Source organism: Folsomia candida, unplaced genomic scaffold (assembly GCF_002217175.1).
Source record: "Folsomia candida strain VU population unplaced genomic scaffold, ASM221717v1 Fcan01_Sc038, whole genome shotgun sequence".
NCBI classification, from domain to species: Eukaryota; Metazoa; Arthropoda; class Collembola; order Entomobryomorpha; family Isotomidae; genus Folsomia; species Folsomia candida.
Window position 1 is genome coordinate 946,893 of NW_019091230.1, and position 71,183 is coordinate 1,018,075.

Consider the following 71,183-nt stretch of genomic DNA (forward strand, 5'->3'; position numbering starts at 1 on the left):
TCAATCGATTACAATTTTTATTAGTATGAAATTTGCAAATGACTCTGACTCGCATACATATCTGCTGAGAGACGAATATGTAAACCAAGTAGATATTTGGCAGACATAGCGTGGGCTGTGAAGTATATTATCAATGCCTGGTAATATTTAAACCGGTGATTTTCAGCAGATAATGAGAATCGTTCTAGTAAAAGGAGCTTCTATGTATGCAAAACCTGATGATTTTCGTGTGTATAATTTATTTCGTGACGATAATCTATTATTGAGAAGTGTTTGCATTCATAATAATTATTCAACCTAACATGACGTGTTGGTGGCAAATATTGTATAAATATTTCCGCGTACGTTTTTGTGAATATTTGTTAAATATCTCAGGCGACAACTTTCGGGGAAAATAATGCCAAACTGCTAGGCTTATGTGTGTACATATGAATGTTCCCATAATTATATTCCGCGACCACGCCGCATGTATGCCATGTTAGTAATTATTGTACTAACAATTGTAAATAAATAATTGTAAATATGGCTTGAAATAAGTAAAATTTATTCCATATCTTTAAATCTTTAAGTCGAAATTCTCTACTTCCTGGCAACCAGCTCCCCCCTTTTCTCATGCAATTTGCAATGCACCCTGTACGCGTGTCGCACCTTAAACTCCTTTCCACACGTGTCACACGTATGCACCTTATCCCCATGCGTCTCCAAATGCCTCCGGTACGTCGGCTGGTCCGAATATGCTTTTCCACACGTCCCACAAACGTACGGCTTCTCTCCCGTATGAATCCTCATATGGACCATTAAATTGTACTTGAGTCCAAACGCTTTGGGACACTGGTCACACTGGAAAGGTTTCTCCTTGAGGTGTACAATCTTGACATGCGTTTTTAGTTGGGTCTCGTCCTCGAACCCGATCCCGCATCCGTCCTGAGGACACGGAAACGTATACTGTTTCGTGTGCTTGACGACAATATGACTTTTCAACTTGGTCAGAGTGGTCAACGTCCTTCCGCAGGTGTCACATTTGAAAGGGTTCAGTCCAAGGACTTCGTAATGCACGCGGACCCGGTGGTCTTCGAGGTATCGGAGGCTGGTGAAAGTTAGGGGACATAGTTCGCAGAGATGGGTTTCCTTCGGGGGTGGGGGGTGAATCTGACTTTGATTTGATTTTGAATGGAAGGCGGTATGGTTGTTGAAGGCAATAAGGGACGCGCACTTTTTGTCGCAGGTCGCGCAATGTAGGGGGTTTTCGCGTGAGGAGATTTTCTTAACGTGAAAGTGATCCGTGTGGATGGCGCGGCCACGATCGGTGAGGAAGACGAGGTCGCATTGCGTGCAGGGGAATTTGCTGGAGGGGTTGGCATGACAACGGGCGAGGTGGATGTGGCACGCGATTCGGGAGGAGAGACGGGGGCAAGGGGGAGAGGGGCATTTTGTGCAGGTGAAGATGAGAGGCGTTGGTAGGCGGGTGGGGGGAAGTTGCTTCTTCTTTTTGGGGGGCTTTTTTAGTAATTGGGCAATTCTGGAGGAGAGGGATTGTTTCGAGCCGGTGTATGGGGTTTGGATGGAAGGATGGGTAAGACTTCGATGAGAGAGGATCAGGGACTTGGCGTGAAATCGGGCAGGGCAGTGGTCGCATTTGAAGGGGGATTTGTCACCTGTGGGGAGAAGGAATTATGAATATTTTGTCAGGTTTTGAGTAGCTGAATAATTCGGAGTTACCATGATGAAAACGAAGAATGTGCCCATTCAAGATCCATTCCTCCGCGAATCGACGAGGACACTGGTCACATTCGAAAGGTCTAGATGGATTTGGCACGCGTGGGTAGATTCTTTTGGGACGTGGTGGTGTGGGATTGGAGTCATCGGTTTCATCCGGAAGTGGTAATTCAGGTGCAAGGTCGGATTTGAAAATTGTGTCGAATAAGGCTTGGCTTGTTCCAGTTTTACCCTGTATTGAATCGTCCTCGTGACCTGGATTTTCCTTTAAAGGTGGGGAAAGGGTGGTTTCAAGAGAGGAAGAAACGTTGGGTTGATGGTACACGTCGATATGCAACAAGGCGGCACTCCACCCCTTAAACGATCTTGGACACAGGTCACACTGAAAAGGGTTGTCCTTTCCTGTACAAAAAGTTTAATTATTCATAGTGGAAAGTAAAAGTAAAATTTTTCATTTCATAAAATATGTAATATTAATGCAGAGAAAAAACGTGTAGTAAATCATGAAAAAAATTGATGAGTAAATTTCTCCACCGCATAAAATTATATATCTATTTTCGCACCTTCATGAACTCTCGCGATATGAGTTTCCCTGCGAAAGTTGGTTTTAAATTTTGCAGGACAATGTTCACAACGGACCCAGGCGATAGCTGGAGGGCCATCATTGTCCGCCGGGGTATCAGATCGCTTCCGTTTTTTCGGATGGATTCCAACCTCCTCAAAAAATTCGTCATTATCATCATCTTCGTTGGAGGAGGGTGATTCATTTCCGACGCAAAATTCCTCGGTATCAGATACGTTTGGTGAAGAATTGTATTTTCTAATGTTTCTAGCTTTTCTCTGTATGGGTAAAATTTTGTGAAGACCTGGCCAGGAAATTGAATTAACTTCGTCTGCATCAATATCGTTTACTTCCGGTTCTTCTTGTTTAATTGGGACGAAATTTATATCATTCTCATCAAATTCTTGACAGGATGGGGGAATAGTTTGGACTTCTCCACCCTGAGATTAAATTAAAATTAAATAATGAGGCAATTCACGCAGTCATTGGTAACTTTGTAAAATCCGTAAACTTTTTAAAATAATTTTATAAGCTTTTACAAACTAAAAAGGCACCCTTGACCTGAGCAAGTTTACAAAAATCTAATTTTCGTTGGAAATATCTGTAAACATTTGTATAAGTTTACAGACTGTAAACTTATACAAATGTTTACATTAACTTTGTAAAATCATCTGTAAATTACAGATGATTTTACAAAGTTACCAAGGACTGCGTGAACTGCCTCAATATTTACAATGATCAATTGAGTCTTAAATGGCATTAAACGACAATTAATTAATACCGCATTTATTACTGTTGTCCTGTCCAAACAAATTGTCGCAGAGGGAAGGACGACCTCTTCAAATGAGTCCCAGCCGGTGGCATGCTTATCGAAAAAATGGGCGACTATTTTGCCCTCACTTAAGTAAAATGTGGAGCAAATTTTGCACCGATAAAACGCACATTGTGATTTAATTGATAGTTTTCTTCGACATGTCAAGTTTCCATTTGTCAACATTGTGTTTGATTCTATTATAGAATTTCTATAACTTTGACGAATTTATAAGACTAAAATGTTGCAGGAAATGGAAATGGCTAAGGGCTTACATGTACGATAATGTGCATTTTTTTACAGATAGCAAATTATATTTAGTTAATCGTTTAACAGTATCAAATACGAAAATAAATATTTAAATCTTGTTTTGTTTCTTTTTTTGTTTTGCTGAATTGAGTATTTGATTTGGTTGCCGCTTCTGTCACAGCTGGGACATTTTTTCCTTTGTTGGAAAATCCATGAAAATTTCATAAATGTTTATGTAAATATGTAAATTAATCATTGGCATATTCCATGTCTTTTATTTTTTAATTAATTATGCAATTAATTATTGATGCATATATTTGAATTTTGCCTGCTGAATGTACTGCAAAAATGATGAATTTAACTTCTGCATGAAAATGAGAGTAAAAACGCAAGTTTTGTTGTGCTTAATTTTTTTCATGGAAAATAGGGTGAAATTGTAATCGATGGATGTATTGTTTTACTCAAAATATACTAGACTAAAAGGATTTCCATGGACTGGTTCGTGACTGTAAACTTGACATTATTTTTTTCGCATTATTATAATTTTTTCATTAAGTATATATAATTTTAGTATTCTTAGGATTGGGGTTCTTGCCAAATTATATGCATTAATAATACATATATATGTACATGATTACATATTGGAATAGTAGTTTATTACTAATGTAATATGTGTTTCCAGTAAAATAGATTTTAATCGCGATTATGAAGCTCCTTACATGCAACCAAACTTTATGGTCTAGCACATATTTATGTATTTACATGTTTATGATTTGTACTAATAGTAAGTGTAACAGATTTTAACAAATTGTGGTTTTTATATTTTTACAGTTAATTTTTATTTGACATACTTCTGAGCATTCTAATCGAACATTCTAAATTTAATTAAAGGTATTTATGTTGGTCATTATTAAATACATCACACTTACGCTATTGTTTCTCAAACCATCTAGACCAAACAATTTCTAACATAAGCCTCACCCCACAGCAGCAAGTAACCCACCATAAACAAAAAATAGTGAGACGAGATTCCAAAATGAAATAAACTCTTCTTTCCCTTTCACCCTAATATTTCCCCTTTCCAATGCTTTCTCTTTAAATCGGAAATACGAGTGTTCCCAAATTCTCCACAATTTTTGGAACCCATTTTCCTCAAAAATATTTGTAACTCTTTTAACCTCATTCACCCTCGTGGACACGACCATATCGTGATACATCCTAAATATTGCGACGTCTTCAAAATAATAACGAGGCATACTTTCCCTTTTGGACGTTGTACCTTAATGAAGCTAAATCATACCAGGGACAAGCCAAATCGTGCAAAAGCGCCATTTTCGAATTATCCTTGGAAAAATACTTTAATCTTTCGTCAAACGTTTCTTTGTGCAAATGGAAGGACGTGTTTGCATCGAAGGGTATCTTTCAAGGGTAAATTCTTCCTTAAGTGGATCCAGAAATGCAGCATCTGACAGCCATACCTGTTCAGAAAATATATTTTCGTTCAAAATCCAATTAATTTAAGAATTAAAAAAATATTCATTCATTATTCATTTATTCAAAATTTGGAAATAAGTAATTTTTTATTTTGAATTCATTTTATCACGAAATTCTCCTATTGGATGAATTTATCAATATACCCCATGTCATCAGCAAACCGTGAAAAATTAGTATAGTGAATGCAATAATTCTTTTACTCTTCATGAGTGTAAAATGAACAAACATTTATTCAAGTTTCATTCATTCAACAGTTTTGGAAAAATATTCACCCATATTTCATGAATTTATTGCAATAAATTCATGAATAATGACTGAAACATTTATTCATTCTGTGTTGAATAAATGAATATGAACAAGTATGCACCCACGCAACCATACATACCTGGTATTTTGCAGCCATAAGATCTTTCAGTGAAGAATAAGCATTCGAGGGTGGTGGGGTGATTAGGTGTGGAATCAGGTAGAACTCATAACTCCACGTGATAACAATTGAAGCCAGTAGAAACGCTGTTATAATTAGTTTTGACATTTTTGCAATACTCTTGTTAGTTAGAGCTTGATGAAATAGAAGGCCAGAAAAATTGAGCAATATTCCTAAAAGTCCGAACGGATCAGATTGAATTCCTGACTTGCATTTCAGCTAGAACAATCAATTCGATACATAATTAACAAAATTAATTGATTATTTCAATAATCACTTTTTGGAAGAACATGGTGTTAGAAACGTAGTACATAGAGTCACGTAGCTATTGATTTCTTTGTACTAAAGTTGGTAGTAAAATTGTACCGGTCGGTAAAAATTTGCTATCGAATTGGTAACGTTTAATTTGGAGGTATTACTTACAGACCAAACCATTTTGGTTGAGTCATGACTACCGCTTGGTATTATTTTAATACAGGATTTCTATGAGTGCACTAATGTACGATGCATTACATATATTAAGTTACCTGAACCAGTGTGACAACCCCTAAAAGGAGCAATAATGCGAGCAACGTAATCCAAGCGGTTGCCTTGAATGGGACCAGCCACGCCATAAATGACACACTTTCAACACGTTTAGAATCATAAATACAATGCAAAAGTTCTAATCCGTCGAAATAATAGTTATAGATTTTTCCAATGTCCCCATAATCGTAGCTAAATTTCGTTGTTGACGGACTTATGGCACTTTCGTCTATCGTTGAATTAAGAGCCTTTACTAACACGCACGTCATATTTAATTGTCGACACAGATTTGCCATAACCCTTTCTCTTAAATAGCACAGAATATTTTTTGTATAAATATATTCCGCGCAATGGTCTAATTTTGGTTCTACATCGTATCCAAAATATAGCGAAACCTTATCATTTTTTATGGAAACCATGTCATTATTTCGGTGTAACAAATCCATCGGGCCTCTTATTTCGATAAGTTCATTGTTCTCTGTACAAACCCGAAATAAAGTTGAGGAGTCAAACAGTTCATCTTTCTTGACTATCATGTAAAATATTTTAATATTTTTTGTCCGAATTTCAGAATTAATTATTCGCGAAAAAAATTTCCTCTCGGAAATAACAAGTATCCAATAAATGCCGTTATAGCTTCGCCACGTGTCTCGATCTGAATTGAGACAGGTGAAAAATTTATTGGATGGAAGATCCATCGTGGTGGAAAATCCCTTTATAAAATAATTTACCACACAAAAATCACTTCGTAGTTGTGGATCTTGTATTTTAGTGAATGAATTATCTGTAATTTTGGTATGATTTATAGATTGTGCGAAAACAAAGAAACTTGCAGCTTTAAAGAATGCTAAGTTATTGTTTTGAACTATGTTAAGAATGTCAAAGTTAACGTTTTTCCAATTATTGGATGGTTGGTATATTTTAAATGTGCATTTTGTAACGGGATTAAAATTTTTGGGGGAGGCTGTAATAGAAAAAGTAATTGAAAGGTTGTATATTAGTAGAAAATAGAACACAATTGTAAGCGGAGGATGTAGCATCTTGTGCAAAATATGTAAATACAAGCCTACTACGAAGTAGAAAAGTGGAGTGGAAGGATTCCCTTGAATTTTAATGGGTCGTGACTATAAATTGGATCTTATTAAGTATTTCTATGTTAAATATATGTACATATTTAATTTTAGTTTCCTTAGAATTGGGCTTTCTCGAAGGCTATCGTAATAAATACATGATTACATATTTACATATTTGCATACGCATAATCAATATAGTATAACCACCCTTAGAAATTTGGAATAGTCATGCAAATACTGATTTCTCTGTGTTAAATGTGCAACCACTTGGTGCTAAAATTATTCCGGTCGTAAAACTTTGCTAGTGAAGTGGTAAAATTTTAATGCCGTGCTACTACTACGCGGTGTATCAATACCACATTGTTGAGTCATATTTATACCACCTGGAATTTTTTAATCTTGGATTTCTAAGAGTGGAGTTCACTAATAACATGCATAATACGTATTTGAAGTAAAATAGGTTTTCATGGCAACTATGGTCTTGTATTTACATATGTATACATAAATATGTAATTATTTAATACACAGGGATAAAAGTAGTTGATTATTAACTATGGAAGCACATTATTATAGAGCATACCTGTGTTGCTTGTTTATAAATGTATGTATGTATTTATGCTCAGTTTGCGTAACGACGAATTTTGTTTGCCATTAATCAGATCGAACTTCTCGAAACAATAGAGATAAGCAGTTAAGTCTTTATATGGGTTGATTATTGACTAATTATGTAAATCATACTGCAGATATTTAAAACAATAAACAATTCATTTTTGAATTTAGATATGAGTCGGGTCGGCCTATATAAAAATCTGAAAAATGGAAATTACTATAACTTACAACTTAAAATGTTCTGAATTGATTCTTTAACGTATTGAAAGTACGAAGAAAGTTTAGGTTCATTTCACTCAACACCGATCCACATTTCTGCAGTCGTTGCATCACTGATTTTGGGTGGTATAAATCCTTAATAAGTAAGTAGAAGCCGCATATAAGCTTTAGGTGCTACTGTTTTCCAGTTTTGTTTGCACTTTCTTACTAAATATGCAACGCAACACAACATGACACAATTCAACGACTTGGTATACCTACTTGCAGCAAATGCAAGATTAATACCCATAAAATACGCAAATTTGGGTCATGTCCATACGAAATATTGCTTAACATCAGGCCCGTCGCAATAGCGAATCCCAAGCGAGGTACATATGTACATATGTACATTGTCCTTACGGGGATTTGAATGATAACCTGCCTTATTTGCAGGTTACCTGGGTACTTTTTACAATTTTTTTGCTTGAAAATTAAGCCGTTAACGAAATGTATTTAGTTTTGTCAAAATAATCGATACTAAAATTCATACCTGTATGTACTAGGGTTGCCGCGGGTAACGGGTCGGGTACCCGTTACCCGCATACCCGCACGATTCTTGCGGGTACCCGTTATCTGCGGGTAGCGAGAACTACCCGCACGGGTAACGGGTAGTTCAGTTTTTATTTAATTTTGGCATAAATTGGCTCACAAACGAAGTTTGGACATCATCAGGCCCTACATTTACAGAAGTATGATTTTGTCCTTTCTCCACTTCAAAATTTGCTATTTGCCACAGAAACCTCGGTAGTCTCAAATATGTATGTTAAAAGCTGTATGTATGAATTTTGTGTGAAATAGTTAAGGAGACAAAGTGTCTCAAATTCCCAGATTTGAAAGGAGCGATGTGATTGTATTGGAGGTTATTCTTTATTCTTTTTAGTGTGTTAAGTATATGGAGAGCACGCCGTTCGTTTTTACTTACCAACCAGACACGTAGTAGTGAAGGTGTGGAATTAAGTCAGAGAAAGTATTTAATTTTTGGGTTGACAATTAGCCATTAAAATTGTTTAATAAAGTAGTAGTTTGTTTGTCATTTAACAATACGACCTCTGAAAGTGTATTATTTCCATCAACGAATAATAATACGTTATATTTCACATTAGAAAGGGCTCTTATTAACTTCAACCGAGACACATTAAGTAGAAGCGTTTTCTCGGGTAGAGATTAGTCGGGCGTTCTACAATGTACCTTTCACTTCCAGAAAATACAGAAATGGGGAAATTATTTTTTTTCAAGCATAATTGGCCTGCTCTAAAATATCAGAAATAATTTAACTTGTGTCTGCGTGTATTTAGGTATGTAGGACTTATGCAATATTTAAATTTGTGCAGAGAGAGCGAAAACCCTCAATCAGATTGAAGCCAAGAATTTAATATGTAGACGAATTTTTTAATGAAAACTTCATGTAAATCTAAATTTCAAAAAATCAAACTAACAATGTAACTTTTTTAAAGTACACCACGATTGTCCATCGAGTTTAGAGTTACATCAAAACGTCCATTAGGAATAACGTGACACTCTTTCCGTTAAATGGTCACTAAGTGACCATCACTTTGAAAAAAATATTTGAGGCAAAGTTCAATTTTTAAGCAAATGTTCTACATCATTTTCCTCCATTGGATGAAAACCATTGTGGACTTTGAACTCTGCCTCACCGCTAGTTTTCTTCAAAGTGATCATTCAGGGGAAAAATAACTGTCACGTAATTCCTAATTTTTGGCTTGATGTTTTGATATCACGCGCTAGGAAATCCCCGTGTAGCTTGAAAAAGGTTTCGTTGTAAGCCTAAAAGTTTGGTTTCAGAAACAACTAATGACATCTAGCAAAGTATGGCATGAGATACTTGCATAGCATTATCTCAAACTCCTTATTAACAAAAATGAGCAAATAATTGATTCAATCAAATTTGTTCTGAAGATCGGTTAGTTTTTAACTTAATTCTCATAACGGGTAGCGGGTAACGGGTACCCGCACGGGTACCCGTGCGGGTACGGGTAGTTGGGCTGCGGGTAGCGGGTCGGGTAACGGGTAGCATTTTCGCTACCCGCGGCAACCCTAGTATGTACTATTCGAAAATTTGAAGCAGGGTTGCAGAAATCTCACCTACACCTCCACAAATCTCATCTCACTGAGATATAATGAGAAATAATGAGACATGAGAAATATGAGAAATAGTGAGATTTATGAGCCATGCACTAGCGCCACCTAGCGGACGGGGTCATGAACTACAAGTTTATCTCATTATTTCTTATATTTCTCACTCAGCCCCAAGTGAGATGATTGATATATATCATTAAATCTCACTAAATCTCACTCAGTGATATATATCACTTGTAACCCTGATTTGAATCCCATCAAAGCCTACCTATGGCACACATGGCGTGCACAATTACCTATGCATCTTTGATAATTAATGGAACACGTTGATATCTACCCTTTCATCGGATTCATTTCAAATTGACATCAACACGACAATCTTGATCGAATCCTACACTTTAAATAATGTATTAATAAACATTACCGAAAAGCACAAGTATATTACTCTACTAAAGTGTAATGATCATACCCCGGACAAATATTTTTTTATCCTACCCTACTCGTGTTGAGCTCAACATGAGTAGGGTAGGATAAAAAAATATTTTTCCGGGGTATGGTAATGATAAGTTGCACCGTGTGGTAATGGCTTGGTAATAAAGTTTTACCATCATGGTAACGAATTTTTACTACCTGGTAAAATATAATTACCAAATTTATCACCGAGAAATCATTACCTGGGTGACTTTACCGGATTATTAAGAGTGTATTTTTTAATTGCTTTATTATGTGGCTGCCTGGAAATTTGACCTTTTATACCGAATCAAAATTCGTCTTTCACTAAAATTTTGATTCGATGACATGAACACGGAGTCTGGATAAATTTAGCTATTCCGAATTTTGGTCATGTATGTACTTGTGAACTCGAACTTTATGTGAGGTCGCCAATACATAAGCAATTAAAAATACTAGTCGTGGCGTTTTTAATTGCATGCGCAATCGTTATAATTGACCATTATTGACACTCTGGGTTTGAACTACGTCAATAAATGACCAGTGTGACTATGTCGTCTCGCCGATGCAGTTTGTGTTGTTGTATAAATAAACCGTCGCAAATGCGCATACGGAAGTAGCTTCAGACGTACTTCACCCCAAACGGTCCCACCACAACTCGGGAACACTTAATTTCACTCTATTTCACCTATAGATTAATTTTTTGTAAAAATCTCATTTTGCCCCGACCACACCCCCTGGCGACGAGGGGGTGTGGAACAACTCGGGAACACTTAATTTCACTCTATTTCATCTATAGATTAATTTTTTATAAAAATCTCATTTTGCCCCAACCACACCCCTGGCGCCTAGGGGGTGTGGCACAACTCCGGAACACATAATTTTACTCTATTTCACCTATAGATTAAATTGCACTAAATATCTCATTTTGCCCCAACCACACCCGCTGGCGCCGAAGGGTGTGGCACAACTCCGGAACACATAATTTTACTCTATTTCACCTATAGATTAAATTGCACTAAATATCTCATTTTGCCCCAACCACACCCGCTGGCGCCGAAGGGGTTCGGCAAAATCGGGGAAACACTCAATTTCACTTAATTTCACTTAATTTCATTTAATTTCACTCAATTTCACTTAATTTTACCCATAGAATAAATTGCACTAAAAATCTCATTTTGACCCAACCACACCCCCTGGGGCCGAGGGGGTGTGGCACAATCGGGGAAGCACTTAATTTCACTTAATTTCACTTAATTTCATTTAATTTCACTCAATTTCACCTAATTTTACCCATAGATTAAATTGCACTAAAAATCTCATTTTGCCCCAACCACACCCCCTGGCGCCGAGGGGGTGTGGCACAACTCCGGAACACATAATTTTACTCTATTTCACCTATAGATTAAATTGCACTAAAAATCTCATTTTGCCCCGACCACACCCCCTGTCGCCAAAGGGGGTGTGGTCCGGTTGCCCCCAAAAGTTGATAGGATCCTCCCCCTGGGGTCCTATGTATGATGGCGAAAACCGATTTCGATTATCTCGATCCGTTCTCCTGATATCCTGCTGACAGACAGACGGACAGACAGACAGACAGACAGACAGACAGACAGACAGACAGTCTTCACATAAAGTAGCTGAAGCTACTTAATAATTGTTTTAGGGTTCCCAACAGTTATGTTAGCTGTTAGTTTCTATAATCTGGTAATTTTTAAAAACTTTTTTCTCGAAGATATTACATTTTAGGAAGAAATTTTTTCAGGCAAAGCTTTTAAAAATGGGATAGCTAAGTAACTTTACATATATTTTTGTATGTAAAAATTGTATACACAAATTTTAAAGTGGTTCAGAAACTAATTAAAATACGGTGGGAATATTCATTATTTCTCCGTATCCTAAGTATCGTGAAATACTTTACGAAGAAAAAACAATAGGTCAAGCTTCGTAAAAATCGTATGCTATGTATCGTGTGATTTTTGCTGCCAAAATCTTACTCCGCATAGCAAATCTCGTAACAGTCGTAACATACATACATATTTTGCGATACGAAAAATGCAATCGATACGAAGAATACCCTCAATACATCAGTAACCCTGTTCGGAATTCCCTTACATTCTTCCAATTTTCTATGTATAATTAGTTAATTAAGGCTATATTCGGGTCAGAATATTCATCTAAATTATTCATTCTCGTTGTGAAAGAGGCCGTGACAACCCAGCAAACCGAATACTCATAATCTATACATACATACATACGTAGGGTCAGGCGTCATTTAAACTGACAATTTTTATAACTTTTTTGCGCATAAACAGTCCACACGAAACTAGAGCTAACAGACACCTTCGTAGATACGTTTCAATTCACCTAAATACCTATATCACTGGCAAAAATTTCATAGACTTTGATCATTCTATATGTATTTCTGTTCGAGTAGAAAATGTTTTCATGAAAATTATTGAGGAGTTTCACACCTCCGTCGTAACAGTTGAAGCTTAAATATCATAAACTTACGAAATTTACAAAAACATATCGCTAACGAAGGTTAGTAAATACACGCAAGGTCGATACGTCCCATTCTCTTTCGTACATAAATAATATATTTCGTAGGGATTGAAAGTCTGGATATTTCGTGCACGATAAGTATTCACCGATACTTCTGGATCAAGACAATTGGATACCCTTTAAAAACAACTTTAGCTGTGAAACTACGAAGTGTTACATCTGGTATTTACGAAAGTCTTTCACGTTAACCGTTTGTAAATTGACAAATAGTTTTTTCGTGTTGCCTAAATTTGAGTGCTTGCTCAGCCCACATTATAATTACTCTCTCAACTAGCTTTGCAAATCAAAATACTTTCAATTAGCTTACGTCCTGTTGCTCGGTGGTTAAACGAAATAATGGTAACGCATTTAACCAACGTCTTTCCACTTTGTCGGACATATATTTTAAACTTCTTCCTATCTGCCTAGAAATCAAGATATCTTGGATTTCTTTAAAGCCATGATTCACCACAACTCTCATGTGTTGTTATTCCAATCCTTCTGCATAGGCTGCGCAGTTTCCCGTACTATTTTCTAGAATTAAGCAGATTTAGATATTTCAAATTTTCAAAGGTTTGTATGATAGAAACCGATTTTTCAGCGTTCCAAGAGTCTTAATTGCCTCGAATCTGTTTTGGTCAATTTTAAAATTAATTCAACCAATCTTTTCCTACAATGTCTACTTTTCGTTGAACATTTCAAGCGCACATCATGTGTTCAAGATGAACCTAGGACACCTGTTTAATCACAAGTCCTAACGAGGTTAGTAGATCAGAGTTTGGTCAGATGATCTCTCGAATTTTTTAATATTTTTTTTTAAATTGTATGTATTTTGTTTTTGTGGAAGTAATATCTGAGTATCTTAATGAAAACTAAATTATTTTGTACTAGAATTTATAAAATTTTAAGCGAGCTTAAATTATAATAAATCAAGAGTACGTTTTAATAATCAAAAGAATTTATCAGCATAAAGAGTAAACTTTACGCAACCAAAGAGTAAATTTTAGTCATTCATTGATCAATTTTTAGTTTCAAGTTGAGTAAAAATTCCACCCCTTGTTGAGTAAATTCCACCTCGAAATTGTGGAAAACGATTACTCAACAATGTTGAGTAAAATTTGTCCCACGGTTATGTCATCCTCTTTTTTACCCAACCTTGGACAAAATTTTGCACAACCTTGTGGAAATTTTCTACAACTTTCTTTAGAGTATCTCAATAAAAATTATTATCATTTGCAACGAGAATACGACAAAGTTGACCCGTCAAAGTGTTGGAGAAATACATTTCTTCACTCATGTAACCCAGTGAGGGTCGACTATCAACGGAAGCTGTTCATGAAAACTAAACTCCCTGTAAAACTACTAGTTAGTCATGCTACGGTTAACATTGGGAAAGGCGTCCTTAAAACAGTAAACCTTCCAAATATCCCTATTTGCGAGAAATGGATAAGACTTCAGCCTTGTGCCAAAGAAACATTCGCTCGACAGCGAAACACCTGGAAAAATTCGAACGTTAATTGCGAAAAATCAGCGAGAACATTTGGCAGGCAGGTGAAAAATCGCAAAGCGGATGGTTTTTGCTAAAAGTTGGATTGATGGTGAACAATGGAGAAAGATTAATCCTCCGTAGCAAAAACTGGTTGGTATGATTTCCACCGATACTATCCCAGAGGATTTATCAACAACTTCCTACCATGTCAAATTACACAGGTCATGGATCACAGTCCGACTTAAGAGTGGATGGGGTATACTAGCGATGTTGTCCTCCTAGAAAGTTGAAAAAAACTTGTTTGCCTAAATGTTTTGGAGATTGGTGATTATGCAAAAATGTTGATTCAAATCAGGATCCCTTCTTTATTTGCGTCGATGTTATTCAAAAATTGTAATTCGTAGTTGAAACTTATAATTAAGCACCTCTCGGAATCGATTTTGGACCTTCACAATAACTGTGACAGTTTCTATTGACAAGCTATCGGTTAAAGCTTTAATTATTTTCCAATATTGGTCACTTCCTTGAATGATTAGCGTGTGCGGGGTTTGATAATTTCCTAAAATTTTGGTTTGGATTAAATAGTTCTCCTTGGTGTTTACTCGCCAAAAAATAACTTAATGCTCCGGTCACCCATAGGTAATTTAGTGATATTTATTCGGTGACATTCACGCCAAGGCTATGCAGCTCAGCTAGAATTTGTTCTCTAATATTCGATATCTACCTAGGTAATAAACATTAAAACCCTATGTACCTATGTATTCGCGTGCCATATTTGCACTCGCCTCGATCTCGATAGGTGTTCAACTCGCCTTTGTGTGGTATAAATATGTTTATATTATACAAAGATTTTCTTATATATGCAGCTCAATCCTGCCAGGGTTATAATGATTTCCGGAATCGATAATTTCGATGGTAGTGGAAGTTGACTAGGCAGGTTTCATTGTAGAGATAACTGCATCAACGAAATTACCGTATCTCTGCGTTCCCTAAATCCGATTTGAGCACAAATCCATAGAAACAATGGTCGTTGTATAGGTTTCAGACGATTCGATGGCTAAATTGGTTGTGATAACACCACACGTCTTTATAATGATTTTGGACGCCATACGATATCTCCCCCCCTACTTAGACAATTTATTGAACTGCCCAAAAATTTGAATTAAGAATTTTAATCTTCCTGTGTCATTTTCAGACGTAAGTGTTTTCTTCTCCCTTTGTGTTTGTAAGACCAAATTCTTGTTCGTCCTTGGCATTTCTAAGATTTGAATGTTCTTATCTTTTTGCGTCTTTCTAAATCCTGAGTATTCTGTTCTGCCTATGTCTTTCCAAGAACTGAGTGTTCTGTTCTGCTTGTGTCTTTTTAAGATTTGATTGTTCTGTTCTGCTTGTGTCTTCATAAGACCCGAGTGTTCTGTTTTGCTTAGGTCTTTCTAAGCCCTTAGTGTTCTGTTCTGTTTGTGTCTTTCTAAGAACTGGGTGTTCTGTTCTCCTTGTGTCTTTTAAGAGTTCTGTTCTGCTTGTGTCTTTCTAAGACCCGAATGTATATTCTACCTGTGTCTTTCTAAGACCTAAGTGTTCTGTTCTGTTTGTGTCTTTCTAACAACTGGGTCGTCTGTTCTCCTTGTGTCTTTAAGTGTTCTATTCAGCTTAGGTTTCTGCTTGGGCTGCTAAGACCCGAGTGTTTTGTTCTGCTTAGGCTTTTCTAAAACCTTCGTGTTCTGTTCAGCTTGTGTGTTTGACCTGGGTGTTTTGGCCACTTTGCTTAAATTAGACCTTAGTGTTTTGTATTTTGTAAAAATGTTTCTTCAATTAAAAAAAAGAAAAACAAGTACCAAAAAATTTGCCGGCGCTTCGGGCCGCCAAGTGTTCTTCCCACTCCGGCAAGTGTGCTCCCAACCTAGTTGGAGGATGGGTAAGAAAATGCAGGTATGCCGGAACCCCTATCAGCAGTTGAAGAACTATTGAAACCCGCTTACCTAGATGACGACAACTTTGTGACCGAGGTATCGGCCTTAGAAAAAGATATGTTGGGCACCAGTCATACAGATTCAGATAACCGAATTGATGGCGCTAAAAATACCGAGTGTGATGAAGATCATTGTGAGTGCGGTTATGGAACAACAGAGGATGAAGTTGATATTAACGAGTAATTGGATTAAATGAGTGGGGTTTAGCTTTATTATTAGCGATAACGATATACGAATTTGTGTAGGGGTTATTGGTTTTGTTTATACCATTGATGTAGCGCGTTCAGTCAGAAAACTTCATTGTAAATGATATTGGGTTTTTATAAAGAGTTAAATAAATTGCTTTATTAGGTCCAGTATCAAAAAATTGTCTTAAAATATAAATCAATTCCTAAATGTACTATGTAAGTATATCTGCTCAAATATCCAGTACCTACTTTAGTGATTAGCATTTCTATGAAACACATTAATTAAGCAAACCGCAACATAGTGAAAATTGCAAAAAACCACGGTTGCTAAGCTCGCAAGATAGAAAATTTATTTATTTTGACAATTTTTGCATAGGTGGGTATTATCTTAGGAACAAAATAGCTAGCGCAATAAATAACGCTACCGATTAACAAATTAATTTTATGACCATTTGGATTCCAATAAAATGGCCAGTGTTTCAATCCAATCCACATCCTCATCCCGCATGTCACGCTTAAGAGGACGGCTGACTGAAGAGCAAAAATCATTGCAGAGAGAGAAAGATCGAATTAGAAAGTCAAATAAATTAGCCACAAGTCTTCACGAAGTTTTGAATAATGAAAATAGTATAGTAAAACATTATTAATTTCTGAAAATGTTGAGTTAATAATTTTGATGATAGAATATCTTGACTTGTAGTTGAGCCCGAGCCAAGACCATCGACTATACGGCGGCGTCAAAATCGAGCCAACATTGATCCAGTTTTAGCTGAGAAGTTTCGAGAAGCTGAAAAACTACGGGGCACCTATCGGCGTAATCAGAAAAAATCTACTCCCCCCTCGACGTATCAATCGGGCGTATCTTCCGAAGTTGATGAATCCATTGTTTCTGAACAGAATTGTGGAAGTATGCCAATCCTATGCGAAGAATGCGGGTCAATAAATTTCAAGGATGAATGGCCGAAAGGAAACAGCTTCACTTATTGTTGCAAGAAAGGAAGAATAAAAGAACCACAAGTTCAAATGTGTCAGCTCATTCAAGATTTAATGACCGGAAAACACCAGCACTCGAAGAATTTTATGGAGAATGTCCGATCTTTTAACAGTGCCTTAGCATTTGCCTCAATGGGAGCTAACGTTTATTCGGCTAAAGGACGTGGTCCCTACACTTTTCGAATCCATGGGCAGATTTATCATCTAACCGGAAACTTGCATCCCGATGAAGGAGATAGCCCAAAGTACTCCCAACTGTACATTTTTGATCCTAACGAGGCAAGTAATCAACGTATTAACACTTCCGAGAATTCCGGGTGTAACATAGACCTCATGAAAATCCTAAGCGAATGGATGTCGCAAAATAACAAGTTCACTGAAGCATATAGAATGTTGTTTGAAGTTGAGCAAGAGTCTGAAACTGAAGCTATGAAAATGGGAATTGCTCCGCCTGAAGTATCAATGACAATTATACAAGATAGATCAATGGATTTGAGGGTATACAATGCACCAAGGTCAAACGAAGTTGCCATTGTGTTTAAAAACTCTGACGGGGAGCCACCCCTTGAGCGAGATCTCCGCATACATTTAAGATCCGACAGCACTTCCAATATAAGAAAAACCAAGACCTTATACTTCTTAGACCCAAATATTGATGCATTGACCTATCCTTTACTCTTCCCATTTTCCGACCAAGCCTGGAATATGAAACTACGACTTACAGATGGAAAGCAGCTGACCCAGATGCGATGGTGTGGCTATCAATTTGCGATTCGAAAAAGATTCAACGCCTTCCTTAGCGCTGGACGATTAACCCAGCAGTACATCGTGGATTCGTATGTTAAGATGGAGGCTAATCGACTTAATTATATTAAGACAAACCAGAAGAAACTTCGAGTAGAACATTACAAGGGTTTAATGGATCATCTTAATTCTGAGGCTGATCTTGCTGGAGTTCAACCGGGGAAAGCAATCATCTTGCCTTCTTCATTTCCTGGAAGCCCAAGGAACATGCAACAAAACTACCAGGATGCAATGGCAATGGTTCGTAAATACGGGAAGCCAGACCTGTTCATCACTATGACGTGCAACCCCAAATGGATAGAGATTGTCGAGAATCTTGAACCAGGACAATGTTCTGAAAATCGCCCAGACCTGGTTGCCAGGGTCTTCAATATTAAGCTGAAGGAGCTGCTGGATGACTTGCAAGAGAAACATATATTTGGAAAGGTCGTCGGAGTTGTCCATGTCATCGAATTTCAGAAACGAGGACTACCACACGCACATATTCTACTAATTCTGGAGCCAAGCTCAAAACCATCAAACACAGAAATTATTGACAAGATTGTGTGTGCAGAAGTTCCCAATGCATTCGACAATCCAAGGCTCTATCAGTATGTCAAGTCTCATATGATTCATGGCCCTTGTGGGTCAAAAAACATGCTATCGCCATGCATGGACAAATCAAAATGCACCAAGGAGTTTCCAAAGGAATTTCAAGAGGTTACAGTGGCTAATTTAAACGGCTACCCAAGGTATCGACGACGGGACAATGGAATATCCACTACAGTGGGAAGGCACGAAGTAAATAATCTTTGGGTTGTCCCGTACAATCCATACCTTCTATTAAAATACAATTGTCATATAAATGTTGAAGTTTGCGCAAGCATCAAAAGCGTCAAATACCTCTATAAATACGTCTACAAGGGATACGATTGTGCCAGAATTGTTGTGAAGGAAGGAAATGTTCAGCATAACGAAGTCGAATCATTCTTGGAATCTCGATGGGTGGGTGCAGCTGAGGGGGCATGGCGTATTTTTGGGTTCAATATGCACAAACAGTCTCATACCATTGTTCGACTGCAAGTGCATTTGGAGGACTTTCAGAGTATCGTTTTCGACCCTGAGAAACTAGCCGATGAGATCCTCGAAGTAGGTGCTAGAAGAACTACTTTGTCAGCTTGGTTCGATCTTAATACAATAGATGAAAGCGCCAGGGAGCTACTTTATACCGAGATCCCAGGACATTACCGATTTGTCAAGGGGAAGTGGATCAAGCGCATACAAGCAGGAAACAATGTTATTGGCAGAAGGTATGCTGTAAACATGAAAGATTCTGAAAGGTAGTATACATAGATTTAATTTACCTTGCTTAAAGTTCTAATCAAATTATTCATCTAAACTAATCAATGTATATAAATGTAGGTACTACCTGAGGTTATTGCTGCTTCATGTCCGTGGTGCAACATCTTATGATGATATAAGAACCGTGGACGGAACACTATGCCCAAATTTTCAAGATACGGCAAAGAAATATGGTTTGCTCAACGACGACTCAGTTTGGTTGCTGACTCTAGAAGAAGCTGCAGTTGCAAGTATGCCAAAACAAATGAGAGAACTGTTTGCCCTAATCTGTGTGTTTGGTCTCCCTAATGACGTTAACACACTCTGGATGAACTTCAAGCAAGCGAAGTGTGAAGACTTTGCCCATCGAAATAACCATGAAAATTGCATCATCCACTGTGAAAATTTAGCCTTGACCGAAGTAGAAAGCGTATTATGGCTTCACGGAAAGCGATGCATTGAAGTCGGCCTACCAGCACCAATTTGGGTCCCAGTGGATTTGATATACGACTTTGATGTTTCTGCTGAAGCATCCCGTGGAATGGAACTATTTTGCTCTTTGAACGACAAGCAGCATGAATCATTTTCTGTCATCTGGGACGCTATTTCGGACGCCGCCCTAACATCAAAATGCTTCTTCCTTGATGGTCCGGGTGGAACAGGAAAAACTTTCGTTTATGAGACTTTGATTGCGTCCCTTCGTGGGGAAGGAACCGTTGCTTCAACTGGAATTGCTGCGAATCTCCTTCCAAATGGTAGAACATATCACTCCCAATATAAATTGCCAGTTCCTTTGGTGGAGACGTCGGTATCCGATATTCGTCTAACTTCTCAAGATGCTCAGAACTTAAGAGAGGCGAGTTTACTAATTTGGGATGAATCAACAATGGCCCCATCGCATGCCTTGAATGCTGTCGATCGCCTTCTAAGGGAACTTATGAACAATGAAACACCATTTGGTGGTAAAGTCCTGCTACTCGGAGGCGACTTTCGCCAATGTTTACCCGTTGTCGTGCACGGAACTAAGGCTGGAATAATCGAAGTATGTCTAAAATCTTCACGACAATGGAAGGAGTTTAGGTTTTTGCATCTTACCGAAAATGTTAGATCAGTTGACCCTGAATACAGCGAGTGGATATTGTCAATCGGCGACGGAACATTGACAAATGACGACAATCTTCCGGACGACATAGTTGAAATTCCCCAGGACTTGATTTCCTCCGGCAATATTGTTGAAGAAATTTATGGAAAATCACTCTTAGCTACAACAATTCATCAATTCACTAATAGAACGATTTTGTCACCAAAGAATGAACATGTCGATGGGATTAACGCCAAAGTGCTGGAAGTGCTGAATTCAATTGAAGATAAATGCGACCAAGATGCTAATAACTATCCTATTGAATTTCTAAATGGGCTAAATCCATCGGGTATGCCTCCACATTCTCTGCAGCTCAAAGTTGGTGCTATTATCATGCTCCTCAGAAACCTTAACACAAAGAGAGGTCTGTGCAAAGGTACGCCACTGATCGTAAAGGAGTTGAAGCCGAATTTAATTATCGCCGAAGTTATATCCGGAACAGCAAATGGTCGCTTCGTCTTCATTCCTCGGATTGACTTGGCACCTATAACTCCGGATCTTCCATTTATCCTTCACCGGCGACAATTTCCAGTTAAATTAGCCTTTGCGATGACTATCAACAAGTCTCAAGGGCAGACCTTCGACAAAGTAGGACTTCATCTACCGGAACCAGTATTCTCACACGGACAGCTATGTTGCGTTGTCAAGGGCACGCCGGTCGTCTGATGTGAAAATTAATATCGTCACCGGTCCTAAACAAGGCAAGCTTCTTGAAGATAGTGATAAAATGTTTACCGTCAATGTTGTTTACAACAAGGTATTAAGGAACTAATGTCATACTTATTGAGTTAAACAAATAGTTAAACAAAAAGAGAAAATAAATCATTTTTTAGGTTACGTTGTTAAACAGATGTACATATTTATTAGCGAATTGCGAGATGTTTGTAAGGTTATTAGTTAAGTGCTTTGGCCCGTCTTGCGACGGGCTTATTTGCTAGTATATACATATTTGAAATAATATATTGAGCAAAAGTTAATATTGAATTAATGTTAACATTTACTTCGATAAGGTTTACGGTTAATTCCTGGTTTGAATGAATTTAATCAATTTAAGTACCTGTTTTCTCGAAAGATAAAAGCTATCAATTTACATTTGCCAATAAATTCTTGTCATTCCATAAATTGGTTTCCGGCACGATGCGCAGATTGTCATGTGCTCAACACAGTTTCCGCAAAAAGGGTGTCCACACGCCAAAACGTAGTCGACATCTTGCACCAAACAAATCGAGCAGACAATCTGTGTGAAATATTTAACACTCAACTTTATTATTCGTCTATAGATTAATTCAAAATCCCGTTTTACAACAAGGTAGAAATCACTATCTAGAATCAAATTCTGCAGTAAATCTCAAAATCTCGGTGTGTATCTATTTTAAGTATTCTACATATTTTTTTGCAAAATCCTACATAATTTCTGTGGGTTTAATTCTACGGAACCGAACTTTTCAGCACAAATCCCTAAATATAAATGCAGAGATAGTGTAAATACTTAATTGTGTCCAATGTTTAGAGGAAATCGTGATAAATTTCTACATGAAAGAATATCAAATTTTACTCAGAATACTTATGTAGAAATATGTAATTCACCTTTTTATCCTTTGCGAAATAAGCTTGTTTCAGTTCCGCCAATGTTCCCCAGTCCACCGTCAGCTCGGTAATCAAGCCATTAATTTTATTCGACTGGAATAAAGATTGGTCACAGGTAACTTTTAAATTTTCACAGAGCTGCACAAGCTTCCCGAGCTTATCACGAATATCGTTCCATTCCTCGAGTATAGTGGGAATGAGATGCTCCAAACTTTGGAAGACTTTGGTTGCCTTGGAGATCCATTGTTTTACGAGGGGTGTGTCTTCCTCGATAGTTTCCAGAATGGACAACGCACGTTGTTGAGTAGTCAAGAGCGTGGAAATTTTGTTCTGAAGGGCGATCTCCCTATTTCTTAGGTTTTCGGAAGACTATGATTAAAAAGGAAACGGAATTACTTGCAGATTGATGTTTGTAATATTGTATGCGGGTAAAAAATTTGTTAGTAGGCTTGACTTTACGAGGTACATACATTTGCATGTACATATGTATGTATGTATATTGGGTTTTTATACTTTCAGATAGGGACAATTTTGTGAGGCGCTACTTAAGTATTTAATTAATATCAAGTTGTATTCATATATGTATGACTATCCAACTGGTATTATAGTGCTGCTGCGTAGTATGTAATAACTTGGTATTCAAACTTGACCATATTGGTAGCAAATTTTTACGGATTGGTATAATTTTAATACCGAGTCTATTTAGGAGCAAGACATTAATACCTGCGTTAAGATTTCTAACGGTGTATTGGTAAGACAAATATGTGTATACATACAGTAAACAAGATAAACTTGCCCTTATGATTGGTTGGGAAGAATAAGTCTGATCGTTCCTGGTGGAAAGAGCAGTCTTGAGCTTGTTCAACTTCTTCAAGTTCTTCTGCAAGATGACGACATCCGGTGGTGGCATAGTCATTAATTTTGCAACCTTTTCTTCCAAGGTGACGAGCGTCTTTAATTGAGCTCTTATGTCAATGTTGTTCTAAATTATGAAATCAAGATCGTTAGATATTTAGGGAACCTATGTACATCGTTACATAGTTAGGTATGCGGTTATATATAAAAATTTTACTCTTTCTCTTGCCATCATGTCATTGACGTGACCTTGGTCAACTTCTAGGCTTCTAATTTGTCCATCATGTTGAGTGACGTTTCCCTAATTACAAAATACACATCAAATGTAATAGATTTTCATTTAGTCATTATTCCTAATTTAAAAAAAACGAGTTGTGATAATTGAGTTTCGCTCTTAAGGAGGGGTCCATGAAGTATGTAACGTTCTCCATCTTATGCTGTAAATATTTTGGATTTTGAACTATGCAACTTTCCTACTTTCTGTATGACGCTGGATTACCAATTGTTCTTCCACTCGGGGATTATTTGCCTCATTGTGCTGCTGCTGCATTCGATCAGCCCAACTCATTCGAGAATCACCTGTAGGATCTATTAATCAATCATCTAATATTATATTTGAACTTCTGTCGTGCTATTTTCGAGGTGTGAAACAAGTTAAGGTTAGTACTTATTTATGTAGGAACGGGCGAGGAGGGAAAACTATTTGCATACACAAATATTTTAAACATCCTAAACAAATATTTTCGTTACATTTGCATAACTTAAGAACAAGTTAAAATTCCGTCACTTCACATAAGTAAGTTAACTACTGTGAATATTTTGGTATTGATGTCGACTACTAACTTGTTTAACACCTCAGTTACATCCCTCGTTAATTAATTAAATACATATGCAAATATAAGCATTTTCTCTACTTACCTTCTCCTCCAGAATTTTGATTAGCTAATTCTTTAACACCGATGCCAAGTGGATACCCATCCGAAATCCCTAAACGTGCCGCTTTCTCAGTTAACTCGGCCAATCGCTTAATCCGCGCGTTGTTCCTGGTCACCGCTGCCGCTTTTTTGTACACAGCTTGATGTCGTTGAACCGCGGCAAGTCTTTGTTCTTCTCGTTTTTCATCAGTTGAATTCATTTTTGTAACTAAATATCTCAGTGTGGGATTGGTTTATTAAATAAACAAATTAAAATAGATCCTTAGTTATTATGAGTGTTAAAATTGGATTAAGTGTGCGATTTATGACTCGTAAATATCCTGAGGGATGAACGAACCGACAAAATTGTGAAGTTAGTTGAGTTACTTATTTATGTCTCTTGCATTCTGCGAGTCTGCAGGAATGGAATGGAATCAAACCTCTGATTGGACATGATCTACAAATTTGTGAGCGTATGGACCAATTGAAATTTGTCTTCCTGTAAATCATATTTACATAACGGAGTGAATGTTTGCCCGTTAAGTGAAGTAAATCCAGCTCAAAATACATATTTGCATACGTCAGAGGAAATCGTGGAGTCAACGCTTTGATAAACGAGATTGTGTATGTATGCATAAATGTCTGATTTTGTGGGAAATTATTAAATAAGTATTTTCTCATTTATTTATCGTACCATACTCGTCCCTAGTACCATAAAATAGTTTACGAAGAAAAGAAAACAGGTGGGGTGAAGTTAAGCTTCATAAAAATCGTAACCGTAGCAAGGGGATTTTTGATGACAAAATTTTACGATGCTTACAAAATCTCGTCGTAACCTTAACAGTACCAAGAATGCTATACAGATTTAATATTTCCCATAAAATCCGTTTATTTAATGTGTAAATATTCACCCAAACCACATCTTATGCTAAAAAACAAGTGTATTGTAAGACTTTGAACAGTAAAATTTAATTCGTTCTGCTAAACAATGAGGGTATTCGTTATCTCTTCGTATCTTTAGTATTCTTCGTATCGTAAAATAACTTACGACGCTTACGATATTTTGTAAGCGTCGTAAGATTTTGTCATCGAAAAACGCGTTACTACGCTTACGATTTTTACGAAACCGGACCCCTTGTTTTATCTTCGTAAACTATTTTACGATACTAAGGATACGAAGAAATAATGAATACCCTCAATATAATTTATTTTCTCATACCGGAATTCATTTGCGATATATACATACGAACAATGGATTTGTTTTCGTAAACAAATCGCCTCTTTTTTAACATTAAGAAATAAGCAGCGGCAACAAAAAAAAATATATTTATGGGTCAAAAACTACCCACGTTTCAGTAATAAAAACTTATGCATACTTATTTTACGCAACTTAAAACTTTTCCGTTATTTTAATACTTAAATTAGTATTGTCTTGAAGCCATAAAATATTTTCAGTAAGAAAATTTCTACCATTTATAAACGACATGATTAGTGGGTTTTCCCAATTTGTAAGTAATTAATTACATTGGGCAACAGTCTTGCTGCAAGACGCGGTTGGTGACGTGTCCCTATTTTCGCTGTCAGCTTCCACGTTTAATTCCGGGTTGGCAGTATGGTCGCATCGGTCATCTTGGACGCCAAGCTGGTGGATTTTTCACACGTAAAATATTAAATTCGTCGTCGCCCTTTGCTTATCGATATCGATCTGTTTTAAATAGGCGTAAGTATTAAATATTTATGTAAACCGGTTAACCTATTGGGGACAAAATGAATATGCAGACATTTTTATAACAATTTTTTAGGAACGAAATATACAAATTCATGTTCTGCATAAATTACCCTGACCCCAAAATTTCTAAAGAAAGTATTTCTTTCGTATTTTGTGGAAAACTGGAGGTAAAATTTTTATCTTTTTAATGTTTTTCTTCTCAAATTTTGGACTTTTTTTCTTTTTGAGAAATTATTATCAATCTCTTTCTTACTCCTGATGTTTCACTTGCTACCGATCAATCTCATGAGACTTATGGAAAGGCTTGATACATAAGTTGATTGATGAATATTTCTAGATAATTCTTTACTTAAATTTGCTAGGTATCTAGCAGGTTGTGAATTATAATTTTAAAAAATTTGTTTTTCAGTTCTCTCGGCTAAAGGCCTCTTCAGTTTATAGCACCGTTTTTTTCATTCCCATTTTTTCATCTGGATGGTTTGAAATTCCATTTTTGATCCACTCCCTGAAATGAAAAGGTACGCTGATGGAAATGTTAACTTTATGAAATTATTTAGTACGAATCCTTACCACTTTTTCATCATGAATACCCTCATTGTGCAAAGATTTTAATTAGTAACAAAAAAATTGTGTTAAAAAATATTTCTGACATTCAAACTAAATGTTTGATTTCCAGAGCAGCACTTGGGTGAAATTAAACAAGTATATGTACATATACTAAATATGTGGATGACAATCAATGGGAAACAGGAAGCGAGGTGTCCAAAATTTCACTGTCAGCATGACCATTTCGAAATCAGATGTAGTCTGACAAGATAAGATTATTTAGGATCCTTAGTTTAACTACACTGTTGGAAATGTTGCATAGTCCGACAGAAACTGCATTCTTGGTATCAAAGTTGCTAAAATTTGGTATCAAAATGATACCGATAGCTAAAAATGTCTAGAAAATATTTCTTAGGACTACAAAATGCTGAGTGAAGGCTTTTATAAAGTTTATGACCGTCTTGTTTATCTTTTTGGGTTGGGGCATGTGCATGCCACGTGTTATCTGTTGACCTTGTAACGAATATGGTTGAATTGTAATGGGAAGGGAGGATGATGTGAAATTGATATGTTCCCTCTTATATGTACTTATGTCCCTGCTGTGAATTCGGGCGCAACGGACCGTACCGTGCAGGTCGTCGTGTTGAGCGGGTACTGCGGCGAATGGGCGGCTGTGCTGCCGATTCGTCCACGAGAGAGGGCATCCCGTTGTATGTCGTCGTAGTGGAAGAGGGGAAATGGTGTCAGGGGCACCTGTAGTAATATCAATATTAGAATCTGTACATAAATTAATATCTACATTATTGTCAAAATTATGTGGTGACACGACAACTTCACATGGTGGTGATGGCTCTGTGGCTGGTGAAAGTTGTGGCGGAGCAGAAGGATCTGCGTCACGATGGATGTATCGCCGTAAGCGTTGAATATGGATGGGTCCATAAATCGTTCCGTCCTCGAAGATGATTTTGTAGGTAAGATTGGAGAGGACTTCGTGGATCTGGGCAATATCGGGGCGGTAAAGTGGGGCGAGTCCGGCTGCGACGCCTTTATCTTTATCAGACCGGATCGTGGATTGAATGACGACGGAATCTCCCACGCGAAACTCATCGTGGCGCCGTCTCTGGTCATAGTCGTGTTTTTGCTTTGCTTTGGCTCGGTTTAGGTTATCTGTAACTAGAGAGAGCAATTGAGAGTATTCCTGAGCCCTATCAAAAATTATGTCGCGCTGAGGCTTCTCGATTGAACTTTTTAAGAGAGTTAATTCTGCCTCGGAAAGTTGAGTGGAAATGTCAAAAGGGACGGAAAGCTCTTTATTAAGTAAAATTTTAGCCGGAGAGAAACCGGTCGAGTCCTGAACAGAAGAGTTAATTGCGAACCGGAAAAATGGGAGATATTTAGGCCAGTTTTTATGTGGCTGACCGTCTAAATACGCTCGAATCATAGTTTTAATGGTACGGTTCTCTCGTTCTGTCAAATTTGACTGAGGATGGTAAGGGGAGGTAAATTTTAACTGAACCTGCCATTGTTTACATAAATAAGAGATGATATTGGCCGTAAAAGACGTGCCATTATCACTCACGAGAGTTTTGGGCATGCCAAAGTGGCAGAAAACTTGTTCTTCCAGAACCTTGCCCACTGCGACGGCGGTAGCATTACGGAGAGGAAAAATTTCCGTCCATTTGCTAAAGCCGTCGATTACGACTAAGATATGTGTATACCCCCCAGGATGTGATTTTACATACGGACCCATTAAGTCGGTATAAAGCGTCTCCCAAGGAGCTTCTGTGGGAGATGACTGTAAGAGACCAGGGGGTTTCTGATTCGATATTTTGACGCGCTGACAAATATCGCAACTCCGAATATATTCGGATATCCGCTTGTGCATGTGCGTGAAGAATGCACGAGAGGATATTTTGCGCTTTGTCTTCTCGACGCCTAAGTGACCACTATGTGGCGAGTCATGAAACTCGGCCAGAAATTTGGGGAGTAAAGTTGTGGGGATGACGGGAAGCGTCTTATTGCCCATAATTTTGTAAACTACTCCATTAATAGTGGAAAATTCGGGACCAGCATAATTCGCTGCCATTTCACCCGGACACTGTTCTTGGTGTGCGCGAATAACGTCACGGTCTAAATTACACGTGAGAGAGAGCTTGCATACACGGATCGGAGGATACATATAGTCACCCTCTCTCTCGATTTGTGTATTATCGGGGCTGGAATGACGAGAGAAAAAGTCAGCTACGACGTTGTCTCGGCCCTTAATATGTTGTATATAAGGGGACCACTCCTGGAGCTTCCAAGACCAGCGCATAAGGCGTTGGTTGGAATTTTTCATGGTGTCCAGGTAGACAAGGGCGGAATTGTTGGTTTGGAGAATAAACTCGTGTCCGTCGAGGTACTCGCGGAATTTCTCCAACCCCCAAACTACGGCTAGACATTCCTGCTCCGAAGTGGAATAATTTCTTTGTGCGGGGTTGACCGTTTTACTGGCGAAAGAAATAACTTTTTCCTCACCCGCATCGTTAATTTGGGAGAGGACTGCTCCCATACCTGTTCTACTACTGTCCGTGCGAACAATGAATGGTTTGCCAAAAAGAGGGTGGGCAAGAACCAAATCGGAAACAATAGCAGATTTCAGGTTTTCAAAAGCTTGGAGTGCTTTGGGGGACCATTTAAACTTTCGTTTCGGTGACGTCAGCTCATTTAGAGGCTCAGCGAGGTCGGCGAAACGCTCAATAAAGTGTCGGTACCACCCAATCATACCCAAGAACCCTTTCAGGTCTTTGCGAGTCTTGATGGTGTCGGATGAGATCTTTTGGATCGCTTTGACTGCGTCCGCCTTCATCCCGATGCCATTTTCAGAGACCGTATGTCCTAAAAATTCAACCCAAGATTTGCCAAAAAAACATTTAGAACGTTTAAGAGTAAGTCCGGCGTCTCGAAACCTCTTCAAAACAATTTCCAGATGACGCTTATGATCACCAAATGTCTTACTAAAGACGATCACGTCATCCAGGTAAACAAGGCAAAAATTGGTCAGACCCTCAAGTAACTCATTCATCATGCGCTGGTAAGAAGCACCAGCGTTCTTGAGTCCAAAGGCCATAGAATTAAACTCAAACAGGCCCCTTTCAGTGCAGAAGGCAGTGTATTTTTTAGACTTTTCTTCCATAGCAATTTGCCAATAACCTTTTTCAGCATCCATTGTGCTAAGGTATTTGGCGTCCGCTAGACGTCGTAAAATGTCCTGGATTCTGGGTATAGGGAAACTGTCGTTGGGAGTCAGTTTGTTTATGTGGCGAAAATCGACACAAAATCTGAATGTGCCATCCGGCTTCTCACGTAACAGAATGGGGTGAGCATAAGGAGATTTGGTTTTACGAATGACACCAAGCTTTAACATGTCATCGACCTGACGGCAAATTTCCTCATGCTTGTGCTGAGAAACCGGGTATGGGCGTTATCGCTTGGGGCGCTCTTCAATTAATTTAATGCGGTGTTGGACACCTTTAATGCGACCCAAGGGAGCATCGATGACATCAGGGAATCGTTTAAGCAATTCCTTGATCTCGTCTTGCTCAAAATCAGACAAGAGAATTAGATTGTGTGTGGTGTGGGCGGACGTATGAACTACCTTTAGAGGATATCGAGTTTTACAAAAAGTGTCCGAAAATCCCCACACCAGATCACACATGTCAAAAGCAAATCCGCAGTGGTGTTGAAAATCAGTGCCCAAAAGAAAGTGGTGAGAAGATTCCATCACCGCGAAATCATGAAAAAATGAACGAGATTCAAGGGTCACTTTAAGTCTTATAGTACCACTGGGGAAAGCTTCGGTATTGTCGAGCATGAGTACCGGTCCGTGTACCCATTTAGAAAGTTTAATGTGTTTAGGAAGGATGGACCGAGATACTACTGAGATTGTACTACCACTATCAACTAAAGCAGAAAAAGAACCAAAAAAAGTATTTACATTTATTTGAGGAATGATTCGTTTCGGGTTAAATAGTAAAGGATGAGAGATGACACACCCGCCAATGTCTACTCCTCCTCTCCGTTTCCCGAGACCTCAGATCCTTGTGCCTGCCGGACGACGTTGGCCTGTTGTTTTCCCTTGAAGCAGCGTGAAGTACTGTGGGAAGTGGATCCAGGGCAATTGGCGCAAGTGAAAGTGCGCCGGGAAAAGTTGCCTGATTTGTTGTCGTTCTTGGCGGTGGGGTGGGATTTTGATGATGAAGATTGTCCCTCAGCCTTGTCACCGTTGTTGGATTTATGTCCATTCTTGATGTGGGTGGGTGAAGACTTAGAGGGGCGCTTGTCAATGTCGGTGGCGGCCTGAATTTTCTTCCCGAAATTGATGAGTTCAACGAGGGTGGAAGCACCACAACCGAGAAGAGGGATCCGGAGATGAGGGAGCGCACGTTCGGAGACGAATTGCAATACTTCGGACTCATTTGCAAGGGGAGCCACGTTGTAAACTTTTCGGTACTGCATGTCCATTTGCAGTGCAAAAGTGTGAAAGTCTTCATTGTCCCTTTGGCGACGGTTGAGGAGCTTCTCAAGTGAATTCATCTTGTCCGAGTCCGATCCGTACATGATGATGAAGTGGGATTTGAATTCTCCCCATGTTTGAGCCACTAATTTGGTACGCTGCCACCATGTACTTTGCTTGCGGTCAGATGAGAAAACCGACGGAAGCATAAGAATCCAATCCATAGGGTCAAGACGCTTGCGACGCATAAAGCCTTCCAATTCATTCAAAAAATTCTCTGCCGTATCCAAGTTTGGTAGGAATTTGGGAGGAGGAATGTTTCCAACAGAGTGATAAACGACCGGGGTGGTGGAAGGGATACCGGTGGGCGGAGGTACAATGATGGTGCCATCGGGAATGATAATAGGAGCTTGAGTGGGCGGAGCCGTGGATGGATTTGGTGGTGGAGGGACCGAGGAAATTGTGGGGGCGGTGAATGGCGTAGTAGTGGAGGGTGGAGGGATCGTCACGGAACTGATGATAATTGGCGTGGTGGGAGTGGTGGAGGGTGATGAGAGCGGTGTGAAAGTTTGGGGAGGAGGATACATTGATTGCTTTTTGATTGCTTCAATTTCTCCGCGTAGGGTTTTTATTTCAGCTCTCATCTTGTCGCACGTGTCGTCCATACGGGCAGCGGTGGAACGACGATAATGGTCGATGCCGGTCGTGATGCTGTCCAGTTTCTTGTCGACGTAATTTTTGACAGAGTCCGAGGCCGGCGCGGAAATGGGGTATTGGGGTCCGAGGATCGATGAGAGGACCGGGTCAGGAGTAGGAGAGACACTGGCGTGGAGGTCGTCAATCTGCTCCTGTAACCCAGCAATAGATTCAGTTAGTTGAATCTGAGAGAAATTGCACTCCTTATCAATACGATTTAAATTTCCTTTCAAAATATTAAATTTCTCAGTAAGGTCACGTGAAGCGTGAGCCTTACATTCCTCAATATTATTTGATAACTGATCGGAAATTCTGACCAAAAGTGATGCAATCTCAGTAGTTATTTCATCAATCAATTCATAAATTTGTATTGACTCATCCTGGACCAGATCACGAAATTGACGGAATCCACCAAATTCTGCATTGAATTGGGTCATCCACTGGATGACTTTGTCCAATTTTTTACGAGCGACGACGTCCTTTTGTCCACGCGGAATCTGTGCAAAAATTTTAGACAAGCCTTTTTTGATTAACCAATACAGACCATAAAGTACTATTCCGACGAGGAAGGAGATGCCCAATGTTTCCAATGACCACGTCACGAACCAAGGCCATGGTGAGTCGGAGGTCAAAGGGGCGGTGGTCTCAGTTCCCTCTGTGGCGATTGTCGTATTGGTGACCGGTGAGGCAAATAAATTCAAAGCCTGGACGAGGAAATCCATGATGATAGAGTGGGGTGTTTCTCGTATCCAAGATGAATTTGTAGGAGAAGGGGCGTTTTCACTGTTCAATATATGGTGGGCGTTTTCACTGTTCCATGGAGCACACTTTTTTTTTGGTGGGCGTTTTCCATACGCCAATGAACGCACCAAAATTGTCACTTTTCCACCGCAAAAAAGGGGTGGAGGAGAGCACTTAACTGTTCGTAACCGAAGAGGGTGTTCGGCACCATGTAACGAATATGGTTGAATTGTAATGGGAAGGGAGGATGATGTGAAATTGATATGTTCCCTCTTATATGTACTTATGTCCCTATTCGCGACCTAATTCTAACTTCCTGGGGGGAAGTTATCCCGACTTTTCGGTGAAGAGCAGTTAAATGATAACGGCAACACAAAGGGGGGTTCTCTTAAATAACTAATATTTATTTAAAGCTGGAATATGAATTATTTTACACGCTATAAAAATATTTAAAGAAGAAGAACCCTAAAATAAAGATGTTGCTCATAAGGAGGTATTAGACTGAATGTCTTTCCAAAGAGAGAAAAAGAAGGAGGAAAAGAAAGCTGAGACGAGAGCAAGGTTGCCTCGTTCTTCCCGAGTGGGAGAAAGATCTTCCGGCTATTGCCAGATGGCAGAAGGGATAGATTTCTCCACGGGTGGGTCGGATTGAGACCCGTATCACTGGTGTGATCAGCACCAGTGGTACGGGTTACAACCTTCAAATTTGTTCCAGTAGCCTTAATAGGTGTGGGTGGGGTCTGCATAAGTTAAGTCGTCGTACAGATAATGACGTAACATTTATCATCGATATTATGAAATTATTTAGACAAAGAACAATTTCCAAAAAATAATTTCCTCCCTTTGAAGAGCATATAAATGCAGTATAAATTCTATATTAAGTAAACTATCCTAAATCTAGAGTCAACTTTACTCTTTATCAAGTTTACGTCAGTCTGGATTTAATAAAGTTTGCTTAATATAAAATTCAGTGTGCACTTACGTTTCGTAAGGGTAAAATCATTTCTAAAATGTAATTAATTTTTTGTGTACTTTTTTTGTCTGCAGATATTCCTGCATTCACTTAGGTTTGACAATTTTGGTAATTTTTGTCAAAACTGGTCCTGACGCATATGCATATGTAGGCAAACAACTCAGTTTTAATGTGCTCGAATCTAGCTAGCAGATATTTTTTTACCACTTTTCACGAGATACTGAAGATCACACATGCAAAAAAAAGGTTGAACTCGAGGTCCGCCATTTACATAGATGTTTACATGCCAACAACTATAATACCCATTTATGTTTATGTATGTAATTGCATCTATGTTATAAGCTGGAAATGTTTGTCTGCAACGGAAGTGAAAGTAATTTTCCGTGACGGAAGTAAAACTGGAAAAAGTTTCACTTCCTCGCCAACAGGCATTTCCAGCTAATTATATAAATAGATATAATAAAAAAAATAATTCGTTGGAATTATGAAAAATTCAACTTAATTTTCACGAAAATCAAATACGCTCTCGCCCGGCGGAAGACGGGCTTATACGCTAGTATTTTATATTTTACTTGGATAACGGATACCCACATAATTTATATTTAGCTAAATTTTATTACTTTCGTAATCCGCGTATGTTAAGTCGTTCACTTCAGCGTAAAGTCTGTCAAATTGTAGCTTACAGACACATACAAACATTTGAATAAATTTACAGTACATAGCTTTCTATTTTAATGTCAGACATTGAAACAGGATCACTTCTCTATCCTCCGTTGATAAATACGTTTGCGTCTGCACAACTAATCCTAAGCGGTATATACACTCTTAAAAACGCGGTGTTAATCCTCTACGAACGGTATGGATATACATCTGTGATTTCACCCCGCGGGGATGATGTTTCTCATTTAATTGTGATAAAATTAACCCAAGCCAGTGACAATTTGTGACCATGCGGGCAAGACTTATCACCATGCGGTGAAAAACATTATAAGCACTTAATTGGTGAAGTCACACATGCACACCGCGTGGTGACGATTAACACAGGGTTTTTAAGAGTATGCATATGTATGTACCCGTTCTCGTGTATGTATGTATGTATGTATGTATCTATGTATGCTACAAAAATTAATTAATAGTGAATCCGAGTAATATGAAGTAATTGTGACTACTTTGTGAATACATTTTTCTGTTGAAATGAATAAAACCGAATAATAATTATCGATATTTTTAGTATTGAATAATGTAAATTAATGTTTTTAACCTTATATATAAACTTAAGGAATATCTGCAAGTGAAGCGTTAACTGAGAAATGTTCAGCACTGAATTTTGGCAAAATATGTACCAATTAAAACAGCTTGGATTTAATTTTTCATAAATTTGCGCCTTGCCGAAATAAACTAACTTTTGAAGTAATTATTATGACAACACAAAATTGTAAACCTTGTAAAGATATTAAAATCACATTTGGATCAAGCTCAGGATATGTATGTATGTAAATATTTATATATGTAAATATGTATCTTCCGTACAGGTTTAGATTCGTGAATTATACACGAACTTAATTATTATCGCTGAGTTGTTTCTAAATTCAAAAAAAAAAATTAGTATCGTACTTTCTGTTTAAAATCGTAACGTTTATGTAAATCCGAGTCATACCGATCCCTTTGTAACGAAATGAGTCGTATCGCTCAGCCTGATGTGCGGAACGTTCCCATTTTCCACGCTGACGGCCATCGCTCTGACATCGTAGCCGGTTGAAGGCTGGAGTCCGTGCAGGTCAAAATGTGCGGAACCCACAACTGTTAATTTTTTTTAATTTAAAAACTCGCATAAAAATTTGACAATCACCAAAAATAAACGTCAGCAATATGTAAGTAAAATAAATAAACTCGCGAAAACGGAGTACAATACTCGAAGTGGATGATTTCATAGAAAAATTCGCCATTCTTGACGTCAGACCTCGTTTATATGTAGGTCACCAAGATGGATGCCGATACGATGGCGATTTCTTTATCAAAATTAAGTATGTATAAATGTCTAAAATTGTCAAAACAAAAAAGTCGACAATTTTGACCTTTGACATCGTTACCGTGGTGTCGTGACCTCTTGGCCTACATGGTCACTTGGCGAAAGGCCTCTTGCTTTAAAAATTGGATTTAGAAATCCGATAACAAAATTTAAAAAAAAACTTAATTCGTGCAAGAATTATCGTTCCAACAAACAGACAGACGGACGGACGGACAAATCGATCCCAGTAACTACATACGTCTCACTTCCTTTTGCTCATTAATTATCGAAAGTTTATTACCTCCAGTATTTAAAAATATTTCCTTACCGTTCAAATGGTCAAACACTTCACGCGTATTGAATCCATCAATTCTCCACTCTTTCCACTTTTCAATTGTGCATTTCTTCACGTCGAAGTCCAAATTGGTCAAAACCCTTTCTGCAAACTTCCACTCGTCGTCAACCTCCTCGTCGGAGATCTTGTATTGGAGGAAGAAGCACATATTCGTGTCTGGCGGACCCTTATCCTCGTCCCGGTAAGTGATCAGTCGGACAGTCGTGTCGCCGCGGAAGGTGGCTTGGTGCAGCTTAACCGGTGGGTAGAACAGGGTGACGTTCGTGTGGAGAGTTATTATGTGGGTGGAGACCTCGTTATGGGGTTGGCAGGAGCAGCCTCCACGTCGAAATAGTTCCGGGATGTATTCGAACTGTGGATTTGAGGAAATATGCAAATGTTCATTATGTCTTGGGGGTATTCACTACAAGTTCTTATCGTTAGCAACGTTAGGTTAATTTGGGTTATTCATTACGAGTTCGACAATTCGGATCGTAATACAATTTTGGAGAAAAAATGCTGACTAAATAATCGTTTTGGAGATGCAAATTTTGAAGCCAAATATTGAACCAATTTGTTTGTTAATTTGGCGACTTGTAAAGAGAGTGTCCAAAGTTCGCCAGTAAAAAATTGGATTTAATCGAGAACTTGCCCTCCCAAAGACTTGAAAAAATTATGTTGCTCGGTGAGAACATGCGAAATAGTAATGAATATCCCCAATAGGTATTTGCAAAAATTATTTGATAGTACAGATTTGCAAAAAAATCGCACACCTTCAGGGTTGATTCGTTCTCGGTATTGATAACGCTGAATTTATCCTTGAACGGATTATCATTATTGATCTCGACCCCACCGCATTTCCACGTCCATGTCGCGGGGGGCTGGGCATCCACGACGCAGTTAATTTGACCCTTCTCCCCGTACGTTAGGGTGAGTTGTTTTGGTCGCGACTCTGTCTTAATGAATCGCGGTGGTCCTAGTTGATTTTGAGAGATTTTTAAATATTAGCACAATGGAAGAAAATGTGTGCTTAAAGTTTACAATTAAAAATTGGAAAATTAGAGTTCCCAATTAAAAAAATATATGTAAGTACACTCCAGACTTGGACAGTTTTTAAAGGATGAAATCTCAAGGTTAAGAAGCCTTCAGAAAAATTGGAACTCATCGAAACTGGCTTATCTTAATTGTTAAGAACTCACAGTCATTCTATCAGTCAACTTATTGACTAGGAATTGGTCTTCCAGAATTTTAAAACAAATTCCTAGAGCGGAAAAATGATTAAAAATGTTTCGACTTTGACAAGTTTGATGCTGAGTCATTGAATCCTGAATACGATAATTTAATGGAGCACAAAACATACGCTTAATTCGTAAATTGATTTGCATCTTTTTCTCCTCCTTGTACTTGTCATCCTCAGTTGCGGTAGCGACACAGATATATTTCCGTTTTTCGTCACGTTCCTGACTCGGGTGATAAATTATTAGGGAGCCATCTTCCTGCAGGACCATATCTTGAGCTGTAAATGGGTTTATTTAAACACAATTTAATTACTATAAACGATCATTATTTCTTCGTATCCTTAGTATCGAAAATTAGTTAATGCAGAAAAAATATGGGGCCAAGCTTCGTTACCTTAGTAACGCAATTTTTTATGATAACATCTTACATACAACGCTTACCAAATCAATTAACCGTCTTAACTAATTTTACGACACGAAGAATTCGAAGTAATCATGAATACCCTCAATATTTATTTAGGCCAACTCACGAAAATCGTTGGGATCTCGATCATCATCAATTTTCCAGGTTATCTTCACCACAAACTTTTCATTGCTACTGGTTGCAGAACATCTTACCCTGAAATTTTCTGCATCCCGTGAAATGTACTGGATGGCGGGGGTCGTGCCAAAACTTATCGTTCCTAAAATAAATAAATAAAATCACACGTATTAAAATTTTAGCAAATCAATTAGAAAATTTACGCCGGCCTTGGTAACATTGTAAAATCCGTAAATCCTGTAAACTTAAAAACCTTCGCAAAATATTATGAACATTTTTAAGGAAATTCAGCTCAAAATTTGGTGTCAACTTGCTCATTTCGAAAAAGATGCCCTTAGAAGAGCGTAGTTTCATTTTGTAAAAACTTGTAAGATTATTTTTGCAAAATTTACATATATTTGGAGTTTACAAAGACTGTGTGAATTAGCTCAATGATAATTAAACAGTTACCAATAAATCCAATAATCAGAAACACAATCAACACGATCAATCCAATCAGGAAGAGTACGCCAATTATGCCCCCGACAACTTGTGGCCACTTTAAGGATCCATCCGTCCTCCGAAATTCGTACCACTCCGTGTCAAGGTGTCCTTTAGTGGCTCCACCTTCATTTTGTGGCACCGGGATAAAACCCGACATTTCTTAATATTCACTGAAATAAGAAAAAATCAACACTCTTAAACACCCAGTCTTAAATAAAATAAAACCAAGCGGTATTCATATTTAACTCTATTAACGTGGTATTGATCAAAAATCCGGTGTAGCAATATTTAGCTCGGTACTAAAGCTTTGTCATATCGGTACCAAATTTTTATGGACCGGTATAATTTTAATACCAACTGATAGCAACTTTAATATCGAGAACTCAATACCTGCGTGACTACACCAGGACCAAATTTCTAACAGTGAATAACTATGCAGAAAATTAACTCTTCACTGCATATGTATAACGATATACATAAATATCTAAATTAATCTGGATTTCGGCAGCAAACGAGCACCCCGGCCAGCATGGAATGACTGACACATGTTGTCATATTTTTGCACTGCTGGAATATGTATGTAAATGGAGTTAAATATTATCCAGCATGAAAGGTAAAGTCGGCACTTCTATGGAAAAGTGAAACAAAAAGAGGCAAAACAAACCAGTTGGCCTTGCGCAATTTTAAGCAGAGCTGCATCCAGTAAAGCTGCATGTGCTTCATTAGTGCATGTATTTTTTACAGCAAAATATCCTGCATTGAGCGAGTTTCCAGTCAACACGAGAATCTGAAAATGATACATATGAATGCAAATAAATACAAATATGTATGCGAGAATATGAGTGATTTGTACAAATATGAACGTATGCTGAAATTAGAAATGGGCAGAATAACATGGTTTTGAGGTTACGAGTGATACACGACACTTACCTATTTACATGACTGATAATACGTATGTAATTAATAATTAATGTCATAATAATCAACAGTGACACGACACTTACTTATTAACATGACTGATAATATGTATGTAATTAATGTCATAATAATCAACAGTGAAAGAGAAAACCACGGATCACTGCCGACTACAAAATATGTTTACGACATAATTTCATTAAAAAAGTGAACATGGAATGTAATGCAAAATGCAAGTGAGGTTGCTAATTTTGTTCCAAATGGGGTAAAAATCCGTGCTTCCACTGTCATTCATGTTATATTAATTACAAATATATCCTCAAGATACATAGGCTGATATTACAAATCATTTTCACACATATACATATGTATGTATATAAAATTTAGATATTTAATGCAGCATGTATGTATGCAACACAAATGTGTTAGGGTAATATAATTTGCATTAGCTATATAATTGGAGATAAGTATGTACATATGTATCATACATAAATACAGTACATATTTATGTAAATGATATGTGTCATACATATTTACATTCGGTGCATATTTATAAATATCAGAAATAAGATGTACATACATACGTGTACATCTTATTTATTATTCACAAACATGTATTTTTTAAAACGAAAATGTAATTTATATACAAATGCCAGTGTGACAATCTGTATGTATTTGTACCATGGTAAATGACACAATGGACATAAAATGGTTGATTTATTGTTTTAAAATGTTTATTCCTGCTCCATCGGAGCTTACCTTATCGACATGTGCATGTATGTACATACGTGTCGTGGGACTCACAACTTACATTTTTACATACGACATAGACGCCCATACTGGGTTATTAGAAGCCCCATACACTACCAAATTCCGGTCAGGCTGAAATACAAGTCTAGCGGTTATTCCCTCGGTATACGAGGCCCAAAACGGCCTGTTTTCTTGATTGTACAGAACAAGATTTCCATCGTGTTGAAATGTTAGGCGAAATCCTTCCCCTTCTGTGAGCACGGACCAAGTCGCTCTACCATCTTCGTCTCGGATAACTAAATTGCTGTTTATCCACTCCAACCGACCCCTGGCAATCAAACAGCGGTAATTCGAAGCAAAAGTAGTTCCACGCTCGATAAGGCACTGTTCCAACTGTGGATAACCTTGTCGTATAAGCTCGGCATTTGAGACGAGGTGGCCAGGCTGTTTTAAACAAGAAGGTGGAATTTAGCTACATATGTACATGCATGTCATATTAAGGTAGGGTTTGATGACTCATCAGCAACAGCTTCAAAATCAAGCATTGGCAATCATTTCTAGGCTGTGGGAATTTATTTTAAAATTTTGACATTCTGAGGGCGTTTTCTAAATTTGAGATCTCCTCCTTCAAAAACTTTTAAAATTGGGAGTGTGCATGTATATGTATATTTTTAAAAAATGGAAACGACCTGTTCTATACATTTGTCGTACAGAATTTTTAATAAATTCCCAGTACTAAAAAATTATTAAAAATGTACTGATTGACTATTTTCGCGTTGAGTTATCCACTCCAACGTTAGAAGTGATTATGCAAATATATATTTATTATCAGAAAGGTTAAAGCTTACTAGCACATTTCCAATCCCAACGATAACGGGGGCAGGATGATCAGGAACCATTGCAGTGATATTGGCGACTGGTGCTGCCGTGAAAAATAATTTGCATCAATGTCACTCGAGGGTCATGCATATATTACGTCAAAAATTACGCCTGTGTGTAGACCACTGACCCACCTGGTCCCTGTCCTACTCATATTAAGGTAAAATGAGTAGGACAGCCGATCCAAAGCTACCCAAACCTCTTTTTAATGACGTAATATATGGGTTTTCCTTCCATTTTTATCTTCATAAATATTAAATCTGCTTACACTCCAATGTGACATTTCGCAATGCCCGAATCTCCGTTTTGAGGTTGGCCTCAATCCTTAACAAAAGTTTCTCCTGTTCTTTAAGTGCCGATAGTATGTTTGAATTAAGTGCTTTCTGAGTTGGCTGAGAGAGCTTGAGTGGTTCGGGAACAGGACACAGAATTTTGTTTAATGGAGACAATGTCGATAAAAGACGTGGGGCCCTGGTTGGCAGTTCTTCTCTAAATCTGGCTTGACACACATTTAAGGAAACTAGGAATAAAAATCTGCTCAGTAAATTGAAGTCCATTTCAAGTTTTTAGATATGTAGATAATGAGTATTTAATTTTCCTGCAAAATATTTTTTGGATGACGTGCTTTGTAGAGATTTACCAATCTTGTTCTCTCTTTTTATACCGTATTCAACCAAGTAATATCGTATTTATGAAGTATGTAGTCACTACTTGGAAAGACGGGATGATGATAAATAAGTACAGATTACTTGGATTATGTACTTGGTAGTGACCCCATGAATTGCTTGACCCTGCAAGAATATGCAAATCTTTTCCCGTAATTAAGCTAAGGATACTAATGATTTTTATAAACATATATAGATTATGGTCATCTGACAGCGAGAAATGCATCACAGTTTCCAAATATCTACATATCCTTCTGCGAAAACAAATCAGTAAAATATTTTATTCATTCATTTCCAAGAATTAAAATGGGGTTATTTATATGAAGACAACAACAAATACGCTACATTCTAAACTTTCTTCCACGTAATAAGCGCCGTCACAGTATAACTTAGCATCACATACAAATATTCCGACCTATTCGATCTACAACATTTGAACAATTTTATCCCCATTATTTCACCATGCATGCAAATTGATTTCATCGAACGAACCCTGCGCCTCACATATTTCTTGTCGTTACTTCTATTCATATGGAATTTGCACTTTGCCAAAATCTCATTTGTAGTATCATTCATAGCGACAAGAAATGACAGTATGAATTGAATCGTTGTCGGGGCAAGGATTCCCGTCACGGGGAAAAATATGTAGATCGACGTCGGAATGAAGCCCCTCATTCGGATCGAGATGTAGTTTGCTATCACCGTGAGCATGAAAACTGTCGTCAATGCGGAGAATATTATCCCTCCAAACGCTCTGGACATGGCAGTAGCGCAAATTCGCAAAACGTTGTAACCCCGAAAGTATATTTCAACTTGCGCGCGAAGCTGGCTTGCTACTAGAAAAGACGTATTGTTCACGTGGTCAGCGCAGTTTAAGCCTAAGTGACCAATCGTTATACCGGAGAGGATCAGGAAACACAATGTGCGGCATATTTGCATCAGTGGGATGAAAAATCCGGGGCGGGTAATGTAGTAGAGTTGCAGTAAGGATACCTTCCAATACTTGGGGATGCAATGTTTTATCAGTAAAAATATGGGATCCAGTCTAATATCTAGAACCAGGATGAATGCAACTGCTAGCCAAGGAGAAGCCGTGTAGGCGATTAGTAAAATGTGTCCAAATATTCCTAAGGGATCCCAGTATGTTGTAGGAGGTGAAGAATGCGCACCTGAAACAAAAAAGTGTCAAGTATTTAGACAATTTATAGAATTTCAAAATTCACTCTAATGTTGGTAAGGGGCAGTTCATAAATTATACAACCCGAGGGGGTCAAAGGCTGGAATGCTACCGTAGCTACACACATATGACACATGATGCGAGGTGCGATTTTTGCGCTACATAACTTATGAACGACCCCTAAATGAAACGAGTAAATTGTGGAATATCATAGTATTCCACAAACTTTTACGGTAAAAGTTTTACCAAATAAAGGACACCTAATAAATTCGTGTAAAAGCTGGCTATAAAGTTTTACCCTAATTCTTAGAATTCGGCAGATATTACTTATCGTAAATAAATTACGCCACCACATGTTTTGTGTTAACTTACGTGATCGAATTTGGGCATCAAGTCTTTTCAAATAATTGCCGAAAAGTTTCAACTCCTCGGCGTAGAAGGAAAATGACAATTCCGTGACCAAAGTTAGCACTTCTACGAATAAGAACAAGATGTTTCCTAGTACATCGAAGAAGGTGAGATTTATGAAAGCAGAAGAGTTAGCTGCCACTAGTATTACGGAACAGATAGGGCTACAGACCAGGGTCGCCATGGATAAAAAATAAAATAGTAACTTGGTGGATTTAGGATTTGCGACAAATTTCTTTCTAGAAGGATCCCACTCGAAAGGGTGGGGCCAGAAGTGGGAGTAATATTTAGAAAATAAATCAAGGCACGACCACATTAACGGGGTTAAAATCATTTTTATAAATTATTTTACGTCACGACGTTCCAAAGGAAAGGTTTATTGTAAAGATGGGGAACTATTTTGTTTTATATTGAGACATTTGAGTCGTAGGACTGATTCTGGTTACATACATGTCCCTAAATTTGTAAATTTATATGGAGTTATATAAAGGAATAAGTTACATATATAGTTATAAAACTTAAATTATAGTAGTCTTAATTTGGAGAGGTATTGTCATTTATTTATGAAGCAAAATGAGGGTTGCGAATTAAATACTCACAATGAAGAAGCGCAAGGTGGTTATCTCAGATTTTCACTAATTTTAAATTGTTCACGCTCATAAATAAGCGGACCCGTATTTTTGCGATTTCCAGAATGTTTCCGTCCGTGGCCGAGTTTTTAAAAAAATCAGCCAAACTAAAGATTTTTTAAAACGTTCACTTATCAATTTTTAACCCGATTTAAAAATTAAGCACAATTTTTGCTCAGAATTATATACTTCTCTGAACTTATTTAAAAAAAGACATTGTTTCCAAAAACTTTCAATTTCTAAAATTAACGTTTCTTGCATTTTAAAGAATTCAGAAATATCACATTTTTTAAATTTCTAAGATTAATTTTTATAATTTCAGGGAAATAACTAGGATCAAAAATAAAAATAGTCTAATTATTGAGATCGAGTTGAAATTCGAAAAGTTACAACTTTTTTAAAAATCCTGATTTTGGCTGAAATTTTTTGTAATTTCGTAACGGGCGAGAACATGCACATTCTGGAAAACCCAAAAATACCACTTATACATAAATATTTCTGAGCGTAATCAATTAAAAATTAGTTCCGTCAAAATCGGAGATAACCACCTTACATCTCCTCTTTGTCAATATTATCTCGTTAGTTGCTATACATTTTTTAATGCCATTTATGACGACGTTGTACAAATAGATAGCCTCCAATAACCAATTTAACTACATAAAAGGCAAACCATTGCAGAAATTCTAGAAAAATGATTAAGGACAAATCTTAAGAAGCACAAAACACGATATTCAGAATTTGAAAATGCAGAGTTTAATGGGACAGATTGGTTCATCCGATTTTTATAAGCGTATTGGAATTTTTTCGAGAGTATTAGCATCGGATAGAGTCAAGTTCTGGACAACCGTATTAAATTGATAAGAATAACTAAAATTAGTGAGGGCCGTACGTATCGATCGGAATAAATGTATACACATTCAACCAAAATTGTAGCAACTAACTAATTTATCCAAGCCTTCTTAGGTAAATATTAATGATTATTGACTTAAAGTTCAGAAAATATCGCACCGATAGGAAATTTAGAAATTTTCTTATGAATTAAGGGGAAATGTTTGAAGTTTATAATGGCAGGATGGAATTTACTTGAGTCTAGCGACGGACATGACTAGCTCAGAGAATGGCATGGGCGGTGTTGTCCTGACTAAAAACGTTCTTACAGGTGTCTAATCGTACGTATGTAGACTCAGAAATTATTTAGTGTACATACATGTGTACAAGCTTTTTTATCAAGGAGTCCCCAATTTTTCGCATCACTTCCAATGTTTTGACATATTATTTCGAAGCTACCAAATAGTATGATTTGCTCGAGACTATGGCTAATTTTTGGAGATAAATTGTTACCCCATTATAAGAAAATGTTTGACATATGTACCGCAGGTAGGATACATGCCTGGGATTTCTGTAGCGTGGTTATGCCAGTCTCTTTATATTATATTTATAGTATTTTTATTTCGTTTTACTGAGAAATACTTTTGACCAGCCAATTTCTTGTAAATTTGTTAATTTTATCAATTCTAAGCCAACTTTTAAATTAAGGTATTGATATGTAATTATATTAAGTACTTTTCAAATCAGCTCCACATCCTCGGCAAAAATTTAATCAAATATATCCCGTTTATATAAGTTTAATGCTTCTTTTAAAACATATTTTCGACTATAAAGTTCTCTAAATTCAATAGATCTAACTATCTACAATACTTTATACTTTATTAGTTGTACTTAAATTGTAATTAGATCAAAGTTATATATAAAAGGAATTGATGGAATGTACGTAACATGCACACTTAAAATTATAGGGAACATTTTGGACATAAAATGCACTCTGAATTTTGAATTAAGCATTTAAACTATAAACTAAATCCAGAGCTAACTTTTGGGAACTTTGGTATGGTTTATTTAATACAGAATTTATGATGACTTTATTTTTAAGAGTGTTGTGCGGTTAAAGCTTTTTGGATATCTTTTGCTGTACTGGGCCAGCTTAGACTCCTAAATTATTTAAGGGGGTCCGAATAACGGTTTGACGTCGATAAGAATTAATGTATGTAACAGTTTTACTAACGTATCCAATAGTTTCAATACTTTTCTCAGCATTTTAAACAATCTATCCCTATGTAATAATAAGAAATTTAATTTTCTAAACGAGATAAGATCCTGACTTGAATTTCACCCTAAACATAGAAGACAACAATTATATACGCATAAAAATAGAGATAGATACATATATAAATACAAATTTCAAGTGGGAATTTCCGACTGGGAAATACACATCTTGTAAAAATTTATTGAAAAAGCTAACAAAATATAACTTTCGGGTCGCCCTCCATGGGTTGGGGGTCAGAAGACTAGGTTTTTGGGAACTTTAAGCATTTTGTTTAAAACCTATCCTCTTGCAAAGCTAACTCCATATTCATCTCTCCATTTAATTTTAAGCAAATACTTATTTTGACAACACGCATCTAATCTAATAATCTTTAAATTTGGCATATATGCCAAATTTGTAGGTATGTATATGTACATAAATAAATGCATATGGAAATACATACTACGGAAATCCAAACAATGGTGTGTTTGTACATACGTGTATAAATGTTCAGAATTTTATGCAGATCAAGAGTTTGAAGTCATGCATACATATCCCGGAAATATTGATTTTTAAGGAGGCTAATTTTATTAATTAAATTAATTAATTTTATTTTATTGCCAAATTGGCACGCCATTTTCCCATTTTCCCCATTTGCTCCTGTGGAACAGAAAGAATGCATTGATGACGAAAAACGAACCTCACGTACGCAAACGAGCATCACGTACGCATTTACGATTGAAACTAGTTCCTCAATGTGATAGATGCATTGATCAGGAGTTACAGATGCATAAATCGATAATTTCTGACATCCAATCGTACCAACTGAAATATTTAAAAGGCTTCGACTTTCAATTTGAAATTGATCAATATGTATGCATGTATATAGTTTCAGTGCAGACATCGCAAATTTAAGTAGGGATATTATTTACGAGATTAATAAGTTTGCGAAACGAATAAGAAAGTTTGCCAAAAAGCTAGTGTAACATGAGTGTTTCTTTTGTGGTCCTCTGCATACCTATGTATGTAGTTCATATCGTGTGCATATGTACATACGTATGCATGATTTTTATTCTTCGAAATGTTCAAAACTTTCAATATATGTTCATTTGTTTACTTTATATAGTACACAAATTTCAGAGACAATTGCGAAATAAATAAGTAATAAGTGGACCACTTATTAAGTGGACTCCACTTAATCAGGATTTAAGCTAACGCGATTCGCGAGCTTTGTAAAATTTATAAAACCTTGTTCCTAAAGTGTAGGGAGTTCTACTAAATGTTGTGGGCATTCATTATTTCTTGGTATGCTTAGTGTCGCAAAATAGGTTACGAAGAAAAAAATAAGGGGTCAAGCTTCGTAAAAATTGGAAGCGTAGTAACTTTTTACGACAGATTTTTTACGACAGAGTCTAACGACGCTTAAAAAATTTCGTAACCGTCGTAACTTAAATATTTTAAGATACGAAGAACACTAAAGGATTCTTCGTCATCAAGATGCTTTCAGAAGCGTTTCTGCCCTTTGTAAAACACCATATCAAAGTTTTGAAATTTCTGAAAGCTGCACCGTTTGTGTTTAACAAGGTTAAAAACGAAATTTCGATATCCGAGACCAAAAATACAAGGATATTCAGACAACTTGTGCAAGGTTTGGAGTGGACATATCTGTTCGGTATGTCCACCGTGGTTTACAGATTAATGAAAAATGGATGTCCCGGAAAAATGATGGAAGCCTTGATGATTCTCTGCTGCACGCTGAATTTACTGCTGTTTAGCTACGGGTGGGATCCAAACGTAAAAGCAGTGGCCCAAATGAATGCTTTGATAAAATTCGACAAGGATTTTGGTACGTTAATATTTCTAGGGTACTGAAATCTCTGTTTTTCACTTTTCAGTTACTCGAATGTTCCCCTTTTACCCAAACATTTTGAATGTCTAATTAATTAGTCTGTGACCTTAAAATTATTTATTTTCGGATTACATACAATCATGTAACTATCTAAATACGTGCATATTTTTCCAAACTTAGATGCTAAAATTTTTCCTCACTATTTAAGTATCTAAATATTAAAATCAGAACTGCTCAAATTTTCAGGGTTTCTTTCTTTCCGGTTTTGCTACATGTTTTGCACTGAAAAGTAACGCATCGTGCAAGAAATATGCGTCATCTGGCTATGAACTAGTGCAGCGGGAAGTAATTTCTTACGCTTCGCATTTCGTTCCTTGTAAATCAAAATGGTTACAAGATATATACCATTAAAATGTCGTAGGGTCAATTGGGGTAAGAGTGTTTTTGATGAAATTTTATTTTTATTTATATCTTTGACCTCATAATAATTGTGGTCAACTAGTGCAGTGTACATTGTTAAATAGTTAATTGTTGTAATTGTTCATACAAGTTTTCATATCAAGTCGCCCCAGAACTACCGCAAAATCAATTTTCCCAAAAGCGAATTTAGAACTGAGAAAATAAAATCTATTGAAATATTTTGAAATTTTGATTACTTCTTAACCACCAGGTAAAAAAAATTCAACTTTTTAAATACAAGTCTTCATATGTTATATAATTTGTATACAATATTTTAACTACCGTAGTAGCTTTGAAACCTAATTACAATTGACTCACTCTTGCCCCTCAGTTGTGCGGGATCTGGGGCAAGTGTGCTTTTTCTGTGGGGCAAGTGTGATTTCTAAATAAATTATCAATTACATATCAATTACAAATTTCAGACCTATAATGGTGCTGAAATATATAAGGACGACCAACAGGGGTGTAGGGGGACGGTGGACAGTGGATCAAATGGCTAAAACTATTACTGATGTCCAATAGAAGTTGACCGTGCGACAATCTGCCAATTGTCATCAAGTTCCAGAATGGACACTAATATTGAAGACCAAGCCATGGAAGGGGAGGAAGACAATCAGCCCTTGGATGTGACTGTTTTCATCGGTGTCAAAACTCGGTGGGATATTCAACTTGAGCAATGGACTAGACGTAATCCCGGAAGAATTTTACCGAAAGCAGAATTCGCTAATTTTCTCGGACTGAGACGAGTCCCGAAGTCATTCGAAAAGGGTTCGAAGTAACTGGCATCATGGCTTTGAATAGACGTGCAATTTCGCAAGATAAAATTGATCCCAATAAGTTGCAACGTTATGCAGCTGTGACCAATAAGGATCAGTCTAATGGGCAGCCGGGGCAACAATTGATGGCCATTTTTAATCAACAGAAACAAATTTTGAATCGGCTCAGTAAAATGCAAGGTACAGTTGATACTCAAGATTCAACATTTGAAGAGCTTTTACTCAAAACTGTGACGCGTCAAAAACAAAAGGAGACGCAAAAGAGGGGACGAATTGACACTGCTGAGATAATTACCCAATGAACTTATTTAGAATTACTTAAGCAGAAGAAGAATGAAGTTCAACAAAAGAATGCACGTAGCCAAAATCAAAATTCGACAAATTGCGATAAGGTTGCCAAAAACCAATCAGCGAATTCCGGTCGGAAAACTAAAACAACTGACAAGAAAGAAAATCTGCCCCCTAAAAAGGCTCGTATGAGTACTCGTAAACATAATAATTGATAAAATAACTACATAAATTGTTAGTAATAGCTTAATTTGTTATTAAAAACAGTTATTGCAGCTGCTGGATCAATATCAGCCTAGTTTTTGATATAAGCACTCTTGCCCCACGAAAAATCGCACTTGCCCCAGATTCTGCAAAACCGTGGGGCAAGTGCGCGCACGTACTTAATCTTAAATATCTCATTCTAATTTGAATATTTTTAAATTTTCTTTATGGACAATCTTGGACGACCTAATTTACTATGCCTTATCAAAATTTAAAATTTTTGAAATTGTTTTTTTCATAAGTTGCAATTATAAGCATGATGAGTTTCATGAAATGCACGCGCTCTTGCCCCAGTTGACCCTACATCTTGTTTTCTTAATTTCTTTAAAACAGATAAATCGGTACCGATCCGATCCCAAAATAATTGGACAGCCCTCAGGCTAATGTTATTTCTCGTATCGTCCGTTGCTACAAATGGGTGTTTCTGCATCCTGGGACGTTTCATGTTGGACCCATGCGCTCCCCCGTTTCTGGGCTCGATTTTCCTCAACTGTCAAAAATGTGGAGCCACAGACCGAAATCAGATTCACTGGTATATGTGGGCCGGGATCATCTGTCTGGAAACTTGTCACGTGCATACAGCATTTTACAATGGCTTCTTTTACTTCTTCGACGTACAACTTGTTGCAATCTATTCACTTCTTCAGTATGTAACGGTGGTTGGAAAAAGGTAAGATTTTATAATTTACCGGCTACGTACAATAGGGTAAATGTGTGTGGCGAGGCTTTGTAACAGCTACGCGCTGAATTATCCCCGTAACAAGTAAGTAGAGTAAATACTTTGTGGCCACTGGTGAAGATAAGCAGCGTGACATTACCCTCCCCCACTGTTGCGTATGGTTCCGGTGCCCGAATGCGGGTAATGGGCATCAGAATGATGCACAATGATGTAGAAGGATGGCGTAACGCTGCACATCAGTGCTTATCGTCGCACATCGAAAGCGATAGTATAAGTAATGGCGTGGGTCCTGGGGGCTGCGACAACGACAATGGCCAAGAATGGACCTCCACCACACCCACCACCACCACCGCCGCCATCGTGACCACGACCTTTAATAATAGTATCACCATCATCAAAAACAAAAATTGATAGCGAGACCACGACGACGACGGTGATGAAGATGTGTAAAATAAATATGTGTAACTACGTACGTACTTACAATTATTTGGGGCGTTGTCCTTTCTTCTTCTTAAATTATTGTTACAGATTTATATTGTAAAATTGTTCAGTAATGTAGATAATATTAATACCACCATCACTACCACCAAAAAGACGTCGACGACAACTCGTTTTTATTTTTTTGGAAGGTCTCTTTCTTACTAAAAAATAATATCACCACAACCATGTCGATAATAAGATGACGATGACACGACGAGTCTTGAAAAAGAAAAATATAAATACATGTAGGTAGGTACTTCGACACGCGCTCAGAAAAATAAGACAAATCACTCCAAATGAAGATTTACATAATCCGCGGTGGATAGAGGAATTTTGTGAAGAAACCGTACTTTTTCAACGGATACTTATTCCAGTCCTTTATTCAGTGTCCCTCCAATATTACACCAATATTCCACCAATACTTCACGCTAACAAGTCGTTAATATTTTGGTAAAATTAATTTCAAAGCTAGAAAGAAATTCGAGTGTGGACGTGATTATGAATATTCGTGTTCGAGTAAAAGCGTGAAGAAAATCAGGTATGTAATATTACTTTGCTTCTACTTACAATAATAATTTGCTTGAAAATTGCTACACCGCATCCAATTTACTAGTAACTAATTAAGTTTTAAATTGGGATGAGGATCGGGGTGGGGGTGTCATTGGAGTAGAACATTCTTGCCTCTAGTTTTCAGTTGAAGACTTAACAACAAAATAATTAGATTAGATGAAAGTCATTGTTTATGTTAACACACTTTTGTCACTCAATGTTAAAGACTGAACACTCAATTCATCCTCACCACCCAAGTAGTAGAACCCTTTACTTTCTCTCTGTCTCTGCAAATCATTTAATTTCTCGGTTTTTTTCTAAAACTGAAATTGAAATGAGTTTTTTTGATGCTGGTCCTCATACCGTACACGTTAGCCTGTACGGATATAATCGACTTCATAATTTGCGTAAAAAGTGGGTGTTTTTTCTTTTCGCATAAAAATAATTTTGAATCCAAATCACTTCATGACACAGAAACCATTCGCGTGACTCGCGTCATTACACGATCAATGTCCAGCAAGAGGTAAACTATTATTGTTACTAATCACGGTTGAAGGGATGAATAAATTCGTTTTTGATACCACAGCAGCTGCATCCTTCAACCCTCTAAAATAACCAAGAGAGAAAAAGCTAGAAACAAGGAGAAACAAAGCTGGGGAGTACACGGTAGCTTTACTTTTCGTATTTCAGTTTTTTGGGACGAAATTTGGTAGTATTAGTTATCTTAATGCAGATAACAGGTCTTTATTACCAGGACGCTCTTCCGCCTCTCCAAGCCTCGGTGGAAACAACTTCACAATCATTCGTTCTCCTACTCAGAGTAAGTTTACCCAAAAAACGTGTGCAACTAACTATGAGACAGTGGGCACCTTGCGACAGATGATGAGTGAGAAAAAATAATCAGAAAGCGTTTGGTAATAACAAATAATTGCTTCCAAAGTCTACAACTTCTCGGATGACTACTACACCATACGTTTCACCTTCGTCCATAAGTTTTTATAACTCCATAACGTTTTTGTAATAATTAATCATCAAGTCTTATAAATACTTCGGCTGGGAATATCTCCGTCGTTTGTGTTTAATTCCATATTATGCACTGCTTTGTTGACGAGACCATCCTCGTTATCATAAGTAAATTTCTTTGGTCTCAACCAACCCCTTCTTAGTTTTACTACGCCGTAAGAAATATCTTCATTCTCAGAGTATTTAACGAAACGTGGTGATTTTTCCCTCCCTAGTTTCTTCGCCACTAGTGCCACTATTATTGTCATCAGACAGCTATTTTTTTCGCTACAATTCAAAGATTCAGAATCTTTAAAAATGTAATTAGACTATGCAGATGAGCTTGCATCGTCGCCCTTGTCTTCTTCATCGGAAGAATCAAAAGTTATACACTCTGGTGTGTCGAACAATTCTTTGTCCAATCTCGCTCGTTTATTTATTTATTCCTTATCACAATTATTATTATCACGTTTTTATCACAATTTTCTTTTCTATAGTATCCTTCTCCTCGTCCTCACTCAGAGGATTCTATCCTATTCCTTCTAAAGATTTTCCTCTTTCTCATATCCTCCTGCGCCCCCACGTTCTCCTTCTCGTCTTCCACCTGCTTTACTACTTCCTCTTCTTCGTCCCCTTCCTCTACGTTGTTCTCCTCCTGAGTGTCCTCGTCAAATTCTGAGGACGATAAATGCTACCATTGTTTTGCTATACTTTTTCGAAGCAGCTTAGCGGACCCCATTTTTATGGGTTGTCTAATTTTCTGCGTCTTCTCCCCAATTTTTTTTTCGTGATCCCTCCCTACCGAATTTTAACCGCTTTATCTACCAACGTAGTATAAGGGTTGCGATGACGTAGTTTTTGCGGGTTGACCTGCTGGTATAAACTTAAGGCTTTCCCATTCAAGACAATTACCTTGCGTATAGGATATTTCATTTAAGGGCCCTCCAAGAAATTAAATACTCGTCTCCGTCGTCATCTTTTTGTGGTACTCGTGGTGGTGTTAGTGCTAATATTTTTATGTAAGACTAAAGGCGACCCTCAAAAATAATTGTAAGTAAATGTACATACAAATGTATTTTTATTTATTACACCTCGTCATCATCACAATCATCGTTTATATTTTTATTTATTTTAGTGTGGTCACGATGCTGGCGGTGGTGGTGGGGGTGGTAGAGGTTATATTTTTAGTCGTTGTCGTTGTCACAGCCTCCAGGACCCACCCCATCACTTCCACCATCGGTTCCCACGATTTGCGACGATAAGTATAGATGTGTAGCATTACGCCACCCTTCTACATCGTTTTGCATCCTTCTGATGCCCAGGGGTACCCGTATTCAGGCACCGAAAGGATGTGCAATGGTGCGGAAGGATGACGTAAAGCTGCTTATCCGTGCTTACCTTCACCAGTGGATACAAAGTACTCTACTCAAGTAGAATAGGAGAAATCTTACCATATTTCCTTGTAAAAATACAGGACGATGGAGGAAGGATTCAAAACCTTAGGAAATCTACAAGTCCTGGAAATACTCATGAATGACTGCGGAAAATTTAGAATCATCCCGAACGTCTTGGCCGTCACCCCAATAATCCAAATCCTTGCATTGTTGACAATTATTAAATTTCATGCCCGCATCCCATTCCCGGGTGTCTTAATATTCCCCATGGCATATCTCAACGTACTGGTTGCACTCACAGTATTAGAAACCGTGTCAGGATTCTTGATGGTTAGATCGGAAGACCTGATTTCCACGTGGAAGATACACGTGAGGCGAAAATCCCTCCAGAAGAAGCAGCTTCGTTGCCTGCAATCATTGAAAGTTAGATTTGGGAATAACTTTCTGGACAGATTGACGGCGCTTGTGTCACACAATTTTTGTCTCGACCAAACGGTATCCTTCCTCATTATGGTTGACACTGTGGAATAATTGAACTTGGGAAATAATTAAATGTTGTCGTTGTTTATAGATCATTTGAGATAATCAAACTGTTCGTAGGGGTGTAAATAATTTTCCTTAGTGTGTACATACATATTTATTATAATTTTCAAAGCTATGAATGAATTTGTCTTGTAAGCTCATTTTTTGTAATTTGAAGCGGCATTTCTACATTTTTGCTGGATAGCTTTATGTAGATATTCGTCGTACTGATTCAGAAAAGACCTAAGTGCACTCGACGCTAAATAAAGAAAAGACCTAAGTGCAGTCGACGCTTAATACAGAAAAGACCTAAGTGCACAAAAAAAGCATCACAAAAGACCTATGTATGTGCAAATATGTCTTTAATTATGGCTAAATCGTGCGATATATGAAGACTCGTTTTGGCAAAATATAGCCATAAGTACATAAATACATACTTGCAAATAGGTCTTTTCTGGTGCTTTTTTGTGCATTGGGTCTTTTCTGTATTAAGCGTCGAGTACACTTAGGTCTTTTCTGAATGAGTATGTATATTATACAACGCGTGCATCCGAATGTTCATAACTACTTATAATATGAACACAATCTGCTAATATCTATATTATAATTTCGAAAAGTCCGTCCCGTTAAATTTTCCGTGACATCCCAGCATTCTGATTGGCTGCCAGCTTTCTGGCTCCACCAATCACAGCACGGATATGATTTCGGTTATGATTTTGGTTATGATTACGGTTATGATTTCGGTTATGATTACGGTTATGATTTCGGTTATGATTTCGGTTATGATTACGGTTATGATTTCGGTTATGATTTCCGTTATGATTTCGGTTATGATTACGGTTATGATTTCGGTTATGATTTCCGTTATGATTTCGGTTATGATTTCGGTTATAATTTCGGTTATGATTTCCGTTAGGTTATGTAAATTTCCCAAGCAGCGTAAAAAAATCCTTGGCCACCTGAAGGTAATTCGTTAGCAAATTTAAAAAATTCCTTAGCAACGTTAAAAAAATTCCTTGGCAACGTTCTAAAAAGTCCTCTACAACGTTAAAAAAATTCCTTAGCAACGTTAAAAAATTCCTTAGCAACGTGAAAAAATTGCTTAGCAACGTTAACAAAATTCCTTGGCAACGTTATAAAAAGTCCACTACAACGTTAAAAAAAATCCTTAGCAACCTTAAAAAAATTGCTTAGGAACGTGAAAAAATTCTTTAGCAACGTGAAAAAATTCCTTAGCAACGTTAAAAAAATTCCTTAGGAACGTTAAAAAATTCCTTAGCAACGTTAAAAAATTCCTTAGCAACGTTAAAAACAATTCCTTAGCAACGTTATAAAATTCCTGAGCAACGATAAAAAATTCCTAAGGAAGCTGGCAACCAATAGGAATGAAGGAATGTCGTGGAAAGTTTAACGACACTCTTTTCGATGTTTTATATATTTAGATGCTTTACTTTCAAATTATAATTTGGTTATAATTAGTACATCGCCCCAGTTATGTGGTGCTTTCATCTAATGATTTTGTTGTATTGATTTAAAACTTGAGGTGGACCTTCTTTAAGACGGGCTTATAAGCTAGTTATAAATATTTATGTATGGATGCCAGATACTAATATACTATCTAATATCAAATACATATGAATATAAAATTCTTAATAGGAACAAATGAGAATACATATTTATTAAAAATGAATATTACAAATGACTACCAATTACCACGTAATATCAAATGTACTGTCAAAAATCGAGTTGAGTCACATAATATGTGACTCAACTCGATTTTCAGTTGTACATATTATGCACAACATTAATTTAACTTTTCATTTATTGTCATCTTATTTAACTCTTTCATTCATTAAAGAAGCACAAATTTATCGCACATTAACTTCAATTTTGGACATCAACTTTAATTTTTGGAAACTTGTGTGAAAAGTGGAAAAATGCAAGGGGAAAACTTACGCCAGGGTACATTGCATACCCAAATATTCCCTGGTTGGGGCTAATAAGTTTTCAATATTTGCCAATAAAATCAGGTCCAACCTTATCCAAACCATTTATTTAACATTCTTAATGATGCAGCTGGTTTATAGTCACCTCAAACTTAAGACACGCTGTCTCTTAAAATGGTGCATAAATTAACCAAAAATGTGGAAGGCGTAAAACCTATTTGCGTACGGATCTATAAAGACTTTTTTTAACTTGTGACCCGTTAAATAAACAAATGTCTACATAACTTGGGACACGTGAATTGGAAGTTGAGCAGTGTTTTATTACTAAACCGAAAAATTCAGTACGGTAAAATCATTCTGACCTGAATATTGCCTGTCAATATTCACACATCAATATGGTTGTAAAATAGCAAAATGAGATAACCTGAAAAAGGAGGAAGGAAAGGAGGAAACTTAAGTCGTGCGTCGAAAAAGGTGAAATAAATTCGTCTAGTACAACCCAGTAAATTTTCGGCACAGCTTGTCATACCTATCAGTATTTGGATAGCATGTTTATAGTGATAATGAACATAAACTTAGATCCAGGAAACATTAATTTTAAATAAGTTGTATAGTTTTGTCCAAATCACACATACCTAGTCAGACCACAAGTTTCTGTACAAGCATTTCTGGCGATAAGTCACAAATAAGATGAGCTATTTGTTAGAAATTTTCGTAGATGAACAATGTACTAATACTAATATTGTTAGTATTAGTGCACTCTCAGGAAACTCAGATAACCACCATCAGGAAGAAAGGCCCCAATAACCCCACTATCTCACAACTCAAGGTAAGATTTTTAAATTTGCGCCATATTCGAAACTTAACTTTTCCCCTTTCACTTCAGTCACGGAAGATAACTTTCATCTCCGTTGCCGACAAACATTTCCAGCTGATAATATAGAAGAAAGAAGTACCGGAATTTTCCATTTTTCCAAGTGGCAAACGTATTTTGGACGGAAACTGAAACCCTGACGTACACATGTTTTCTAGCGTTCTAATTCTGAGTTTCTGAGAATGTCCAATGCATAGTTCATGAGCAGATCACTAACAAGGCAATTCGGTCTTGTTGGATTAAATATTTAGAATGATTAGACTCCAATTTAAACCTGGTTAGGTACGTAGGTTCGTAAGGTTCACAAATTTAGGACCATATTACTTACTAGATTGATGTTTGCGAATTACAAATAATTGACAAAGTCTTGCGAAAACTGATTGCTCACCAAAGTGAGTGCTCTGTACTCCAGACACATGTATAGATATGTATTTATTATGCTCATACTTTTAACACGTCGATATAAAGGAATATTTAAGTGTGGAAAATAACCAGCATTTGAGTTCCTAAATTTGCGAAATAAATTATAAACCCAATTTGGGAGTACCTATTTACGTATGAACTTTGCAAAATTCTTTATACATACCTTGTCGCAATATGAGTGTGAAGGTGATCGGAGCTTCTCTCAATGAATGTATTAACCTTGGCGAATCTAGATTCTTGTCTCTAACTGAACGCCTCCCGGAGTGGAAACTTTCTTGTGGGAAACACAGTTTCAAAATGCTTTCAGAAATATTTTTACCCTACGTAAAATTTCAGATTAAAGTACTAAAATTTTTGAAAGCTGCGCCATTTGTGTTTGATAAAGTTAACAATGAAATCACCACATCCGAAACAAAAATTGAAAGGATTTTCAGGCAACTGGTGCAAATATTAGAGTGGGCATATTTGTGCGCAATGTGTACCGTGGTTTACAGGTTGAAGGAGAATGGATGTCCCGGAAAAATGATGGAAGCCGCGATGTGTTTTAACTGCACGCTAAATTTACTGTTATACAGCTATGGTTGGGATCCAAACGAAAAAGCTGTCGAACTTTTAAATGCTCTGGTAAAATTTGATAAGAATTTTGGTAAGTGAATGATAGCCGATTATCCAAAATTTTTACGAGAAATTAAAGGTTTTTCGAAACTAAAATATAGTTCCTTTTCATAAAATTATTCACAAACTCAGAGCCAATTCACACCTTCATTGATGCCTTGAAATATTCGCTTAGTTAATTGACACAACAGTTTAACAAACAACAATGAGTTTGCAAACAAAAAATTCTGCCAATTATCTTAGAAACGTATGTTAAATTTTGCACAAATTTGTAAGTTTACGGAATATGTATTTAGTTACGTTGCCTGCCAAAATAACACTGATAACTCATGTCCCATGAAATTACTTAACACAGATTTCTCCCAGAAAGGAACTTGGACAGCACTCAGGCTAACGTTGTTTCTCGTATCTACCGTTCCCATGAATGCATGTTTCTGCATCCTGGGGCGTTTCCTGTTGGACCCTTGCGCTCCCCCTTATCTAGGCTCGATTCTTCTGAACTGTCAGAATTGTGGGACCACCGACCGAAATAAAATACAGTGGTTCATGTGGGCTGGAATAATCATTGTGGATACTTTCCACATCATTACGTCAATCCACAATTCCTTCTTCTACTTCTTTTTCGCCCTACTGGTCACGATCTATGCACTTCTCCAGTATGTAACGGCAGTTGGGAAAAGGTGAAGTTTTAGAAATAGTGATAGAAAACTTTCATTTAAGTAATAGTGCTCCACATGAATACGATTTGAATCCAGAATTCTAATTTCGAACCCAAATCCGACTCCATATCAAATCTGAATATGAAGGCATTTTAGGAGTCGACTCTGGCAAATCCGAATTCATGAGGAGCACTAGTGTTCAGTTTTCAACTAACCCTTGAAAGGTCAAGGTTATTTCTGAGCGGTGGGTGTGAATGTGGGAGTAACTCTAACACCATGGTAATACATTTGTGTATTACCGGCATTTTCTTACTAACTGGTTATGGTTGAAAAATTGCGGTAGAAAAATACCAGATCGTAACAAATTTATTGCCATGGTGGAAGAATTACACATTTATGGTACCGTGTGGTAATGCCTGTTATATGATTATTTATACATTGTGTACATTTAAATAATAATTAGGAAGATGAAGCAAGGATTTAAAATCTACAGATGTCTCCAAATCGTGGAAATACTCATGAATGACTTCGGAAAGTTCCGAATCATGCCGAGCACTTTGGTCGTCGCCCCAATAACTCAAATTCTTGCATTGCTGACAATCGTTAAATTTCATGACCGCATTCCACTTCCGGGATTCTTAATATTTCCCATGGCTTACCTGTTGGCAATGGTTGGACTAACGGTTTTGGAATCGATGTCAGGGTTATTGGTGGTCAGATCGGAATACGCGATCTCTGCATGGAAAATAGAGTCTACTCGGAAATCGGTTCAGGGGAGGCAGCTTCGTTGTCTGCAATCATTGAAAGTCAGATTTCGGAGTAATTTTCTGGACAGATTGACGACACTGGTCTCACATAATTTTTGTCTCGAGCAAACAGTATCTTTGCTAATTATGTTGGATTCAGTTGCGTAATGGAATCTTATAAATAATATACTCACTTTACTGCTGGATTTTTGGATTATGTACACCATGTAATTTTCCTAGAATCCTGGCTAAGACTAATCCTTAATTACAAAAATTAATTCGAATTATTTAATATCAATCCTTAATAACATATGTAAGGTAATCCGACTTATTTGCGATTAGCCCTTAATCTCAAAAAGTAATCCAGATTAATTAGGACTAATCATTGATTGCATGTAAGGTGAATGATTAAATCTGAATTCTTAAACCCGATGGTTCTTTAAAAATGAGGAATATATAATACACTAAGGAGTGATTAATTCCGAAACTAATTTTAATCTAACAATCCCGATCAAAGAAAAATTGGATTACCCAACTCTGCACAATTGTCCCGCAATATAAACACATTCTCGTTGAGCCATTTTATTTCACCTTTTTAATGACATAATGGGCGTTATGGACTTCTATCATGTAATACATGATCTATTATTAGATAAAATCCCAACATCGTCTATGTTGCTAATAAAGGGATCGAAAGGATTGTGCATGATTGATTTTGAACACGAGTCCGGGTTAAGGCCATCACCTGCTATAAAAATAAAGACTATAAAGTATAATGATTAAAATAATAAAGTTCAGACGTACATTGAAAGTTCAGGAAGAAATTACAAAATAGAGTCTAACAACTCAGAACAATTTAGATTGCATGTTGTACATATGCATGTGTCCCAGTAGGCAAAAATACAGCGATTCTGTGCGACTTCGCAGCGAAACTTGAACAACGACTCGTTGCGACTCTCTATCGAATCGAAGTCGAAACAACAGCTACATGACCGCCGACTCTTTGGGAAGGAGCAGCGAATTCTCAGCGAATTTCGCAACGACTTCTCAGCGAATTTCGCAACGACTTCTCGCTACTTCGTAGCGAATTCGAGATGGAGTTTCGTTATGAATTCGAGGTGAATTCGATGCTACCTCAATATATAATTGTCGTTGCACATTATAATTATACGAAAACTTGATTTATTGCAAATTAACAAATATAAATATCAGAAAGATATAATTGTTATTTTTATTGAGTTTCTTCTGTCCCAACGATTGAAATATTTCCGGGGTTCGATGTCGGCTTGGAGGGAGGTTTCCTATAAAAGAATAATGGAGTTAGTAAATCACACTTCTGCTAAATAAAACTCGTTCACCACTTACACTTTCTTTCCGAATCGATCAGCTCCCCGCTTCAAAATTTTCTGGAAGGCTTCATCGACAGACTTCCTGGTAACTGGAACGGCGTTATCATTTTGTGAAAGGCCTTCTGAAAATTCACCATCGCAAAATTATATTTTCTTATCTCGTGCACAATTCCATAGTTCTAAAATGGAACTTACCAAATACAACCTGATTGAGTTCGGGATATTGATTTAAAAATGGAGTCTTCCCACTGCGTCCATGATAACTATGTTGTGATAGCATTTCATCCAAACACAAATATTTTGCCATAAGCTCCAAGCAATCTTCCAAAGTGTTTCCTCCACATTCAGAAAGTAATTTTTTCTACAAGTAATGCAAAAACATTAAATATTTTTAATTTTTGGAGACGTAATAATGAAAAAAAGATGGTTGAGTATTACCAATGCTATCTTGGGAGCAGGATCCTTCAAGATTTCCTCCAAAGCTTTCAAGCTTTCCTTGCTTTTTAGGGGGAAAAATTGCCTTGGAAAAGAATATGATGGATTCACTGGGGGGTTGCGGTCTCGGTTGCTCAACAAATTCTGGATATTAGTCAGCCTTCGTCCGTGCTCATTTTGAGTTACTTTTATTTGATGAACTTGTACCAAAATTTCCTTCATGATTTCTAAAATATTATGTAAACATAACAATAATTGAATAACGTATAGCAGCCACAAACATACAAAATGTGCAATATTAAATAATACCATTATTGATGAAATTAGGCGAATTGGAATTATTTGTCTCTGTGTTTGCGATGTTTTGTGCGTATTCCTGTCCCTCTGGCGATACCAATATTAAGCTGCCACCAAATTCAGGTGGAAGAACGAAAGTCGTCTCCCCATTTTCATTTCCTGATTCCAAAGAAGAAACTATTTCAGTACGATGAGTCGTTACTTGTGGGGGTACGGGTAGGGTTGAAGAAAAGGTAGTCGACGACATTTTACTTCTAGTTCCGGTCTGTATTTCAGAATCGCTTAACTTGTTGCCGGTTATTGCCTTTGGAAGTTGTTCAGCAGCTGCATTGTAGGATGCTGAAACGTATTTAATGTTTATAAATGATATAATTATGAGAATTCGACTAATATAAATTAAGAAAGATGCATTTTCGGCCCACTTACCAAAGTATTTTAGTATCGTGATTTCATATGTGGCCCAATGGGGTAATGGCACACCGCCTTTCTTTTTTATTTTCTTAACCCCTTTCTCTCCTGATGGTGGAAATTGGCAATGCGTTGCCTGGTCGTTAATCCAATTTATTGGAACAATTTCTACTGTGTTGTCAGATGGGAAGTGGACAATGGCATGGGTTGAATTTGATTGATCCATTTTCAGTCCTCCGAATGAATTAGTGGGAACAGCACAAATTTCTCACTTTTACTGAGGGGAACACAAACACATTTATGAGACACCTCGGACATAGGGATTAAAAGTTCGGTAGTGTCAACCTTCTTTAAGTTCACTCTGAAAACTAAACCGTGTTTAGAGTCGCAAGGATATTGAAAATAATTTTTTGGAGCGGAAACGATATTTCCGGCGAGAAAAACTTTATCCACTTCAGTCACAATTTTGCTAATAAGTAAGATTTGTTCACTTTTAAGAAGTACAATATTATTTGGGAACTTTACAGAAATTTTGGTATTTTTAAATGTAATTTCTTTCGACTGTTGGGATGTGTTAGAAGTAATGTTTTTTGAATTATCAGAGAGCTCGAGGGTACAACTTTGTTCAGTCAGCCTCCTATGAATTTGTTGGAGAGGAAATTTTGCACTTTTAATTAATCTTTTAATTTTCCCCAGGTAATTCTCAAAACGAAAAGCGCTAAATTCATCTAATGATCCGTGATGTTTGACATCTGCCGCCAAATGAATTAATCCGTGGACATTGTAAGACACGTTTTCCCGTCCGTACAGCTCCTTAAAGTTTTCCACAAAAAAGGTCAAGAGGTTGCCAGCATAATCAATATTTGATTCTGTTTGGTGTGGTTTTAAAAGAATTCTAATTGCTACAGACAATACTAGAAAATTGTGGTAGAATTTTGCTGGTAAAATGTCCCTCAAAACTACAGGGCCTGTGTACAGAAGAAACGTTCTCAATTCCGACGCTTTATACCTATCGCGTTCCTTCAATGTTCTTGGCTTACGAGCAAACTCCTTTGTTAATTTAATACTTTCCAATCTGCTCGAGATTTGTTCAGTTTCTGCATGTCGTAACCTGTATGGTGCCCTTGGGCCGTCTGTCCATAATTTTAATAATTTTTTAGTGACGCCTAAGCATACAAGATGCATGTACTCAAAAACGAAATCATTGACCATGTCAATAGGCAGTTCAAGTAAAGGTGAAGGTGCATGATGATGACGGCTTTGGGATTGTTGGCGAAAAAATTCATTTGTTCTCAGAACTACATTTGTTTTGGTAAACACTACGCGATGATTTACGTAACTTCCCTTAGTCTCACATTTGCCACACCCATAATACCCCGTGTGATTTTTAATTGCAGTCACAAAAGAACGGGCAGGTGCATCACAAACAAAATTCTTGATTTTGATCTTGTATTTCTTCCCGTTGTGATTTAAACCTTCTACACATAGTTGGTTAAGTTCAAGTATAAAATCATGAAGATATTCTTCTAAATTGGATGGTTTTTCGTCACCACAAAAAATGGCAGCAGCAAAAACGTAATTTGTATTAAAGGGTGATACTAATATTGGCCAAAATTGCTTACTACAACTTTTAAATAATGGAATTCCGTCTATATTAATTTGCAAATTAACTTCAGCTACGAGAGGATTGCAATCCAAAAATTTAATTAATCCTGCACTTACACCGAAATATGAAAATTCACCTTTCCCCACAGGAATAGTATTTGTAACTTTGGGTGTCTCTAGCAATGTCCTTGCATCCTTAGGAAAATTTTTAAAACACTCATGAGATTTTAAAATTTCTAATAATTCCGAAGTAGCGTTTCTAGTAATGTTATTACTTACAACCCACTTCCTGATTTCTAATAAATAATTTTTGTCCTCGATTGGAATGCAGGGTGTAAAGTCACTTAAATTGTTATCTGGAGAGCTGACGTTTTCAAAAATTTGAATGGACTGATTCGGTGAACCGGCGCCCAATAATTCCAAATCACTCGTCACTTCACTATCTTGTCCTAATTCTGAATTAATATGTACTTGCACGTTACATGGATTATTAATTTCTTCACTTCCAGTTTGCAGGCTTTTAAAGAAATTATTAATTTTGTTAGAAATTATTCGTCGTTGAGATCTTTTACTCAGCAGATGCTCAGGGCGATGATCACGTGTGCTCATAATGAAGGTTGAAACCAGACTACCACATATAATTATGCTGTGGCAGGAGGCGGAGAGAAGTCGGTGCGAATTCGCTCAGAAGTCGCAGCTGAAATACTTGGTTCGATTTTTGCTCGGAATTCTCTGAGAATTCGCTACGAATTCGACGAGCTTATTCTCTACTCGAAGGAGCAACGAGTTTACTTCTACGACTTCGTAGCGAAATTTCGTATGTATTTCGGTGTTGCATCTTTCGCTACGAAGTCGTACAGAATTCTACGTGGAGTCGGCGTCGAAGTCGAAGCGACTTTTCTCTGCAGCGAAGTCGCCCTAAATTCGCTGGTATCGCTGCGAACTCACAAGGGACACTCACGACCTGTCGTTTTAGTCCAGGGTACCCACTATGTTTTTTAGAATCTACTAGGACCCCTGATAAAGGATTCATTCATATTTCCGTGTAAAACTCATATTTGGCGCCATGGCGTGGCGCCAAACTTAAAAATTTGCATTTTCGACCAATTTCAAACCCCCATAACTTTTGCAGTTTATGTCGGATTTTTAAAATTGTATGCTTAAAATGATCAGAAAAGTCGAAATTTTAGAGAAAAAAATAAAAATCAAAAAGTTTTAATTTTTGAGATATTTTTAGCATTTTTTCGACGAACCCGAAATTTCGAAATTTTGCGAAAAGTTAAAAACGATAATTTTGAAAAAAATTTCATAGAATACGAAAGTTGAACTCCTTGTCATGATTTTTGCAAACAATTTTGAAAATCCGTCCAGGATTTCAAAAGTTATGGCAGTTTTAAAATGAAAAATACGAGCACGTGATGGTCGAGGTTGCATGCTGACCATAATACCATGGGAAACGTATTCAATAGTACTCTACACGAATCCGAGTTGGATCCGGTATTTTAATACTCTGCTCGAATCCGTATATGTATTTGTATTTTATGATTCGCCCTTCTCGAATTTGGGATTTTTTTACTGGATTCCAGCAAATCCGGATTGATAATGAGCACTAGTATTCACTGTTCTATGAATTGATTAAAAGGTCATAACGTAGGGGTGAGTGTGGATGTATTTAAGTATCAGTGACGATATCACCATGGGAATGCATTAATGCATTACCGGCATTTAATAACTTGTTATTAGGCTGATTATTCTGTCCACAGCAGCACTTATCAGGTGGTAACAAATTTACTACCATGGTGATACGGTCACAAATTTATAATCACCGCGCAGTAATGGTGTTATCAGATTATTTGTAGGGCTTACAGGTTTTATAAATCCACTTACTTACCCTCACTAAATAATACCTTTGTAGGAAGATGAAGGAAGGATACCAGGTCTTCAGGTGTCTACAAATCCTGGAAATCCTCATGAATGACTTTGGAAAGTTTCGAATCATGCCGAGCACTTTGGTTGTCGCCCCAATAACGCAAATCCTTGCATTACTGACAATAATTAAGTTTCATGACCGCATGTCATTCCCGGGTTTCTTGATATTTCCCTTGGCTTACCTGGTAGTAATGGTGGGACTCACAGTTTTGGAGTCGATGGCAGGATTTTTGGTGGTTAGATCGGAACTCGCCATAACTGGGTGGAAAATTCATGCAAGTCGGAGATCACTCGAGAGGAGGCAACTTCGTTGTCTGCAGTCATTAAAGGTCCAATTTCGGAATAATTTTCTGGACAGGTTAACGACATTAATTTCACATAATTTTTGTCTCGAGCAAACAGTATCCTTGCTCATTATGTTGGATTCAGTTGCCTAATGAAAGCTGAGAAATAATGTCGTCACTTTGCTGTTTGGAATTACATTACACTCAAAATAATCTGGTATCAATCCAGCGCGGTGAAGTCACATATAGACACCGCACGGTGTTAATTGCCCGCATTAACACCGCGTGGTGTCTATATGTGACAACACCGCACTGGATTGACACCAGGTTATTTTGAGTGTATGTAATTATCTTATTTCGGGCTAAAAGTAATCCTTAATCATAAACATTAAATCGGCCGGGATTATTTAAGATTAATCCTTAATCACAAAAATTATTCAAAATCAGGCCCTTAATCACAAGACTAATCCAGATTCTTTAATATTGATCCTTGGTCGTCCTAATTAATTAGGACTAACCATTAATAACAAAAAGTAATCAGGATGATCTAATCAAAACTTTCTCACTCGCAATTAATATACTAATCTCAATCAAACAAGGCGACAGAAAGTATTTAATCCTTAATCCCTAACCCAGGAAGAAAGCCGTGTTTCATTACCTAGCAGCACTGTACAATGTGATAGGAATGTTTTGGAGTGGGTTAGGTTGTAATTGATTTGACACTTTTACAGGTTGAACCGATAACACGTGAACGCGGTCACTCTTGAATTGCTCCAAAACGGATTGGAGTTTCGGTTCCAAATTTTTGGATGTGGATGGGGGTGGGGGTAGGGGTGGTTTTATAAATGCCGACCTCGCCATGGTCAAATCAGTGTACAAAAGTTGAAATCGTCGATGCCGACTTGTAGCTCGAGAAAAGGGCTTTCACATAAAAAATGTTCTGGACCTCCACTCCAAGCCGTTCAACCAGTAATTGAAGGTCATCCGGGTTCACGTGTTTGCGGTTTAACCTCTGTAGCAACTCTTGACTCAAGAGTCTTGAGTTTGCAAATACTATACTTTTTCAATCATAAATACAGACAATCATAATTTTTTAATTCGACTGTTCGCTAAAATATCTAGTAAAAAAAATTCACTACAATGCAGCATAAATAAATATAACATATATAACAGCGGGAGAGGCCGACCTCTCCCGCTGGCAACCCGATGGTCGTGCGCTCGTCACAAATATCGTCACAACTTGACGAAAAGTGAATTTTACACGGAAATTCCTTCAGTTTGTTTAATAAACCATGTACTGTGGTCATTTTGGTATAGGTGTCGACCCTTAACTCGTTGGACACCTCGGTATGTTCCCTTGTAAGGTTAGCTGCTTCCGGTTAGTAGACTAGTGGTGCCTCCTGATCGTCTGGCACATTGCTATCGTCATCTAACAAGAGTGGACCACCACTGTTCTGCATAATCTCTTTGACGAAGCAATACACAACATAAATTAAGTAAAATTGAAGCCCAATTCCCAAAATTGCACCGGTTATGGTGGAATATGTTTGTCGAAAAAGCACAACGAGTATAGATTGTGATACGACGTGGAAAATGATTTGACACACGATCCAGGCTACACACAAGGTTGTGTTTCTCTGCAGAAATAATTGAAAGAATTAATATTACGCCCGTTTTGCCTGGCGACACTCTTAGAAATTGAGTATGAAAGTAATAACAAGCCGTATTCATGTCCATCCGTGGTGGTATTGATAGATAAATAAGTAATAGCGTGTATTTAGAAATATTCCTAGTTCGGTATTAAAGTCTTAAAATATCGGGAGCAGACTGGGTATAAATTTGTTACCAAGTTGGAACAGCATTAATAATGAGAAAGCTATACCTACCTGCGTGGCTAGACTAGATTTGTTGAAATGTGCTGTTTTTTGTCTTAAATTACTTAATAGCTTACTGTATGATGAATTTTGTAGCACGCATAACTATAATTGTTTGTATTACTTTTAATTTTCTTCGGTTTTCACATACGTGTGCAGACACAGTCTTTTAGTCCTGTTCATTTGTAAATATGTGTTGGTGTAAATGTCATTACAGCTATCAACCTTATTGTGCTGATGACAACAACGGACAACAAGTGCACCTCCACTAACCTGAAAAGTAATTGTGGACTAATTATAAAAAATAATATTCGTTCTCAAAGATAATATGGGCATTCAATTCGAAAAGTTAGCAGCGTTCGGAAAAAATAGAAAGTTCGCAAATTAATTTGGGTTGCCAATTCATCTCCAGGGTAGTATTTAGTTCGCAAATCTGTTTTCAAAATTACGTGGCGATGCAAACTTGCGAACTCGTAATGAATACGCTTCATATATCCTGAAATCGTAACGAATACCCTGAAGTCACCTTTTTGAAACATGAATGCACCTTTAATTCTGTATTAAGTAAACTGTATCAAATAAATTCACAGTATCGTTAACTCGGTAAAGAGTAAAATCTACTCTCCATTTAATATATCTAATTCCTCTTAACACAAAATTGAGACTATATTTGTTTCTGAAAAGGGAAAGTATATCTTTTATGCAGTGTGGGTAAAATTTATGAGGAAATAATTTTACCATTTCATAAATCGCAATGGATTTCACGCCAGTTTGAAGCGAACATCAGCAAGGATTTACTTCCATTATTGAATGTAGTGAGTTGTCGATATTTTTATATGTATATAGGACAGGATCATGATTTTACCTTCTAAATTTAAAATGAAAAAATATTTATTTGCATATTAAGTATAATAAATAATGATTGACTTACTGCATCATGTGAAATGTAGTAAACTAAATTTCGACTGAATTATTTACCTGGTTTGCTTTGTAATATTTGTACCAGGCAGGACGATGAGGTGGAGGAGATAATACTATTCGTCTTTAGCATTCGATTTGTAATTTATGTATTATGGCATGCATTTTTTATCTTATCTGACTTTGACAACCGGTCTACTTTTTTTGAACAGATTATCAAATTAAGCGACATCCTGGACAACAATTAATAAGGTCGCAATAAGGTGATAACTTTGGAAAAATACTCACTGCATAACTTAATATAAATACTTAATTGTTCAGAAGCACTATTTATACATATGTACCAAGTGACGAAGTTCCGTTTAATTCAATTAATACGGGCTCATAATTTATAACGGAAAAATGTTAAGGTCAAAGTTATGGACTTATTTACACGTATGCATATTCATTTGCATATTAATACGTACAGTCTTAAGAATTTCTCATTTTCCTATTTACCGATTTATGTAAATACATGCATACCCCATCGATTTTGCACAATATTACCAGTCAATTGAGTAGAATAGATAAGGGAACCACCCGTAAAATTTGGATACTACATGCATACATGCGCGCATTATGTATGTATGTATGCTTTCCTTAGTATACACATACATAATCTGTATACTACAAATATGTACATAGATATTTTTAACTATACCTTTTTGTACCATTTAATTCCAATTATACCGAAATGAAAAGGAAACAGGGTGGCAATTCGTCCAGTATTATTTTTACACTTTAACCCAAATAGGATTCTCTGAAGAGAGGAAAATTACAAAGGACCTCTAAAGCTTAGACATCGATTTGAAATATGTAGCCATTCCCTAAAAAAATATACCTTAAGAATGAGTTAACCCTTTGTTTAACACAACAATTGGGCTGCATTTTTATAAATATGCATGTATTCTAAATCCACGCTGGATTGAACTGAAGGATTGAACTTTTACAGATATTGAGAATTCCGATAAACTACGCTACTGTCAGTCTCGGAAGTATGTATTTTACTTATGCTGATGGGAAAATTTGAGACTGGCAGTGGCGTAGTTTCTCAGAATTCTAAATTTCTGTAAAAATTCAATCCTGCAGTTCAGTCCAACGTGGATTTAGAGTAGGTGTATGGTACCAAAATATTAAGTACATATACCTGACTTAACGAAGTCCTCATTTGAGAAAAAACGAAGACCTTCCAATTCTTAGGAAAGGATTATCCTTAATTAAACGATCGTTCCGTAAAACTGTCCACTAAAAAATACCTAAATGTTCCACAGACAGGATTTTGTTTTCGCACGCATGTATAAAACCCCTGCGCTTTCAGAATCTCCCTCCACTCGTAAATTAACCAGCTTCGGGGACCCCTCTAATCAAGAATTTGGCTATTCTCACTAAAGAAAAACCTGACACAATGGAAACTGTACCTCATTCTGTCATCCGAAGGGTGGTCAACGTCTTCTTCCTTACTTGCTTCGTATTCCACATGATTTTATCCATCGGACCAGTAGGTGAGTTGTACATGCAGTTAACTACCAGTGGCCTCGGAAGCGTGCCAATGTCCCCACGTTTTGTCCAAAGTTTTGCAACTTTTTGAATTTATTAGTATGTAAGTTAATGAAAAAATTGCGTATTACAGGGTCGCAGAGCGAGGGGCAAGAATGCAAAGGCATTATCGTAAATGTTACTATTCCTAATAGTAAATGTGAAACGGTTTGTGATGGAGCCCTTCCCCAGTTTTTTTTCGGGATATGCGACGCAGGACTGAAATGCTGCTTTAAATTGAACCTCGGAAACGGGACCACTCATACATAAGTAAATGTTATGTACATACGTACTACATTTGGTTCCAGGTTTATAATTTGTTAAATAATAAATGTAATTAATATAAAATAACTTGTTAACCAACACTAAATTTTTACTGAAATTAATATTTTGTGCTTACCGTAAATACTCTATTTATAGCCGGGGCTAAAATCCAAAACTGAGGGTCGCAGACCCGGCTAAAATTAGAGACCCGGCTAAATTTTGTTCCGCCCAAAATTTTAGATGTTACAAGATAATGCTGACTCAATTTGAGTTTTCGTATTTAGAAAGATATGCCATAAGCAACCCATTCACTTTAAATCTACATCTGTAAAGGAGGTTTAGCAGTTTTTTTTTAATTTTCTGTCATGATTATATCCATTATTAACTTGAAATTAATACCCAAAAATTAGTAGGCAACTTATTTGTTGATTGGCATAATGTGCAACATTTTTCATGAATCGGCTATGAACGAGGACACGGCGGACAAGACAGGCCATAATTAGAGACCCGGCTATAATTGGGGACCCGGCTATAATTAGAGACCCGGCTAAAATTTTGAAATCTTGGTCTCGAGACCCGGCTATATTTGGAGACCGGCTATAATTAGAATAGGGCTATAAATAGAGGTTTTACGGTAGTTCTAATTATTTTCCTTCTAAGGAAAATAAATTATTGTGGAACAATGTCCTGAGTATATGCGCAAATAATTATGCGCAGAACAGATGTGTAATTTTCATACAAATTCCGCCTCACGTCTTATCCATGATAAATGGTAAAAGGAATTAAAGATCTTACCTTTGCATAGATTCAAATTCATTTCTCTGTATGCATGTTTGTGATAGAGCAGTAATTTTAATTTAAGGGAGAATTCTCGGACGACATGATTGAAGGAAGAAAATTGATTTATTTTCGAGCTTTCGACACAGCACTCGTGTCATCATCAGGGATAAAATTATTTTGAAATCAAAACATGACAGTAATTTTATTTTAATGTAGGGGATTATTTTAGACTTACGGTTCCTCGAAAAAGCACAGGAGTAGACATGATTTAACTTTAAGTTTTCACCATTCTGGCAAAAATTTAGCGAAGACTGATTGCACAATAAACAAGTTTCCATGCTTTATACATACATATTATTCTAATTCGATAAGTATATCGTTTTAGCAAAATATGGATTTAAATGCGAAATAATGACTATTTGACCTTCTAAATTAGATTAACAGATTAGGCGACATCCTGAACGAATCGGGCAGCACGCAATACGGTGATAACTTTGGAAAAATACTCCGTGCAAAACCTAATAGAAATATTTAATTATTCTGAAGCACTCTACCTAGTGACAAAATTCCGTCTCAG

General features: G+C 37.1%; 7 protein-coding genes across 10 annotated transcripts in view; 1 reads left to right on the forward strand and 6 right to left on the reverse strand.

Annotated features, from left to right (window-relative positions):
* Nucleotides 1-514: 514 nt before the first annotated feature.
* Nucleotides 515-3,484, reverse strand: LOC110861164 (gastrula zinc finger protein xFG20-1). Its single transcript, XM_022110275.2, has 4 exons — nt 3,060-3,484; nt 2,280-2,718; nt 1,720-2,118; nt 515-1,655 (listed from the first exon to the last, which is right to left on the reverse strand). Exons 1-4 carry the CDS (start codon nt 3,273-3,275, stop codon nt 580-582), a joined length of 2,130 nt encoding a protein of 709 aa, XP_021965967.1. The 5' UTR covers nt 3,276-3,484; the 3' UTR covers nt 515-579.
* A 12,748-nt stretch (nt 3,485-16,232) lies between these two features.
* Nucleotides 16,233-21,383, forward strand: LOC110861154. The gene is made up of 3 exons (XM_022110262.1): nt 16,233-16,404; nt 17,160-19,545; nt 19,658-21,383. Exons 1-3 carry the CDS (start codon nt 16,233-16,235, stop codon nt 21,381-21,383), a joined length of 4,284 nt encoding a protein of 1,427 aa, XP_021965954.1.
* Nucleotides 21,384-21,542: 159 nt separating this feature from the next.
* Nucleotides 21,543-24,598, reverse strand: LOC110861184. Of its 3 annotated transcripts, none has more exons than XM_035844507.1 (6): nt 24,078-24,569; nt 23,659-23,738; nt 23,377-23,460; nt 23,101-23,286; nt 22,305-22,673; nt 21,543-21,954 (listed from the first exon to the last, which is right to left on the reverse strand). In XM_035844507.1, exons 1-6 carry the CDS (start codon nt 24,292-24,294, stop codon nt 21,805-21,807), a joined length of 1,086 nt encoding a protein of 361 aa, XP_035700400.1. In that variant the 5' UTR covers nt 24,295-24,569; the 3' UTR covers nt 21,543-21,804. The 3 variants fall into 3 exon arrangements, with proteins under 3 accessions (XP_035700400.1, XP_021965986.1, XP_035700401.1); XM_022110294.2 differs by having other exon boundaries at nt 23,659-23,747; nt 24,078-24,556; XM_035844508.1 differs by lacking the exon at nt 21,543-21,954 and adding an exon at nt 21,960-22,246 and having other exon boundaries at nt 23,659-23,747; nt 24,078-24,598.
* Nucleotides 24,599-33,849: 9,251 nt separating this feature from the next.
* LOC110861161 lies at nt 33,850-38,410 on the reverse strand. Its single transcript, XM_022110273.2, has 8 exons — nt 38,248-38,410; nt 37,825-38,027; nt 37,364-37,516; nt 36,956-37,111; nt 36,369-36,571; nt 35,590-35,968; nt 34,911-35,053; nt 33,850-34,836 (listed from the first exon to the last, which is right to left on the reverse strand). The coding sequence occupies exons 2-8, from the start codon at nt 38,012-38,014 to the stop codon at nt 34,813-34,815; spliced, it is 1,248 nt and encodes a 415-aa protein (XP_021965965.1). The 5' UTR covers nt 38,015-38,027; nt 38,248-38,410; the 3' UTR covers nt 33,850-34,812.
* Nucleotides 38,411-39,472: 1,062 nt separating this feature from the next.
* Nucleotides 39,473-41,047, reverse strand: LOC110861197. Its single transcript, XM_022110308.2, has 3 exons — nt 40,670-41,047; nt 40,371-40,444; nt 39,473-39,966 (listed from the first exon to the last, which is right to left on the reverse strand). Exons 1-3 carry the CDS (start codon nt 40,956-40,958, stop codon nt 39,580-39,582), a joined length of 750 nt encoding a protein of 249 aa, XP_021966000.1. The 5' UTR covers nt 40,959-41,047; the 3' UTR covers nt 39,473-39,579.
* A 19,047-nt stretch (nt 41,048-60,094) lies between these two features.
* LOC118439535 lies at nt 60,095-62,659 on the reverse strand. 2 transcript variants are annotated; one of them, XM_035860929.1, is made up of 6 exons: nt 61,396-62,655; nt 60,982-61,308; nt 60,676-60,899; nt 60,433-60,598; nt 60,254-60,359; nt 60,095-60,189 (listed from the first exon to the last, which is right to left on the reverse strand). In XM_035860929.1, the coding sequence occupies exons 1-6, from the start codon at nt 61,601-61,603 to the stop codon at nt 60,120-60,122; spliced, it is 1,101 nt and encodes a 366-aa protein (XP_035716822.1). In that variant the 5' UTR covers nt 61,604-62,655; the 3' UTR covers nt 60,095-60,119. The 2 variants fall into 2 exon arrangements, with proteins under 2 accessions (XP_035716822.1, XP_035716821.1); XM_035860928.1 differs by having other exon boundaries at nt 60,982-62,659.
* An 8,051-nt stretch (nt 62,660-70,710) lies between these two features.
* Nucleotides 70,711-71,183, reverse strand: part of LOC110861178 (platelet-derived growth factor receptor alpha) — an 8,193-nt gene continuing 7,720 nt past the window's right edge. The window contains exon 15 of the mRNA XM_022110290.2: nt 70,711-71,183. This exon is cut by the window's right edge and continues 628 nt beyond it. The gene's annotated coding sequence lies outside the window, so the exon portion shown is untranslated.

Coding starts and splice junctions, on each gene's coding strand:
- LOC110861164 (XM_022110275.2), bottom strand. CDS start 3,275: ATGTTGACAAATGGAAACTTGACATGTCGAAGAAAACTATCAATTAAA. Junction 2,719..3,059: donor GGACAACAGTAATAAATGCG/GTATTAATTAAT, acceptor ATTTAATCTCAG/GGTGGAGAAGTCCAAACTAT. Junction 1,656..1,719: donor CATTCTTCGTTTTCATCATG/GTAACTCCGAAT, acceptor TTCTCCCCACAG/GTGACAAATCCCCCTTCAAA.
- LOC110861154 (XM_022110262.1), top strand. CDS start 16,233: ATGCCGGAACCCCTATCAGCAGTTGAAGAACTATTGAAACCCGCTTAC. Junction 16,405..17,159: donor CGAGTGTGATGAAGATCATT/GTGAGTGCGGTT, acceptor CTTGACTTGTAG/TTGAGCCCGAGCCAAGACCA. Junction 19,546..19,657: donor AACAATGTTATTGGCAGAAG/GTATGCTGTAAA, acceptor ATATAAATGTAG/GTACTACCTGAGGTTATTGC.
- LOC110861184 (XM_022110294.2), bottom strand. CDS start 24,294: ATGAATTCAACTGATGAAAAACGAGAAGAACAAAGACTTGCCGCGGTT. Junction 23,287..23,376: donor ACATGATGGCAAGAGAAAGA/GTAAAATTTTTA, acceptor TTCATAATTTAG/AACAACATTGACATAAGAGC. Junction 21,955..22,304: donor ATTTCGCAAAGGATAAAAAG/GTGAATTACATA, acceptor TATTTCACACAG/ATTGTCTGCTCGATTTGTTT.
- LOC110861161 (XM_022110273.2), bottom strand. CDS start 38,014: ATGTCGGGTTTTATCCCGGTGCCACAAAATGAAGGTGGAGCCACTAAA. Junction 37,517..37,824: donor TCTGATTATTGGATTTATTG/GTAACTGTTTAA, acceptor TATTTATTTTAG/GAACGATAAGTTTTGGCACG. Junction 35,054..35,589: donor AGTGTTTGACCATTTGAACG/GTAAGGAAATAT, acceptor AAAAATTAACAG/TTGTGGGTTCCGCACATTTT.
- LOC110861197 (XM_022110308.2), bottom strand. CDS start 40,958: ATGGACTTCAATTTACTGAGCAGATTTTTATTCCTAGTTTCCTTAAAT. Junction 40,445..40,669: donor GCGAAATGTCACATTGGAGT/GTAAGCAGATTT, acceptor TTTTCACGGCAG/CACCAGTCGCCAATATCACT. Junction 39,967..40,370: donor TTGGGATTGGAAATGTGCTA/GTAAGCTTTAAC, acceptor TGTTTAAAACAG/CCTGGCCACCTCGTCTCAAA.
- LOC118439535 (XM_035860928.1), bottom strand. CDS start 61,603: ATGGATCAATCAAATTCAACCCATGCCATTGTCCACTTCCCATCTGAC. Junction 60,599..60,675: donor CTGCTCCCAAGATAGCATTG/GTAATACTCAAC, acceptor CATTACTTGTAG/AAAAAATTACTTTCTGAATG. Junction 60,190..60,253: donor GATCGATTCGGAAAGAAAGT/GTAAGTGGTGAA, acceptor ATTCTTTTATAG/GAAACCTCCCTCCAAGCCGA.